General features: G+C 33.0%; 1 protein-coding gene across 1 annotated transcript; it reads left to right on the top strand.

Moving 5' to 3' along the window:
- Positions 1-23,212: 23,212 nt before the first annotated feature.
- On the top strand, positions 23,213-41,985 carry LOC120175700 (probable zinc metalloprotease EGY2, chloroplastic). Its single transcript, XM_039182279.1, has 11 exons — positions 23,213-23,337; positions 23,516-23,579; positions 23,765-23,908; positions 29,304-29,477; positions 29,782-29,856; positions 29,942-30,047; positions 30,145-30,238; positions 30,705-30,858; positions 31,496-31,703; positions 40,932-41,092; positions 41,776-41,985. The coding sequence occupies exons 1-11, from the start codon at positions 23,267-23,269 to the stop codon at positions 41,983-41,985; spliced, it is 1,461 nt and encodes a 486-aa protein (XP_039038210.1). The 5' UTR covers positions 23,213-23,266.
- Positions 41,986-72,089: the final 30,104 nt, after the last annotated feature.

Below are 72,089 nucleotides of genomic sequence, written 5' to 3'. Positions count from 1 at the left end.
GATACAGAGCCTAAACGAGTTCTGGAATAATTGGCAGGTAAGATTGATTGAGGGAAAGGCAAGGAAATATAAGTGAGTGCATATGCATAGCATGGTTATAATAGCCTATTAAACTCTAGACTTGTGATAAGTCTAGTTCCAATATCATTGGTACATGATTACATTTCATATTATGATACATGACATGAATTCATATTATATGCATTATGTGAAAATGATCTAAGTGAATATGTTTGAAAAGTTATTTGGGCCATGTGATAAGGTAAGAAGTTATATGTCTACGCGATATAAACTATGAATTGAAAAAACCCATGTTATGTAGATGAGAACAATAGGTATAGTTGGCATGCCAAGAGTAGAGGGTCTACGCGGTCCTTCGGGACAATTCTACGTGGTCCTTCGGGACATATATGTATTCTTTGGAACATGTATGAGCTCTTTTGAGACACCTACTTGATCCTTGGTATATGTATATGATTCTTAAGGAATTTCTATGTGGTCCTTATGGACGAATCTTATATGGCACTACTGTGCATTTCTACGGGGTCCTTCGGGACAAATTCTACGTGGCACTTTGGTGCAAATTTATACGAGCTGTGGTGACAGCATAGTGCATAACCTCACAGTACTCACATACCTCAGGTTCTCAGTATTATATCATGGGCCAATGAACTTATTATATAAATTCATGATGGTTAATTTTATGATATTACAGTAAGATATATGGTTATTTAACTTGCATGGATTAAATATGTAATTTTGTCACACTTCATCTCATGATGGCATTATCATTCTATTTTTTTGCCATTATTATTTTTCCTCACTAAGTCGATGATTAGCATGTGAGTGTTTCACGCGTAGGATCTAAGAAGATAGATAAGCAAGGTTAGACAGCTGGGACAAAATTACTTCTACAAGTACCAGATCAGAAGAAACTTAAATAGTATGTATTATTATGTGATAAATAGTTTGGCATGTAAACAAAGTCTATAAATAGTATGTATTATTATGTGATAAATATTTTGGAATGTTTTAAACGTATTTATGTAAATGGTAAATGTATAGTAATGGAAGTTTAAATTTTATGAGTTTTCTATAAGTGGATGAAATTATTGTAGCAAGGGTATCGGTACACTGTAGCAGGGTATCGATACCCCTGTAACATTCTGGAAAATTTTAGTATTCGATATTGTTAACGGTATTGTTCATTATTGTTCATAAAAAAGTATTTTCCTTAAATTTGTTATAACGAACATAATTCAATGATATATTATCATATTTTCTTAATAAAAGTTCAAATGTTTTGTTATTTTGTAAGAATGTTGTTTTAAAAAGTCAATGTGACATCTTGGACTCGTATCTGGGTCGGGTATGGGGTGGGGTGTTACACAGTGAACTCTGATGCGATCAAGAGATATTTGGCCTGAAGAGAGAAAAAAGAAGAAAAAAAAAGAGAAAAAAGGAAAATAAAAGGGTGTTTAAGATGAAAATCCATAAAAGGCATCTTGAAACCAAAGGAGGTCTCAAGTTGAAAACCTGTAAATAGCGGCTTGAGTTGTCATTCAAATTCAGGATTCATGCATGGTGGAGGTTCGAAATTGATTTTGAAGTCGTAAGAGCTCCTAATTTGAGTAGTAACATCAAATGATGGTTAGGGTTGGGACTAGAGATTGAAAAAGTCTCGACTAAAACAACCAAAAATGAAATTTAACAAAGATGCGCTCTAATACTTGTTTATGCCATCTAATATCTGGAGATTTGGTAATTTTACGCATTGTCACAACTCTTGAGATCCTTCTAACATAAGCTACACTTGAGTCACTCTATGGCATGCCAGTTCAAAAGCATTCGTACTATTGATACCTGGGAATGCCAACTTCATTTTCTTTTACTTTTTCCAGTTAAAAGTTTGCCATATATTTACCTAAAAACTCTTTACATTTATATAAATAAAAATAGGTCTTTTCTTGTTAACACCATGTGGAAAGCATCCTATTTTGAAATTAAAAACATGTAGTTTAATTTCTAAAACATGAGATCATTATGTATTGTTGTGAAAAAAGTTTTGGGAAAGTGAAGGTGTTCTGAAATTAACAATGGTTTTAACATGAAGCTTTCATGATGATAGGTTATAAAAAATTAAAACTTTGGGATACATTGAAGGTTTCAACAAGTTAGGGTTAACCTAAAATATTTATCATTGATCAAGTAGCTAATCAGGAATACTGTCATGTTTCAAGAAGGAAGAAAACCAATGTCATGTCCAACCAAAGAGTATATGATCAATATTGTCAGCTAGAGTGAACTGGTCGTGATTTCTATGCCTACTATTAGATCAAGTCACAAGACAGCCAACAAAAAAGGATTCTCATTCAAAAAATAAGATACACTGAAATTGCATTATTGCATACATTTTAGGCATAAACATGATCATGACATTCATAAATGCATCATAATAAATGTAATTAAGTATCTACATGTCTTCTAGAAGAAAGCTGAAGGTTGAAGATACTAAAACCTTAAGATAAAAGTAACCAATTCAAAGTCCCAAAAGGGGAGAGGTTCAAATCTCTGACGATTTTAATGTCATCGTAGGGTGGCTGTCTTAACGTATAAGAAAGTTATCTCTGACAATTTTAAAATGAAATAGTATATTGTCAAGTGAAACCCTAAAATTGGACCGCACCAAAAATTAGGGAACGAGAGAAGAAAATGTTAGTTTATTTAAATTATTCGAGAAAAAAATCATTAGAACTTATAAAAGGTCTTATCTCGTCGTCTTTAAATAACCAAACATCATTCTTCTTTCTAAAAGGATTGGTAATTTTTAATTAACTGTGTGTATTCTATTATTTCACACATTTGAATATTATAATGGAACTATAATATTTCTTTATTTCGATTGGAGTAGGAATTGATTGCCTCAAGGTATGAGAGGTCGCTTCTTCTCGATAAGAAATAATTAAATATTATTATGTTTCATTCTAAAATTCAAAGAATATTATTTGAAGAGATCTTAAAATTAAATTGAACTTGTAAATTTCATTGCAAAGACAATTAATTAATCTATTAGGTACCAAATTAGGGCGTTATGGGGTGCTAATCCTTCCCCATGCGTAATTGACTCTCGAACTCAATATTTTGGTACATAGACCTAAGACGTTGTTTTAATAAAATTAAAATTTTTTTATTAAAATGACAACCGTTTTGGGTGCCCAATCACACCCTAACCAAAGATTGGTGGCGACTTCTCGAACTAATATTTTATTTTATTTTTTAAAAGGGAATTCCAAATTATTCGAGACGAGATTTTTAAATCACAACTTTAATTAAAAATTAAAAAAAAATTAAATCAAAAAGGTTTAGATCCTGACATTTATGAATAGAGTAAATTGGATTGAGAGGATCTTCCTCGCTTACACGGTATTCGATTCGAATTAATTTACTAATATATCAGATACCAGTAGTTATATAAAAAATGAGAAGAAATACATTTAAATAATGTGAACAATAAGCATAAAACAATATAGAAATAAAGAGATTGAAGATAGTTATTTAAGCATTAACATCATCCAAATACGAAAGCATATAATGTAAAGAAACATCTAAAATCATTCAATAATAATAAGTGAAATATCATCCATCCAGCTATTACAAAAACATAATAACAAAACCCAAGTTAAAAGTTTATTAGTCTAAAATGCATGAAAGTCTAGAAGTCCAAAGTTCAGACTCCAAAATGCAAGAAGTCTCATGTTAGGACAACCCTTATTAAGGGTCTGTGTAGACATGATTTTCATAAAAAAAGGAAACGGTTCACAACTATTAATTTTGATAATAAAAAATTCCACATTTCTATCCCATGAATAAGCCCAACACTCCCACACTTCAGCCCAAATCATGAGGCCGACCCCTGTTTTAACTTAATTTGGATCAATATTTGAATGCTAACTTGAATTTTGGATGGTAACAATTGTACTTTTTTTTTTTTTGAAAAATGAGTACTTTGTATTGATTAGGATACAATGTATATCACCCCATTGACCTCATTAAAAAACCTCCCTAAACCTAGTGGAGGAAAAAGAGTGAACCATGAGGTTGAAAGAACATAATCGTAATCGAGCCCCTGAGAAAATGCAGGAGAGTAGAGGGTCATGTTATGTCTACGCGATAAGGTAGATAAGGTAAGAAGTTATATGTCTACGCGATATAAACTATGAATTGAAAAAGCCCATGTTATGTAGATGAGAACAATAGGTATAGTTGGCATGCCAAGAGTAGAGGGTCTACGCGGTCCTTCGGGATAATTCTACGTGGTTCTTCGGGACATATATGTATTCTTTGGAACGTGTATGAGGTCTTTTGAGACACCTACTTGATCCTTGGTATATGTATATGATTCTTAAGGAATTTCTATGTGGTCCTTATGGACAAATCTTATATGGCACTACGGTGCATTTCTACGGGGTCCTTCGGGACAAATTCTACGTGGCACTTCGGTGCAAATTTATACGAGTTGTGGTGACAGCATAGTGCATAACCTCACAGTACTCACATACCTCAGGTTCTCAGTACTATATCATGGGCCAGTGAACTTATTATATGAATTCATGATGGTTAATTTTATGATATTACAGTAAGATATATGGTTATGTAACTTGCATGGATTAAATATGTAATTTTGTCACACTTCATCTCATGATGGCATTATCATTCTATTTTTTTGCCATTATTATTTTGCCTCACTAAGTCGATGATTAGCATGTGAGTGTTTCACGCGTAGGATCTAAGAAGATAGATAAGCAAGGTTAGACAGCTGGGACAAAATTACTTCTACAACTACCAGATTAGAAGAAACTTAAATAGTATGTATTATTATGTGATAAATAGGCTGGCATGTAAACAAAGTCTTTAAATTAAGTATGCGTACTCTGATCGAGTTTTGGAATGTTTTAAACGCATTTATGTAAATGGTAAATGTATAGTAATAGAACTTTAAATTTTATGAGTTTTCTATAAGTGGACGAAATTATTGTAGCAAGGGTATCAGTACACTGTAGCAGGGTATCGATACCCCTGTAACATTCTGGAAAATTTTAGTATTCGATATTATTAACGGTATTGTTCATTATTGTTCATAAAAAAGTATTTTCCTTAAATTTGTTATAACGAACATAATTCAATGATATATTATCGTATTTTCTTAATAAAAGTTCAAATGTTTTATTATTTTGTAAGAATGTTGTTTTAAAAAGTCAATGTGACATCTCAGACTTGTATCTGGGTCGGGTATGGGTTGGGGTGTTACACAGTGAACTTTGATGCGATCAAGAGATATTTGGCCTGAAGAGAAAAAAAAAGAAGACGAAAAAAAAGATAAAAAAAGGAAAATAAATGGGGGTTTATGATGAAAATCCATAAAGGGCATCTTGAAACCAAAGGAGGTCTCAAGTTGAAAACCTGTAAATAGCGGCTTGAGTTGTCATTCAAATTCAGGATTCATGCATGGTGGAGGTTCGGAATTGATTTTGAAGTCGTAAGAGCTCCTAATTTGAGTAGTAACATCAAATGATGGTTAGGGTTGTGACTAGAGATTGAAAAAGTCTCGACTAAAACAACCAAAAATGAAATTTAACAAAGATGCGCTCTAATACTTGTTATGCCATCTAATATCTGGAGATTTGGTAATTTTACGCATTGTCACAACTCTTGAGATCCTTCTAACATAAGCTACACTTGAGTCACTCTATGGCATGCCAGTTCAAAAGCATTCGTACTATTGATACCTGGGAATGCCAACTTCATTTTCTTTTACTTTTTCCAGTTAAAAGTTTGCCATATATTTACCTAAAAAACTCTATACATTTATATAAATAAAAATAGGTCTTTTCTTGTTAACACCATGTGGAAAGCATCCTATTTTGAAATTAAAAACATGTAGTTTAATTTCTAAAACATGAGATCATTATGTATTGTTGTGCAAAAAGTTTTGGGAAAGTGCAGGTGTTCTGAAATTAATAATGGTTTTAACATGAAGCTTGCATGATGATAGGTTATAAAAAATTAAAACTTTGGGATACATAGAAGGTTTCAACAAGTTAGGGTTAACCTAAAATATTTAGCATTGATCAAGTAGCTAATCAGGAATACTGTCAGGTTTCAAGAAAGAAGAAAACCAATGTCATGTCCAACCAAAGAGTATATGATCAATATTGTCAGCTAGAGTGAACCGGTCGTGATTTCTATGCCTATTATTAGACCGAGTCACAAGATAACCAACAAAAAAGGATTCTCATTCAAAAAATAAGATACACTGAAATTGCATTATTGCATACATTTTAGGCATAAACAGGATCATGACATTCATAAATGCATCATAATAAATGTAATTAAGTATCTACATGTCTTCTAGAAGAAAGTTGAAGGTTGAAGATACTAAAACCTTAAGATAAAAGTAAACAATTCAAAGTCCCAAAAAGGGAGAGGTCCAAATCTCTGACGATTTTAATGTCATCGTGGGGTGGCTGTCTTAACGTATAAGAAAGTTATCTCTGACAATTTTAAAATGAAATAGTATCTTGTCAAGTGAAACCCTAAAATTGGACCGCACCAAAATTTTGGGAACGAGAGAAGAAAATGTTAGTTTATTTAAATTATTTGAGAAAAAAATCGTTAGAACTTATAAAAGGTCTTATCTCGTCGTCTTTAAATAACCAAACATCATTCTTCTTTCTAAAAGGATTGGTAATTTTTAATTAACTAGTTGTATTCTATTATTTCACACATTTGAATATTATAATGGAACTATAATATTTCTTTATTTCGATTGGAGTAGGAATTGATTGCCTCAAGATATGAGAGGTCGCTTCTTCTCGATAAAAAATAATTAAATATTATTATGTTTCATTCTAAAATTCAAAGAATATTATTTAAAGAGATCTTAAAATTAAATTGAACTTGTAAATTTCATTGCAAAGACAATTAATTAATCTATTAGGTACCAATTTAGGGCGTTGTGGGGTGCTAATCCTTCCCCATGCGTAATTGACTCTCGAATTCAATATTTTGGTACATAGACCTAAGACGTTTTAATAAAATTAAATTTTTTTTTATTAAAATGACAACCGTTTTGGGTGCCCAATCACACCCTAACCAAAGATTGGTGGCGACTTCTCAAACTAATATTTTATTTTATTTTTAAAAGGGAATTCCAAATTATTCGAGACGAGATTTTTAAATCACAACTTTAATTAAAAATTATTTTTTTTTAAATCAAAAAATTATTTTGACATAATGTCAGAGGTTTAGATCCTGACATTTATGAATAGAGTAAATTGGATTGAGAGGATCTTCCTCGCTTACACGGTATTCGATTCGAATTAATTTACTAATAGATCGGATACCAGTAGTTATATAAAAAATGAGAAGAAATACATTTAAATAATGTGAACAATAAGCATAAAACAATATAGAAATAAAGAGATTGAAGATAGTTATTTAAGCATTAACATCATCCAAATACGAAAGCATATAATGTAAAGAAACATCTAAAATCATTCAATAATAATAAGTGAAATATCATCCATCCAGCTATTACAAAAACATAATAACAAAACCCAAGTTAAAAGTTTATTAGTCAAAAATGCATGAAAGTCTAGAAGTCCAAAGTTCAGACTCCAAAATGCAAGAAGTCTCATGTTAGGACAACCCTTATTAAGGGTCTGTGTAGAAATGATTTTCATAAAAAAAAAAGGAAACGGTTCACAACTATTAATTTTGATAATAAAAAATTCCACATTTCTATCCCATGAATAAGCCCAACACTCCCACACTTCAGCCCAAATCATGAGGCCGACCCCTGTTTTAACTTAATTTGGATCAATATTTGAATGCTAACTTGAATTTTGGATGGTAACAATTGTACTTTTTTTTTTTTTTGAAAAATGGGTACTTTGTATTGATTAGGATACAATGTATACCACCCCATTGACCTCATTAAAAAACCTCCCTAAACCTAGTGGAGGAAAAAGAGTGAACCATGAGGTTGAAAGAACATAATCGTAATCAAGCCCCTGAGAAAATGCAGGAGAGTACAAGAGACGTCTAAACTGCTGTCATGAAAACAGCTACAAACAGAGACAAAAAACCAGCCGTGAAGAACACAAAATTAAGAGTTGCAATACAACAAACCACATAACCTCCTGCATCAAGTCACCAAAGTAGAACGCAACAAAACCACTACCGGTAGAACCACCCTAAAACCTTATAAACCAAGAATACAACACCAATGGCCATCCAAATAGAACTCCCTTCACCCTCGCATTAAAAAGACTCCTAATTAGTCCTAGACTCACTTCATTACAAATTATAATCAAGTCAAATTACACACGTAAGAAAACAGACCAGACCCTCGCAACACCTCTTACCAAAAAACACACTCAGAGTTCATAAAAAACCAAACAACAGTCCCCTAAACAACCCCAACAAAACTGTAACTAACGTCAACGCATACTAACGAAGAAAGCTTCTAAAAAATCATATTTTCAGGACTACCAACCACAAGTCTTAGTTGCCTACCTAAATACACTGCCTCCTGTGCTTCAACAAATGCTTCAGGTCACCTTTGTTTTAAAACAGAATCTGAAATAGATGTACCTAATAATTCGGATAATAAAATATCTGATTTATACAAATTGAATTTCTTCAGTGCACAATCTCTTCTTCTCCTCTCAACTTTAGATAGGACTTTGCCCTGAATATCCAGCATAGATCCAAATTTCTTCAACTTCAAATTTTTGGTAAAGGACCGGGACGGCGGAGACAACGTCTCCTCAAAATCACGCCCGACAGGAGGCTGAGATAAAGACCCTTCATCCTCAATTCGAAAAGAGCCTAACTCAACATTCGGACTAACGACATAACCATTGATCATCAACCTATCCAAAGGCGAAGAAGGGCCATCTAAGGCATCCACGTGACCAGCAGCTAATTCCATTACAGAACCCACTAACAAATTATTAAAATCCTCCTCCACTTTCGAATTACCACTCCTCTGACAAGATTCCTCATACGCCACCTTGTTCAAACGCATTTCATAAAGCGACAATGCCATCTCTAAATTATTCCCGACAATACCAAGACTTAGCTCCACTAAAGGATCCTCATGCAATGATAAAGTTCCCTCCACCGCATTAGAGATGCTGCTCCTCTGGCACAAAGCAGCGTGCGCAGCTGCCCCATATCCGGCTGCCTGGGAACCAGATTCCTTTGCCCATTCCTCTTCGAAACGGGGACCAACAATTGCTTTCGGAGCTACTAAATACCACGATCCATCCTCAGCACTCGCACCATATTTGATCTCACGATTTTCTGATTGAACACCTTCCATGTGAATGGAATCAATATTAGCACGGGACGGCAATCCGGCACCTATCTCCAGCTCGATGTACTTATCAGGCGAGCCACCATCAAGCTCACCCACCACAGAATCCGGGTAAGCAACTGCCACATCCAACATCAACGAATCTTCCCAAACAGATTCAGGGTTGAAATAAGGATCAAACTCTGAAACAAATTTTGAAAAAGTCCTATTCCCGACTATCAAATCTACATATTCTTCCACTCGAACTTGTCGATTCGTAATTACCTGAATCAAAGCCCTATCAAAAGAACCAGGATTCAAAGTTCCTCTATGGAAATGAGCTCACCCCAATTCCTGCAATGGTTCTAAAAGTTGAAGGATTCCACACAAACGGTGGGATCCATTTACACGATAACCAGGCCCGTCGACTTAGGGTTACAATTGTACTTTGTGTGAGAGAAAGTGACGGGTATGCAATTTAGGACAGTAAATGAGCTGAGTCGAGTTCGAGTATCGTTGAGTTTGACTCGATTTGAAAACTCTAAAATGGAGTTCGATTTGACTTGAAAACTCGTGAGCCTAAAATTTACAACTTCAACTCGAACTTGAAACCATGAATTGAAACTCGTAAAAGCTCGAAATATTAATATTATTAATAATTTAATTTTTAAAAAAAATAAAACTTAATTCGAATAGAATATTTATCGAGCTTTAATCAAATCAATTTTAAGTAACTCACAATTTGTCTCATCTCATTTACAACCTACTCTTCGCTAAGTGCTACTAATGTCCACCCTTACGCTTATCAATACATTACTGAATTATGCCTTTGATCAAATCCACAGTGTTCGTTTTACCTAACATATTTATTTTTTTAACTTGCATCTTTGAGGTAGTTTTTCTTTTTAAATTTTCAAAATAATACTCGACTGTAAATCAATGCAAGAAAATGTGACATTTAGGATGCCATTTTCCCATTTTCCCATTTTCACATGAATTAATCGTTATAATGCCATGTTGTTTACTCCATTCATCTATTTTGGAAGCTTTTAATGGTCAAATTTAAAACAAAGTGGCTCATTGATGTTTATTTGTGGATGTTAAAATGGTTGTTTCAAATGATTTGACCGTCTTTACTTTGTTCATATAGATTGACTTTTTAAGTATCATATTACTAAGATTTAGAATTTTATTTGTAGTTCTTAGAGAATAATAATTAATATTTAAATAAAAACAAAATAAACTTTTTAAACTATTCGAATAAGCTCGACCCATACTCGAGGGTGAGAATTGAAAAATAATAATAAATAAAACGATTAAATATATTTTTCGCCATTAAAGGTGTACCTTAGTATCACTCTGATAACTAAAGAATAATCTATAATAATGTTATAGTAATATTTTTTTCTTTTTTTCTAAAAATAATTATTGTTGGAAGCAAAAGGATTTCGTCGACAGTGAGTGATTTATTTTTTTAATTTGAGTGGAGAATCACATTGAAGCTTTATGTAAGATAATTATGACTGTTCATAAACTATTAGGTTAAATGAATCTAATAGTTAGATATTTGAATTTTGCACTTATAGATTGTTCGAACTTATTAGTGATCTTGCCTTAAGAATCTTGCCGAAATTTTTTTGATGAGAAAACATTTTGGAGAACCTTAGCAATAATAATTACTTCATTCTAACATTAAAATATTAATATATAAATAATAAATATGTATGATTTTTTTTAAAATATTTTTAAGGGTTAATAAAAAAATAAGTGTCTAAATTATATCTAAAATTAACTTTTGGTATTTTTTTTTATTAAAAATAAGTGTCTAATATTTTTTCTATTACATTTTTAAGTGTCTAAATTATCACTAAACGTTAACAGTCATTAGTAGGTATGACGAAAAATATAACCGAACCATCATTTGTTGTCTTGACATTATTTGACCATTATTTTGACTTAACCTTCTCTTCCATTTCCGCAGTCTCATCCCACACTTATTTTTAACTGAAAATCCACTGTTTTCATCTTTTTCAATCATTAGTTCTTTGCCACTTCCAATCTCTTCATCATATTCTCTTCCCCTTCTAATACTTGCATTCTCTGTCGCCTGTACCTTTCAAAATCCCTCTACCATTGATTCTCTTGGTAAATTAAAAAACGAGAAGAAGATATTTTGAGACGAAAAAAAACTGAAGTATTCCCTTTAATCAAAAGCAATCAATATACTAAATTACTTGTTGATATGAACCAGGAAATTCCATAGCAATGACAAAATAATTACAATATAACTCTAGAAAATGATAAAGTAATTGGGAATTAAATCTCTTTCAAGCCTAGATCTGCTTTGATTTCATCTAAAACGACAGCATTACTTAAAGGAAACTAATTTGTAGCAAGTTTTATGCATAAAAATTGAACTTGTTTATATCAAAATAGATAAATTAAATCTAAATGGGAATTTGGGTTACTGAAATTGCAGACCAACGATGCAATGTCAAGTGGGTCCATGATTCTTATCGAATTCCTTCTTTATGAGCTCCGCTACATCTTTCTCTACATTGTTCTTCTCAAATGCCTAATCGAAGACCCATGAAAAAGAAGAATAAAAAAAAATCAGAGTTTGTAAATTTATTATAGTTACTGAAAAAACCAAAATCAAATGAACAAAACCCATAAACGAAATAAAAAAACCATTAAAATTGAGTAAAAAAATGGAAGTTTGAAAAAGAAAGAGAGCTAACGGCAATGGCGGCATCGATAGTTTTTTTTTTTTTGTATGTCGTCTTTCATGTCGACGCTTTTGATGAAGACTTTTCTCGTCGGTGAAGTAATCGACTCTACAGTGAGAATCGAAGAATGCTTCCGTTCATCGGATGTGTCAACACACCTTTTTCGTCCTACTAGGATTCAAACTCTCAAAAATAGGATAGAATTCTGCTAGGATTCAACTCCTAAAAATAGAATAGAATTTTTCTATGTTTTAAACTCCTAAAGATATGATCCACAAGCACTATAAATAGTCATTGTAGCTCACCATTGTAACACACGATTGGCATACGAAATTACCAGAAAAAATACGAGCAAATAGATTGTTTTGAAGCTATTGTAAACAATTCAGGAGCAATAAAAGGTGAAAGCTTTTACCTTTCGCATTCTTTTCTTCACTTGCATGTGTTGTTATTCGTCTTTGTGCTAAAAAAATAGATTTGGCCGAGGAAAAGGGGTTGTCGTTCGAAACTTTTTCTTTTAGATCTACACAACCTCGAGGCCATTTTGGAAAAATACTAGGATATTTAAAATGAAGAAAAGTTTTGCCGCCGATGAACGATCCCTTATGTATTATTTTCATATTTTTATTTATTTCTTTTTGATAAATTGTATTATTAATTATATATATATATATTAATTATTTTTATTCTAATATTATTTAATGTTTTTTAAAGTATATATATATATATATATATATATATTTATATTATATATTTATTATTATTGTACTATTAACGTATATAATATATTTTTCTTTTGCTACTATTATTATCATTATATGTATATTTTTTATTGTATTTTATTTTTATTTTTACTTTTTTAAACATATGCATATATATACATTTAATTTATTTTTATATTTATACTTCTTTTTTTTTTTTTGTTTTCATGTATTTATATATTACATTATTATTATTTTACTTTATTAAATTATTTTTTCGTTATAATATTTATTATATATATATATATATATATATTATCATAATATTTTTTGTTTATTCATTCTTACTATATTATAGGGATACATCACACTCATTTATTAACTACGGTCCCACCCCTTATCGTTTTTTTCCTTCCCGACAGTTATACTTCACCAAACCTTGACTTTCTTTTTTTACTTTTTTGGTGTGATTGCGTTTTTTATTTTACTACTTATTATCATTATTATTATTTTGCACTTAATAATTATATGTTTTTATTCCTCTTTTAGTTTTTCATCATTTTTTTTTATTTTTTCCTTCTATTTTCTTTATTTCATTTACTCTTATTTCATTTTTCTTTTAACGTGTTTCTCGACTTTTTAAGGGTACTCTTTCAAATTGATCGGAGGTAAGTAATTTTGGATCATATGTTACCTTTAAATTTTAACTTTCGATTTTCTTAATTAAAAACAACTGGAAATTACGTAGTACCGAAAGGGCGGTTCAAGGGTGCTAATCCTTCCTTGACCGTAACCGACTCCCGAATCCGACATATCTTTGGTAAGACGCAGATCAGGTAAGATATAAGGTATCCGATTAACCTATTTATTTTTTAAAATAAATAATCGGTGGCGACTCCAATCACATTTTTCAAGTCGAAGCCCAATTCCAGGGCCCAACCGAAAGACGGTTACGACAGCTTGGCGACTCTGCTGGGGACTTTCAAGTGAGTCAGGCTAAGGTAATTTTCAGTTGTCTTTTCAACGAAAAGGGTAAGTTTAAATTTTAAGGTAACATTTCGATCCTTATTGCTTACTTTTGATTATATTTTTTCGCGTAAATAGTTCTACTAACCGTTTTCTCAATGATTTCAGCCCTTAAAGTCTTTTTTCATCTAAGGCTCTAAACCCGAGCTCCAAACCCGTTTTAAGTGGGGGTGAAAGCGACGCATTCATGTGAATTTATTCACCGCATATGCCTAGCAAGTAGCCTTCGGGATTCATATACCTTATGTCTTCGTGTGAATTTATTCTCCGCATAGACATAAGGGAATGTGTCCTCTCGAGTTTAACTTAGTACACATGAGCCTGTGATGGGTTTAGGACTAAGGGTCTGGCAAGCCCAAGGGGGCACCAGCAAGGAGAACTCGGGTACCATTTTTTAGCACCTAAATCGGGAGACTTTGAAGAATTAGAGCCTACACCAAAACCTCATTTCAAACCTTAGGATGCCAGAATTATTTCATGCTTTACTTTCTGTCCAAAGCATGCGAACTAGATAAATATGCGGTTAGGACTTGTTCAAAATCAACTTGCGGGATAGAGATCATGTTCGGGTAGGAATAATAAGCATGTGAGTTAGATATCATGTGGGGTAGGACTTTCATTTTTATGATCGTTTTTTATTATTTTTCACCTCACTAACTTTTTTCATCTTTATTTTATTTTATTTTATTTTCATCACTTGCATCATTCAAAAGAGGTCATTGATCCACTAAAATGTGTTTGTTAAAACTCGAATAATCTGAATCCATGGACAAAGGTGTTGTAATACAAGAGATGAAAATACAGAGGATAGTCTATAAGGCGACTATGTGTCACATTCAATCCTGAAGACATGGTGCCCACAATTGAAGAGTATATCACTCTGTTGCATTATAAAGGACTCAGAATGAACCGAGTCTACATCAAGCACAATGAAAGCTTATCTTTGAAGAACTGACTGGCAGAGGTTGCAGGGGTAGGATGAAGGTTATGTATCTTGGAAGTCCCTTTGAACACGACAATGGCAAAATGATAGCTGAAATTGGAGACCATTGCTGGCGAATTCAAGAAACAGATTAATGAACTTCACATAGTTCCTATCAATTAAGGGCTCCAATGACGAATTCATTGGGAACATACTCAACAAAAGTAAATGCTCGAGATGCGATCATTCGAGACTTCTTGGACCAGTACGAAAAATAACTCAACATTTTCACGTTTCATCCAGAGAGGCCGGAGTGGTTCGACAGGTTATTCAACCGGTGAAAGACGAAAGCAGAAGACTAGTCAACATGTCAGGAGCTGTCAGGATATTTTTGTCTCTTAAAGATAAAACATTTTTGTCCCCAATAAGGATTATTCATAATAACAGGCACATTTCTTGGATTAATGCCTCGAACATTTCATGCATTTTTGCATCTTCATCTATATTTTTAAGCATTTTCATAAACATGAAATTAAGTCACGGAGGATTCGATGAAGTGGTCTTAACCACATTACACCACATGAAAGCAAGATTTTAACAATTAAAGAAAAACTGAAATCAGTACAGGGGGAGCTGGATCAGCTGATTGTAGGACTAAGCCTGCCAGGATGATCTGAGAAAAGAGTACCCATCTCCTAAGGGCTACGATGTTGAATCTGTTGCCACATAAGGATTCCCAAAAATTCTTCTGAAAACTGTAAGGCGCTTGCCGAAGAAGGGGGCATGGCATATACCATTTGTACTTATAGGATTGTTTTGTTTGAACACATCTTATAAACGATTGAATTCATGTTACTTTCTAAGGTGGAACAATTGAACAAATTTTAATCTTTAGTTCTTTGAATATTAAATGAATTAAGGATTCTTTTAATTCTTCAAGAATTATAGATTTTTGACATATGACAAGATTAGACCTTTCTTACCCTGTCTCAAACCCTAGAATAAAATACCTTGATTCTTTACCCAAAATAACTCATGGTCATTACCAAAAAACCAAATTTTGACATTACCTCCATTTGAAATTCTTGAACATTACCTTTATCTTTTTGATACACCCATACCTTTCTTTGAGTCAATAAGATCACACAACTGTCTTTTTAGACTCAAAATTAACCTTTTTTACCATTAAAACCCAAGGCATTGAGTTGTTCATTTGAACATGAGCATTCTTCCAAGATACAATTTAGGGCATCTCGCCGGGAGCCTGAACATTGAGACATGATGGGAGCAAGAAGCAGAAAAAACAATTCATTCGAAATAATTCTATCATGCATTAATTGCACTGTTTTCATGTGAATAGAATTAATCCTGAAAATCTATCCCCCTGGGGATACCTCTTCTGTGAAGACTTACATGTATGAAATGATGAACGGCTTTCTTTCTTTATCCCTTCACAACAGGAGAAAATATATATCCCTTGCGTCCCTTTTTGAGCCTATAGTATTTTTTTCTTCTGATTCAACCCTAACCAAGGATCACCCTCCACACTGGGGGGCAAGGTGGAGAAAATCTGCTCACATGAGTGAAGACATTGATTCAGATGAGATACCGAAAGGTGAACCAAATGCCAAGTGCGATGATTCAATCAGAACAAAAAGGGCAAAAGAAAAAAGAAGAAGAAAAAAAGGAAAAAACAAGAACAAAAAAAAGAAAACAAAAATAAAAAAAGGGGACAAAAGCACATGCAAAATTCCCTAAAGACAAATGGTGCATCAAGCTTCAATGAGATTGATCAAGCACAATCATTCCCGAATCACTGAATCCCTTCACTCAAAGATCATAGAGCATCAAGAGAAAGAGACATTTTGAGCAAGACAAGATTGATGGCATCAGAATGAATTGATCCTTGGTTCAATACCCTGAAACACTTGTTTGGGCCTATTTATCATTTTCTTTCATAACCACGAACCCTGGCCTACATTACGTGCCTTAAAAGTCCCTTCTAATCATACATGGATTTCTAAACAGAAGAGACTATCTTCAGATTTCATCCCGCCCATCAGGATTAATCTTTGTTTGCAAAAAAAAACAATGTAATTAATGTATGGTAGAGAAAAATAACAAAGGGGGGTTCAAGACGTAAATCCTGAATAACGTCTTGAAACCAAAGAAGGATTCGAGTTGAAAACCTGAAAAGGTGGCTCGAATATAAAAATTGTGCAACTGAGGTGATCACACAAATTACTTGATAAGGCATCGCACAATCCGAGTGTGACAACGAAGGTTGGGAGTCAGAGAACACTTCCAGTAGAGAAGCATGCAAGCTACCCCATCAATCCTTTGAGCATCAAATACCAAACCTTTGAGCATCAAATGCCAAACCTTTGACCAAACACAATGACCTGAGACTTTTTATCCTTTCCTTACTTGACCATCTCTCAAAGATAGCTTTGATCATGACACTTATCAAATAGCTATAATTTATTGAAGGATTAACATTGTAATTAATTCTTTGATATCCAATGAACTCTAGTTTTATGATTCGTCTCAATTGTAAAACCGTGAAAGGGGCAATATTTTTAAAACTTGGGATTAAACATTTTTTGAAACTCTTTTAATTGATATTAAAAGAGAAAGAAAAACATTTTTTTTCAAACAAGACAGTCTCTCTAGAGTGGATCTTGGTAAATGACATGTGACTCTTAGACACAAAACTCATGCTCAGAATCAATACTGAAGCAAGAAATGAGGAACATTTGGGGCATCTTTGAAGATTCAACATGAAATATTGGGGCCTTTTTTTTGGGCATCTTTGGGGTTTCAACATCCTAATGCGAATTATCAGGCCTTTTTCAAGAGATAAATATAACCAATTCATGTTATATGAATCTTATGCATACATTTTAGAGCATCATTTTTTTCCCACATACATAATTTTTGCAGCTTTTAGAGTCAAGTTTCGACTTCAAGACGAAGGATACTCGATTCAAAAGCACCTTTAAAGATTGATGTTGGTTGCTTAACTCAGCAGCAAGAAGCTACACTTCAACCAATTTTACATATTGAAAGATCGACAGATCTTAGAATCAACTTCAGACGAGTTCGAGAGATAATTCAGAACCGATCCAGTTCGTATTTTCAAGTTGGATTTCAACTTCACGACGAATGATATCCAATTCCTGGCTCAACTTCACGACGAAGGGGCCACCCACGATTTCAACTTCACGACGAAGGGAATCGTGCTCACCATTGTCTCTCTTGAGACAGTTTCCCTTGAAACAAACTTTGTCTCTCTTGAGACAGTTTCCCTTGAAACAAAATTTTTTCTCCCTTGAGACAGTTTCTCTTGAAACATAAACATTGAAAACATTTCCCTTGAAATGAGTTTTGTCTCTCTTGAGATAGTTTCCCTTGAAACAAAATTCCGTCTCCATTGAGACAGTTTCTCTTGAAACATAAACATTGGAAACATTTCCCTTGAAATGAATTTTGTCTCTCTTGAGTTAGTTTCCCTTGAAACAAAAGTTTGTCTCCCTTGAGACAGTTTCTCTTGAAACATAAACATTGAAAACATTTCCCTTGAAATGAATTTTGTCTCTCTTGAGATAGTTTCCCTCGAAACAAAATTTTGTCTCCCTTGAGACAGTTTCTCTTGAAACATAAACATTGAAAACATTTCCCTTGAAATGAATTTCATCTCTCTTGAGATAGTTTCTCTTGAAACATAAACATTGAAAACATTTCCCTTGAAATGAATTTCGTCTCTCTTGAGACAGTTTCTCTTGAAACAAAATTTTGTCTCCCTTGAGACAGTTTTCTCTTGAAGCATCATCTTTGAATATGTTTTCCTTGGAACTAATTTCATCTCCCCGTGAGACAATTTCTTTTGGAACTAAGTTTTGTCTCTCTTGAGACAGTTTTTCTTAAAACAAAATTTTGTCTCCCTTAAGATCGTTTCCCTTGAAACAACAAATATCTTTGAGATCGTTTCCCTTGAAACGAGTTCTGTCTCTTTTGAGATAATTCCTCTTGAAGCATCATCTGAACCGTTACACTCAGCTCAGGCACATACTTGGGATAGTATTTCTCAAATCAAAAAATAGAATGTGCACATCAGATTTGAACATTTGAAGAATTTGAGACCATGGATCAGAACTTGAAGATTCCAGAACCAAGATTCCAGAAAAACAACCAAAGATCAAGATTTCTCTCATGAGCCCCAAAATAACGTTTTAGCTAGAGTCAATTTCGACTTCACAGCGAAGGATATTGGACTCGAGACAACACAAGTTCAACTTCACAACGAAGGGACGGCTGGTTGTCAACAATAATTTCCCAGTTTCAGGGCCAATTTTAACTTCACAACGAAGGATATTGGACCCAAGATAGCACAAGCTCAACTTCACAGCGAAGGGGTGGCTGACTGTCAACAAACAATTTCGGAGCCAATCTCAACTTCACAACGAAGAGACGGCTGGTTGTCAACAATAATTTCCCAGTTTCAGGGCCAATTTTAACTTCACAGCGAAGGATATTGGACCCAAGACAGCACAAGCTCAACTTCACAGCGAAGGGGCGGCTAACTGTCGATAAGCAATTTCGGAGCCAAACTCAACTTCACAGTGAAGGATATTGGACTCGAGACAACACAAGTTCAACTTCACAACGAAGGGACGGCTGGTTGTCAACAAACATTTTTCAAATTTCAGAGCCAATTTCAACTTCGCAGCGAAGGATATTGGACTCGAGACAACACAAGTTCAACTTCACAATGAAGGGACGGCTGATTGTCAACAAGATTTCGTTCAGAGTCAATTTCATCTTCACAACGAAGGATATTAGACTCGAGACAGCACAAGCTCAACTTCACAGCGAAGGGGCGGCTGACTGTCAACAAATAATTTCCCAGTTCCAGAACCAATTTCAACTTCACAGCGGAGGATATTGGACTCGGAACAATATTTGGATTTCAACTTCATGGCGAAGGATATCCAATTCTCAGGCTCAACTTCACGACGAAGGGGCCCTGTACGATTCCAATTTCACAAACAGATTGACTCAACTTCACAACGAATGAGTCATCTGTAACGCATCAACACCGAAGTCTTCAGGTCAAGTTTCACCTTCACGACGAAGTATCTTGATCTAGAAGACGATTCAAAGGCCACTCGCCAAAAGCTTTGAGTTCGATTCCAACTTCACGACGAAGGATATAGTGCTCAGAAGCTTCCAGATGAACTCGACTTCACGACGGAGGAGTCATCCGTAACTCAATTCGACAGGGAGTAATTGAAACATCAGAGTCAATTTTCAACTCCACCGAACGAAAAGTGTGTTTTTCAATCTTTGCCCTATCCCCGTTACACGACTATGGACAAAGAAGGGCAGCTGTCAACACACCTTTTTCGTCCTACTAGGATTCAAACTCTCAAAAATAGGATAGAATTCTGCTAGGATTCAACTCCTAAAAATAGGATAGAATTTTGCTATGTTTTAAACTCCTAAAGATAGGATCCACAACACTATTGTAACACACGATTGGCATACGAAATTACCAAAAAAAATACGAGCAAATAGATTGTTTTGAAGCTATTGTAAACAATTCATGAGCAATAAAAGGTGAAAGCTTTTACCTTTCGCATTCTTTTCTTCACTTGCATGTGTTGTTATTCGTCTTTGTGCTAAAAAAATAGTTTTGGCCGAGGAAAAGGGGTTGTCGTTCGAAACTTTTTCTTTTAGATCTACACAACCCCGAGGCCATTTTGGAAAAATACTAGGATATTTAAAACGAAGGAAAGTTTTGCCGCCGATGAACGATCCCTTATGTATTATTTTCATATTTTTATTTATTTCTTTTTGATAAATCGTATTATTAATTATATATATATAATTTTTATTCTAATATTATTTTAATGTTTTTTAAAGTTATTATATATATATATATATTTATAATTATAATATTTATTATTATTGCACTATTAACGTATATAAATATATTTTTCTCTTTTGCTACTATTATTATCATTATATGTATATTTTTTATTGTATTTTATTTTTATTTTTACTTTTTTTAAACATATGCATATATATACATTTAATTATATTTTTATATTTTATACTTCTTTATTTTTTTTGTTTTCATGTATTTATATTATATTACATTATTATTATTTTACTTTATTAAATTATTTTTTTTCGTTATAATATTTATTATATATATATATATATATATATATCATAATATTTTTTGTTTATTCATTCTTACTATATTATAGGGATACATCACACTCATTTATTAATTACGGTCCCACTCCTTGTCGTTTTTTTCCTTCCCGACAGTTATATTTCACCAAACCTTGACTTTCTTTTTTTACTTTTTTGGTGTAATTGCGTTTTTTATTTTACTACTTATTATCATTATTATTATTTTGCACTTAATAATTATATGTTTTTATTCCTCTTTTAGTTTTTCATCATTTTTTTTATTTCTTCCTTCTATTTTCTTTATTTCATTTACTCTTATTTCATTTTTCCTTTAACGTGTTTCTCGACTTTTTAAGGGTACTCTTTCAAATTGATCGGAGGTAAGTAATTTTGGATCATATGTTACCTTTAAATTTTAACTTTCGATTTTCTTAATTAAAAACAACTGGAAATTACGTAGTACCGAAAGGGCGGTTCAAGGGTGCTAATCCTTCCTTGACCGTAACCGACTCCCGAATCCGACATATCTTTGGTAAGACGCAGATCAGGTAAGATATAAGGTATCCGATTAACCTATTTATTTTTTAAAATAAATAATCGGTGGCGACTCCAATCACATTTTTCAAGTCGAAGCCCAATTCCGGGGCCCAACCGAAAGACGGTTACGACATGATGTATGTTTCATCGTTAGAGCTAAAGGCAACGGAGAATGTAAATATCAGAAGGGGAAGAGAAGAGGATGAAGAGGTTAATAAACGACTAATTATATTCAAAAATTGATTTTTAGTGTCTAAACAATAATTTTATTAAAAATAGGTATCTAAAATTATTTTCGTTATACTTTTTTAGATGACTACAAAACAACAACAAAACCATATTTTCATATATAATAGAGTAAGGGGAAGTAGGGTAATAGGCTGCCCCAACGCAAGGTTAAAAGCGACTTCTGTGTAAGATCTCTGGCATTCAGAAATTAAAAATAAAGATAGAATGCAATGTATGTATAATTAAATAAATAAATACATAGTTGAACAGTGTTAATAATGCAGTATTCAATATGCACGTCTGTAAATAGGAAGTCTGTAAATGGGAAGTAATCCCTACTAGGGGTCGGAATAGGCCAGGCCAGGCTTTAATAGGCCTGGGCCTGGCCTACAATGATTTTTGTAGGCCTGAGCCTGGCCTGTCAAAGGCTTTTATTTAGGCTTGGCCTGGCCTGTTTAAAAGCTTGGCCTGTTAAAAAGCCTGTTTAACAATAAACATTTAATATTTTCAGTTTAGTCATTAATTTTAGAGTAAAATCTCTATTAAGTCACTCTAACTTAGTGCATTTTACAAAGTAGTCACTCTAAATAGGCCGGCCTATCAGGCTTATATGGCTTTCTAATAGGCCTAAGCCTGGCCTGTTTAATTAAATAAGCTTTTAAAAAGGCCTGACCTGGCCTTTTTATTAAATAGGCCAGGCCAGGCCAGGCTTTATACAGGCCAGGCCGTAGGCCCTTATAGGCCGGCCTGGCCTATTCCGACCCCTAATCCCTGCAAATAAATCCCTACATAAAAATCTCTATAATAGACAGAAACGTAAGACCCGACAAAATTTAAAAAGATGAAACATGAAGAAAATGATGCACTGAAGTCAATGATAGTAAGCTACGATAAGGAATAAATAAAATGGGTTAAAACCTAAACAAAGGCAACACTATTCCGCTACCCTAGTTCTAAACCTCCATAATTTTCATTAATAAAAACGTATAAAAAATAGAAGTCGTGTAAATTACTCCAAAATTTAGATGACTATTGTTAGAAAAATAGTTAAGTAACATGTGTCACGTTTATATTTTTTAAAAGTCAAAATGTGACACATGTTACTTAATAAATTTTTAACGTTAAATATCTAAAAGTATAATAAAGAAAACATTAAAAACTTAAAGATATTTTAAGTATAAATTACGCAATTGTTTTTATATTAAATATATATATTTTAAAAAATTAAGATATTGTTAAACAATCTCCCGCTCAAGATTGCGTCAAGTAGGACGCCACTGAAAACAGTCCACGTAAGTTGAGAATACACGTGTCTGAAGACAATTGGTCCCATAGGTTTGGCTTTTTAATTCGCAAAAATACGGTCCTCTCGCGGTTACTCCTTCCAAGAAACGGAAAAACGGATAAGACTAGGAAGAAATAAAAAACCCAAATTTGGTGTCTTCCCAAAAGCTGCGAAACTAATTTTCCCCTAAAATGCTTTGAATTTATCCAATGGAACTGAATTAAATTCTCATTTTCAGGAATTTGGATTTAATTAACAAAAAATAAGATAAAAATGAATTTAGCAGCAAGTTTCCGCCTCAACTTTGGTGTCTTATCTCAATGTAGCTATTGTTGTGATCTTCGGCTTTAGCCTTTGTTGCCTTTTTCGAGCTTTGCCAAGTCGCAACGGTTTCGTTTAAGGAACTTGAAGTTTACTGGCATCTCCAGGTAGCTCTTTTCCTTATAATTTAATTTAAAAATATTTATGCTTGAGAAGAAAAATTACTGAATTAATTCTGTTTTCCCCTTATAGATTTTGCAGGAGAAGAGAATTTTTTTGTAGAGTAACTGACACAGAAACTGAACCGGATAGTAATAGTGACGAGGTAATTAGTTTGTCACTAAAATTAGTTCCATTAAGAAAATATTTATTGCTTTCTATGTTGATAAATTTTTGGAATTATTGCATTATTCACTTGTAAATCTATCCGTGAAGGTAGGAGCTATCCTCGGCCAATCATACTTCTACTTTTTGAATGAACTCAACGTGATATTTGATGTACGTATGTAGGAGGAAGATAAGCATCAAAGTGGAGAAAAGCCGGCAATTACTGATTCTGTAAAGGAAAACGATTCCCAGATTGATTCGCAACCCATAAATGCCAATCAAATAAGCAACAATGTTGCAGAAACTCCAACTCAAGGTGCTGTCCAGGTATTAAATTTCTATTCAGTGATAGTATTCGTATAGTGATAGAATAGGGCAATAGGCAAGGTCCTACATTACTTAATTCTCAACTAGAGATGGTATTCTAAGCGTGCTCGAGTATTTCATGTGTTATAGTTGTGTTTAAGAAAATATATATTTATTCTGATTTTGATATGTTAATAATTCATATTGTTGCATAAAATTTGAAATATTCTTGCTATTCATCTTGTGTTAGTGTTACATCGTTCGTGTGTGTCTTGCTCATGTCTGTATGATCCATCAATTCCAAACTTGCCGGGCCTGTTCTCAATGGAAGATCATGCTACTGTGCTTTTTTCAGGCCACTTTGTTAGATTTCATGTACATCGCCTTAAATTCTTAACTATGGCTGATTTTTAATCTCATTTCTCTATCATGATGAACTTGCTATCATCCAATTGAAAGCTAGACAGTAATTTAGCTATAGCTATAACTAGCATTATGTTGTTTTTGAATATTGGTATGGGAGTCGGAACCTTCAAATATCTGGAAAAACTTAGAAAATTTGAGCATGTCCTTTCCAGATACATATCCATCCGAAGCTTACCTCTGAATGTAAGCATCATTTCTGGCTCCTGCAATACCTACAATGCGAAGTATTTTAGTAACGACTCCCACATTCACCTTCCAATTTTTGCACTCTGCAAAACGTCAATTCATAGCTTGTTTGACCTTTATTACATCAGAAGTATGTTCGATACAGGATGTTGATGCTAACAAAGTTACTAGTGTAACACCCCAATTTAGAGGTTAAAATTAAGAAATTATAAAGTGGCGGATTTAATTGATATTTTGAAAGAAACATTGGGAATTAAATTGTAAAGTTTTAAAGTTTGCAGACCGTTTTATAAAGTGCAGGAAATTCAGTGGCTAAACCCATGATTTAACCATTTCTTATATATGATGAATTATAAGCTCCTCCCCGTGCGCAGGTTTCATATTTTTCAGATTTCCCTTCTCCAACAACCCAACTTCCAACTCCGATCTACTCGTCGTCCGACCTCCAAACGACGAGCCGAAACCACCATCGTGTTCGTTGTCAATCGAGGAACAAAACCCCTCAAACCTTTCGTCGTGAATCATCGCCGTTCGTCGTGAATTTCAGTCGGAAGTATCGTCGGTAATAACTTGGTTTTAGTTGGTTTTTCATAGATTCACGACTATCGGGTCATCTGTTTACGACACCTCCCGCACCATCGTGTTCGTTGCATCGTTCTGAGTTTGCCGGTGTCATCCTTGGTCTCCGTCGACGGCGGCGCGTGAGGAGGTGAAGCGGTTAAAGTTTCCGATTTGTTGAAATCGAGCTCTCCGCCGTTCAAAATTGTGAACCAAGCTTTGTAAGTATCTCGAAATCGCTCAAAATAATTTTTAGAAAATTTTTCGGGATTTTAGCACTGTTCACGCGCCCCCACGCGCCGCCACTGCGCGTGGGGAAGAAAAAAATGACCGGTTTGACCGGTTTTGGTGCATAGTTGACCGGTCACAACCCAACCCGTTTACCCGACCCGACCCGTTGACCCGACCCGACTCGTTGACTCGACCTGTTGACCGTCGTTGACCACTGTTGACCAAAACTTTGACTGGCTTTGACCGGGCATTAAACGACCTTTGACTTCGACCGAGTATACCTATCCTGACATTTTTCGACGTTCCAAATCTGATTCCGCTGTCCGTTTTTCGAAATTAGAACCCGAAGGCCTCAAAATATCCGGTCAAACCCGTTGACTTTGATTTTGACCGAAAATTCCAAATTTCTGAAAAGTCACATTTTATGCTTTCGACGTACTGAATCCGAATCCGAAGTCCGTTTCGCTAAATTCGAACCCGGTAAGCCGTCTTTCACTGATTTATCACCCGATTTGATCCGTTTATCGCAATTAAGCTCCGTTTCTGATATAATTTATGTTGATATGTATCTGAGGAATTATTTGAAGTTGAATTGAAGATCAAAGGCATTCGAATGGAATTTTTATGGTCGATCAGTATTGCACGGAAATCGAGATAATACTTTACTACCTCTTTATGCTTTATGGAACATGTTGATATTGGTAAATGCATGAATAAGATAATGTTGGTCACTTTTGTGGAGTTGAATAATTTATTCACTCGATATGAATGTGGTAGAAATTCTGTAACTGAATACGGATCGAATGACTAAGATAAGAGATTGATCATTGTTAGAATTAAATTACAAGTTTGTGATTGGTGATAAAGAAATCAGCTCTGGATTTGTAACTTATATTTTATATCATCAAGGGTTAAATGTTAAAGATACTTGGATGAAAAATTATGAGAATACTCCGATATGGTAAAATTACGAAATTACCCTTTAGTTGGAAATGATAAGAATTGCCCCTGGAAGTTGGTTAATAACTCTGAAAAGACATATTGATCCGATATAACTACTGATGTGCATAAGAAATGTTAGTTTTATTTGGAAATTATGGATAACCGATTTTAATCCTATGAGAGTTTGTGAAGGAATCATTTCAAAATCAAAGAATGTTCGGGAAAGCAATTGATCATAGGATCTCTAAATTATAATTATTTTCGTTAAGTGCTAATATTGAAATTATTTGGTTAAGAAATTACGAAAATGCCCTTGAGAGATAAAATAGTCTGAATTGACCCTGAATGAGAGAGTACTTTGAGGATTTGTACTTAACTCGATTAAGTACGAATTTAATTGTTAAGATCTTATCTTTGTACAGAAAAATTTATAATATTCCGTTTGTAAAATCTGAGAAGACACTTGACCCGAAAATATTCGAATAAGGAGTAAATACTTGAAGAGTAATTTATTGGAGGTATTCTGCTGACAGAATTGTTCGAAAGGACTGAAGTAAATGATAAGATTGAATTAAATAATAAGACCGGATGGAAGGAAATGATTGAAATATTCTAGAATTATAAAATGACCAAATTACCCCTGGAATGAAAATGACTCAAGAATGTCACCAAGCTCAGGAATGAATGGATATACTCAAGCTTTGAAATGAATAGAAAAAAATGTTAAGCACCAAAATGACCAAAATGCCCTTATGACCTAGAATAAGTAAATGTCTTGGATTAATTAAGAAATCCAAATAAACATGGATGTTGTGCTACCAGTAAAAGTTGTGGAACGCAACTTAAGTGATTAACCAACGTTAGTACTATATCATTACCTGAATGATATAAGTATCACTTGAATGTTTGTTCATCTGCTCAAATTTGGATCGATGATAATTCTGGAAGTACTTGGCGCAGCTCAACTCTAGAGCGCATACAGTACTAATAAGTGGGTAGTCGTTAGTCAAATCAACCACGAATACCAGAATGACTTTATTATATGAATAAATTGAAATGAAATGTAGTACGTGTATTTGAAATTCAAAAACGTCTGAATTATTCTGGAAAACTTTAAAGTAATCAGGATAGACTTGCTTACCAAACGAACTAAGTAACATCAATGAGTAAGGATTAAATAGGTGATTTGATGAGTTTGGAAACACTGTTGAACTTACATGATGAATTGTCATTATGGGTTATGAGCCATGGATCAAGTACGTCAGTATTTCCTGATATTGTTGAAACGTGGAAATGAAATAAAGACCGTTGGAAGATTTATTCAGTGATGATTATGGGGATGATCTATGGATCTGCACTATGGTATTAAAGAGTGAATACACTGGAAGGATAATGAATTGACTTGTTGACATGCATCAGTTTGAGAGTTGTGTAACTCGAGTTGTTTGATAATATGATCGATAGTCGTAGATTGTAAATGACTTGAATCTTCGATTCTATATTTCATCTAAAATCACTTCGGTCATGTTTGAAAAAACTATATTTCATCTAAAATCACTTCGGTCATGTTTGAAAAAAAAAACAAGTAACGCAGATGGAAAAGATTCTGAATATCTCATTTAGTTCAATTGGGCTGAAATCCTATGAATTTAAAGTATATTCCTGAATACCCCTGATTGTTTGGGTAATGGAATCCCTCGCAGTAAATCTGAATTTAGAATTATTATGTATAAAGGTTCCTGAACGTTTTCCTAAAGCACATGAAAATATAGTGGGATTCTAATGTATCAACATTAAATGTCTGGCTAGATCGGTTAGTAATCGATTCTCCTCAATAGGACCTTGTTCCAGGAATTCGATCAAATTTCATAAGTTTCATGTTATCCAAAATGATAACTACAATGGCCTCTGGAAATACTGGGATTCTCTAGTGTGTTCCCTACTTATTACTGAACTGTTTTATTGGTTTTAATATGTGGTACACCGAATTCATTGGTTATTGTTTTATGGATGCACCAATTTAATGTGACAATTTATGGAATATGGCTGCTATCTAATTTTTGTTTTGAAATGGTATATGATTACCATGTTTTTGGATTTATGGAATTTATGTCACGGTGCAATTGAATTTTGGAATTGAATTACGATGGAATAGCTCTGATCAAGCTAAATGGGCCTAATGTGACTCTTGAGGGCCCCAAGATGTTTCATTAGGTCGGCTTTCCTTTGCTGTGTGCTTAGGGTAAGCTATATGGACTTATTGACTTGGGCTTAAGGATACAAGCTTCATAGCTTATCCTTAAGTCGGCTTTCTTTTTGCTATGTGCATAAAGTAAGCTATATGGAAAATAATTTTGGGAACTACTGATGGTGTACCAGAAAAGGGTTTAAACTATGATTTTCAAAAGTTAAACTCTTTTACGAAATTGTGAGATTTACTGGACTATGATTTGTATCTATTATGATTTTATTATACTGTTGGAACACACTAGACATCCTATTCGATCTCCTAAAAATGTCATACTTTGAAAGGTTTCTTATGAACTGAGATTCATGGCTTCTACTCGATGAACTTCTAAGGGAACCCCAAATTATTCTGCAAGCTGGTATACATATGATTCAATAAGGAAATTATATGGCTTTCCATTTATCTACATGTCATGTAGCATCATCTGGTAGTTCTGTATTACTGAGCTTTCCAAAGCTCACTCTATTACTCACCTTTTCAGGTTTAAACAATTGTACCAGTGCATCTATCGACTTCAGTAAGGGAGTTCTTCCGGCGTGGTTGCAGAGTATGGTACTTGTGATTAGGGGGCATGTAATTGTATTTTGATTTATATACGAGTTTGGAAATCTGTTTTATTTTTAAATAGTGATAAATGATTTTATAAGTTTACATGTTCTGATAAAAAGTTTTAAAATTTCCGCTATTTTTACGGTGGGTCGCTCCGGTGGCCCTAATGTGACTTCCCGAATCGGATCGGGCTACCCGTATCGGTTTGGGGTGTTACATTTAGTGGATCGCCTCTGCCAGGTGTGACGGTGATCGTGATGCCGTATTGCTTACTAAACTGGAATTTACATGAAAAATCTTTTCCTGCTTCTTTTACATCTTCCCTTGTTTCCTGAACAGCCACAGCAACTGGATGAATCAATGAGGATTCCCAAGGAGACCATTGACATTCTTAAGGATCAAGTATTTGCATTTGATACCTTCTTTGTGACGAGCCAGGAACCCTACGAGGTGTGTTAGCTATTTGGATAGTTCTAGGCTTCCTTAATCCTTCATTTTTTATTCCTTTCAAACATGCATCTGATGATTCTGAGGGGGCTGAAAGCAAGTAAAGTTGCCTCATATGCAGTTATCTTCTGCAACTTAAATTGAAGACATTTCCATAGAGATAATAACATTTAAAAACATAGTTATAGGCTGAACTTCTCTTCTGATAGGTGATGTATATTGTCCTTGATAATAAGATAACAGAATACAATAGGCAATTTTATTTTTGTTTCTCATTTATGTTCTTGTTTACTGTCATATTTGATAGGGTGGAGTATTATTCAAAGGTAATTTGCGAGGACAGGCTGCTAGAAGTTATGAAAAGATATCAACTAGGATGCAGGTATGCTAACTCTGCTTCTTCCGTTGTACTATCCAGGAGGTTAATGGCTGATTCTATATTTAATTTCTTCTAAACAAATACACAGAACAAATTTGGTGATGAATATAAGCTTTTCCTTCTTATCAATCCAGAGGATGATAAACCAGTGGCAGTTGTTGTTCCTCAAACGACTTTGCAACCAGAGACAACTGGTAATTGGCTATGGTATTATGTTATTCAAAAGTTTAACACCATTTCATGTCATACGTCAAAATAATTGTATATAAGACTAAAGTATACCTTTTGCAGCTGTCCCTGAGTGGTTAGCAGCTGGAGCTTTTGGTCTGGTTGCAGTGTTTAAGCTACAACTTCGGAATGTGCCTGCACTGCAGTCCAACTTATTGTATGCTTTTCTATCAATTTTTCACTCTGAAATCTTAAACATTAACAGTGATGTGTTATTTGAATCATAACCAAAACATAAGCAAGACAAAACTGCTACTATTTAAGCTGTTTTCCCTTCTGATTATAATATTTTTAACTTGTAGCAAGCTCATAAATACCTATTTGATTGATCATTTTGTTTGAGTATTTTAAGATGGTGAATAGTACATTAGACTTGTCACTGTAAGTTTATTTTTCTTTGGCACATCATTCCTAGATTTCTTGACTAATATTCTTCTCTCTCGTTCTCCCTTGCTGTGAGGACTCCTTTCTATTGTTATTGTTTTCTCAGTTCTAGTTATACTTGAGTTGATTGTTTCCGATTTTTTTCTTTGCTTCCCTTTTCTTAGAATTATGATAATTTTCTATCAGATAATTCAGTTTGTCTTATTTCATTACTGCCTATGGTATTGTTAATGGTCCAGATCAACATTTGACAATCTCAACTTGTTATCGAATGGTCTACCTGGTGCCTTTATTACTGCACTTCTTCTGGGGGCACATGAATTGGGCCACATCTTAGTATCAAAGAGCACAGAAATTAAGCTTGGTGTCCCGTTCTTTGTTCCAAGTTGGCAGGTGATATATATGGTTCTTTTCATTATCCTTTGTTTCAAAACAAACTACTCTTTTTCTTTCTCTTTTGAGTTCCTATTAGTCAGCACCATATATCTCTGTTGCAATCTAGAGAGGAAATCATAGATAAGAACAATACTATATACCTTTACCTTACTTTCTATCTTCATTACTCAAACGGTGTGTGTCCGTCAGATATGGGTATCTGTTTCATACAAGTATGTCCAACTTTTTCCCAATTTTTTCCATATATTTGGAGGATCCGTAGAGGGTCATATTTCCATTTCCATATCCAAATGTATGTTGTACATGAGTGTTGGATATACAGATGCTAAAAGAAAAATAAAGAATCAATGAACACTCCGTGTTACATTTCCAATTTTTTCAATACCATGTAGATCCCAAAGCATTTAACCTCTTTAATTTATTTAGTGAAACACATAAGCAGAAATTTTTTAAGGAGTTTGTACGAAAAATATCCTTTTTACCCGACACCAGTATCACTTTGCTTCCTAAGATTACAGTATCTATTTATGAATTCATAAATTGCAACCGTTTTCCCTACTTTTTCTGAACTACTGGATGTGGATGTTTTATGAATATGAATGTGCTACGTCTATTGGACTGTCTTTGATGGCAGATAGGCTCTTTTGGTGCCATAACAAGGATAAAAAATATTGTACCCAATCGTGAGGCCCTTCTCAAGGTTGCAGCAGCTGGACCTTTGGCTGGCTTTTCTTTGGGTTTTGTTCTATTCCTTCTAGGTTTCATCTTGCCTCCTAGTGATGGTATTGGAGTTGTTGTTGATACTTCTGTGTTTCATGAATCATTTCTTGCTGTTGGTGTAGGTAAGGATTTCTATTGCCCCGACTCTTAATTTTTCTTAAAGTACTCACGTTGGATTCCTGTAACACCCCAATTTAGGGGCTAAATTTAAGAAAATATAAATTGGTGAATTTAATTGGTATTTTTGGAAGATATTAGGGATTAAATTATAAGATTTCAAAGTTGGCAGATCATTTTAAGAAGTGTAGGAAATTCAATGGCTAAACCCATAATTTAGTCATTTTTATTTTGAAGAGAATTATAAATTTCTCCCCTATGTTTTCTGGAAATTTTTCTAGATTTTCCTCTTCATCAACCCCCCTTTGAACTCCGATCTACTCGCCGTCCGACTTCCGATCGACGAGCCGAAACCACCATCGTGTTCGTTGTCAACCGAGGAACAAAACCCCTCAAACCTTTCGTCGTGAATCATCTCCGTTCGTCGTGAATTTCAATCGGAAGTATCGTCGGTAATAACTCGATTTTATTTGGTTTTTCATCGATTCACGACGATCGGGTCATCCGTTTACGACACCTCCCGCACCATCATGTTCCTTGTGCCGTTCCGAGTCCACCGGTGTCCTCCCTTTTCCCCGGCGGTGAAGGCGCGTGTGGAGGTGAAGCGGTCAAAGTTTCCGATTCGTTGAAATCGAGCTCTCCGCCGTTTAAAAATTTGAACCGAGCTTTGTAAGTATCTCGAAATCGATAAAATAATTTTAAAGAATTTTTTCGAGAATTTTCTGATATCAGGGCACTATTCCCGTGCCCCACGCGCCGCCACTGTGCGCGGGGAAGACAAAAGTGACTTGTTTGACCGGTTTTGGTGCACAGTTGACCGGTTTGACCGGTCACAACCCGACCCAACCCGCTGACCCATTGACTCGACCCGACTCGTTGACCTGACTCGACCTGTTGACCCGACCCGTTGATCCGTTGACCCGTTGACTCATTGACCGTTGACCACCGTTGACCGCGTTGACTACTGTTGACCAAAACTTTGACGGGCTTTAACCGGGCATTAAACGACCTTTGTTTTTGACCGAGGATACCTTTCCTGACATTTTTCGATGTTCCAAATCCGATTCCGCAATCCGTTTTTCGAAATTCAGACCCGAAAGCCTCGAAATTGCCGGTCAAACCCGTTGACTTTGATTTTGACCAAAAATTCCAAATTTCCGAAAAGTCATATTTTATGCTTTCGACGTCCTGAATCCGAATCTGAAGTCCGTTTCGCCAAATTCGAACCCGGTAAACTGTCTTTCACTGATTTATCACCCGATTCGATCCGTTTATCGCAATTAAGCTCCGTTTCTGATATAATTTATGTTAATATGTATATGAGGAATTATTGGAAGTTGAATTGAAGATCAAAGGCGTTTGAATGGAATTTTTATGGTCGATCAGTATTGCACAGAAATCGAGGTAATACTTTACTACCTCTTTATGCTTTATTGAACATATTGGTATTGGTAAATGCATAAATGGAAATGTTTGGTCTCGTATGTATAATTAATGAAGATCTACACTAGATACGAATACGGTAGAAAGTAGGTAACTGAATATTGCTCAGATTACTATTATAAGAAATTGGAGGACAGTTGGAATTAAATTACAAGTTCTTGAATTAAGTGATAAAAGAATCAACCATGGATATGTAGATTATAATTTATCTCATTAAAGGTACTTAGATGATAAATTATGAGAATATTTCGATTAGGTAAAATTACGAAATTACCCTTATGTTGGAAAATGACAAGAATTGTCCCTGGAAGTGGATTAATAAATCTGAAAAGAATTATTGATCTGCTAAAACTATTGATGTGCATAAGAAATGTTAGTTTTACTTGGAAATTATGGATAACCGATTTTTAACCCCAAGAAGGTTTATACTAGATACTAGAAGTCTTTTAAGGAATCATTTCAAGATCAAAGAATGTTTGAGGAAGCAATTAATCATAGGATCTCTATATTATATTATTTTCGTTAAGAGCTAATATCGAAATTATCTGGTTAAGAAATTACGAAAATGCCCTTGAGAGGTAAAATAGTCAGAGTTGACTCTGAAGGAGAAAGCACTTTGAGGATTTGTACTTAACTCAATTAAGTACAATGTTAATTATTAATATTCTATCTTTGTAAAGAAAAATTCATAATATTGCGTTTGTAAAATCCGAGAAGGCACTTGACCCGAAAATATCCGAGTTATGAGTAAATACCTAAAAAACAATTTATCGGAGGGTGCTCTTTTATCTGAATTGTTCGAACGGACTGGAATAGATGATAAATTGGAATTAAATAATAAGACCGGATGGAGGAAAAAGATTGAAAGTGGATCTGTAAAATAACCAAATTACCCCTGTAATGGAAATGACCCAAGAATATCACCAAGCTCAAGAATGATGAGATATCCTTGAGCTCTGTTATGATTGGAATAAAACTGAAAACCAAAATGACCAAAATACCCTTATGGCCTATATTAAGTAAATGTCTTGGATTAATTAAGGAATCCAAGTAAGCATAGGTATTGGACTACTTTTAAAGGTAATGGAAAACAATTTAAGTGAGTAGATCAACCCTAAAGCTATGTCAATACCTGAATGGCATATATATTACTGGAACATGTATTCGTCTTCTCAAGTTAGGCTAGATGATAAATTTTGGAAGTATTCAGCTCAGCTCAGCTCTAGATCGTATTCAATACTAAGAATTGGACGTTTGTTCGACAAATCAACCACGAAGACCAAATTGAATGGAATGGAAGTACAACATGTATCTGAAATTCAGGAACGTTTAAATTACTCTGGAAAATCCTGAAGTAACTGGAATGGACATGACTGCTAAATGAACTAGGTAACCTCAATGACTGAGGATTTAATAAGTGATTTGGATAAGTCTGGAAACTCTGATGAGTTTACGTAGTGTACAATTACAATGTGTTATGAACAAATTAATCAAGTACGTCAGCATTCCATGATATTGTGGAAACGTGGAAATGAAATAAAGACATTGGAAGATTTATTCAGCGATGATTCCGAAAATGGTCTACGGACAAGAATTTGTGGTATTAAAGAGTAAATACCTTAGAAGGAAAATGAATTGACCAGTAGACATAGATTGTTAAGGTTCTGAATCTTTGTTCTCAAGTTGTTCGATTATCCGATCAATTGACATGGATGTATATGATTCTGAATACCCTTCTGATTACGTACAGCTTCTGAAAACTGTCCGAATAAGATAATATCCTGATAATTCACATTTTGAATAACTGATGATTCTGTCAGTTAATGAACTCTTCCAATAGTGATTCTAAATTCCAACATTCTATCGACATACTGAAGAACTGTGTTTCTCTGCCTGATACAGTACCTCTAAATAATACCTGTAAACTCTGGTGTGTTCCCTACTCACATGAATATTTTATCTGATTTTCGATTTGAATTCTGATCTAATACTTGACATGGATTCTGATCTGATATCTGACATGGATTCTGATCTGATACTTGACTTGGATTCTGATATGTTACTTGACTTGATTTCTGATATGATACTTGACCTGATTTATGTTTTGATTTTTGATATATCTGTTTACGGACGGAAAATGTTTTAATTGGGGGGTATTGTTGAAGGAAGAAGTTTCGCAGGTTCCTCGACTTTGTGCTCAGGGCCTTATATGATGTGTTGGGTTGGGTGTATGGTTTTAGGGAACCTACACATTATGATGTGTTGGGATGGGGGTATATATATATATGTTTTAAAAGATCTGAAAAGTTACATGGTTTTTGGGAACACACTAGATAACCTATTCTGATCTCCTGAACTCAGTCATCCGAAATATTTGTCTGAACTGAAAGCTCATTGTCCGTTACCATCTGAAATATCAATAGGATCTCTGTTCAGCATAAAAATCTATAAATGTTTGGAAATAATAAGGATATGTATGTTTATCTGTATCTGCACGTTCTTCAGCATCATCTGGTAGTTCTGTATAACTTATCTTTTCGAAGCTCACTCTATTACTCACATTTTCAGGTTAAAAGAATTGTATCAGTGCATCTATCGACTTCAGTAATGGAGTTTTTCCGGCGTTGTTGCAGAGAATGGTACATGTGATTAGGGGGCATGTAATTGTATTTTGATTTATATACGAGTTTGGAAATCTATTTTATTTTTAAATAGTGACAACTGATTTTATAAGTTACATGTTTCAATACAAGTTTTAAATTTTCTGCTATTTTTACAGTGGGTCACTCCGGTGGCCCTAATGTGACTTCCCGGATCGGATCGGATCCTCCGCATCGGTCTGGGGGGTTACATTTAGTGGTATCAGAGCTATGGTTTGAGTCAAAAAATTTTAAGATAGACCGGCCGGTCGAATGTCAAAATATGTCTGATCAATACATGCCCCTAGACTGCAATCGTACCTCTCTGAGCCGAAACTCCAGGGCTGAGTCCCTATCTGTAACGAATAAACCGAAGTGTCTATATGTTAAGGTTATACTTGTACAAAAAGGAATACCAGTAACATCTGTCTAAACGCTATGAAGTACCTCACGAGCCATATAAGAGTTATTCATATGAGAAATTTTGACCCGACTTCGGAAATGAAATTGGGATATGCTACTGCTTTATGAGCCGATTCTCGTGACAAAGACTAAATTGATTATTCAAGGGAATTTTTGTTCGGATTCTTTTATTGAAACAAGGAAAAGTTCTGATAAGAATGTATGCTCAGCTGATTAAGGATTAGTAGAGAACACGTACTTTTGTAAAAGCTACTTGAAGATATGGAAGAGTTGATGGAAGTTTTATTTCTGCAATAATGTGACATGAATAAATTTCGAGGAAGAAATTCTTTTAAGGAGAGGAGAATTGTAACACCCCAATTTAGGGGCTAAATTTAAGAAAATATAAATTGGTGAATTTAATTGGTATTTTTAGAAGAAATCGAGGATTAAATTATAAGATTTCAAAGTTGGCAGACCGTTTTAAAGAGTGTAGGAAATTCAGTGGCTAAACCCATGATTTAGCCATTTTTATTTATGATAGAATTATAAATCTCTCCCCGTATGTTTTCTGGAAATTTTTCCAGATTTTCCTCTTCATCAACCCCTCTTTGAACTCCGATCTACTCGCCGTTCGACCTCCGATCGACGAGCTGAAACCACCATCGTGTTTGTTGTCAACCGAGGAACAAAACCCCTCAAACCTTTCGTCGTGAATCATCGTCGTTCGTCGTGAATTTCAGTCGGAAGTATCGTCGTTAATAACTCAGTTTTAGTTGGTTTTTCATCGATTCACTACGATCGGGTCATCTGCTTACGACACCTCCCGCACCATCGTGTTCCTTGTGCCGTTCCGAGTCCACCAGTGTCCTCCCTTTTCTCCAGCGGCGGTGGCGCGTGTGGAGGTGAAGCGGTCAAAGTTTCTGATTCGTTGAAATCGAGTTCTCCGCCGTTCAAAAATTTGAACCGAGCTTTGTAAGTATATTTAAATCGCTTAAAATAATTTTTAAGAATTTTTTAGGGAATTTTCCGATATCAGGGCACTATTTACGCGCCCCCAAGCGCCGTCACTGCGCGTGGGGAAGACAAAAGTGACCGGTTTGACCGGTTTTGGTGCACAGTTGACCGGTTTGACCGATCACAACCCGACCCGACCCGTTGACCCGACCCGACCCGACCCGTTAACCGTTGACCGACGTTGACCACTGTTGACCAAAACTTTGACGGGCTTTGACCGGGCATTAAACGACCTTTGTTTTTGACCGAGCATATCTATCCTGACATTTTTCGACGTTCCAAATCCGATTCCGCAATCCGTTTTTCGAAATTCAGACCCGAAGGCCTCGAAATTGCCGGTTAAACCTGTTGACTTTGATTTTGACCGAAAATTCCAAATTTCTGAAAAAGTCATATTTTATGCTTTCGACGTCCTGAATCCGAATCTGAAGTCCCTTTCGCCAAATTCGAACCCGGTAAGCTGTCTTTCACTGATTTATCACCCGATTCGATCCGTTTATCGCAATTAAGCTCCGTTTCTGATATAATTTATGTTAATATGTATATGAGGAATTATTGGAAGTTGAATTGAAGATCAAAGGCGTTTGAATGGAATTTTTATGGTCGATCAGTATTGCACGGAAATCGAGGTAATACTTTACTACCTCTTTATGCTTTATAGAACATATTGGTATTGGTAAATGTATGAATGGAAATGTATGGTCTCATATGTATAATTAATGAAGATCTACACTAGATACGAATACGGTAGAAAGTAGGTAACTGAATATTGCTCAGATTACTATTATAAGAAATTGGAGGACAATTGGAATTAAATTACAAGTTCTTGAATTAAGTGATAAAAGAATCAACCATGGATATGTAGATTATAATTTATCTCATTAAAGGTACTTAGATGATAAATTATGAGAATATTTTGATTAGGTAAAATTAAAAAATTACCCTTATGTTGGAAAATGACAAGAATTGTCCCTGGAAGTGGATTAATAAATCTGAAAAGAATTATTGATCTGCTAAAACTATTGATGTGCATAAGAAATGTTAGTTTTACTTGGAAATTATGGATAACCGATTTTTAACCCCAAGAAGGTTTATACTAGATACTAGAAATCTTTTAAGGAATCTTTTCAAGATCAAAGAATATTCGAGGAAGCAATTAATCATAGGATCTCTATATTATATTATTTTCGTTAAGAGCTAATATCGAAATTATCTGGTTAAGAAATTACGAAAATGCCCTTGAGAGGTAAAATAGTCAGAGTTGACTCTGAAGGAGAAAGCACTTTGAGGATTTGTACTTAACTCGATTAAGTACAATGTTAATTATTAATATTCTATCTTTGTAAAGAAAAATTCATAATATTGCGTTTGTAAAATCCGAGAATGCACTTGACCCGAAAATATCCGAGTTAGGAGTAAATACCTGAAGAACAATTTATCGGAGGGTGCTCTTTTATCAAAATTGTTCGAACGGACTGGAATAGATGATAAATTGGAATTAAATAATAAGACCGGATGGAGGAAAAGGATTGAAATACCGTGGATCTGTAAAATAACCAAATTACCCCTATAATGAAAATGACCCAAGAATATCACCAAGCTCAGGAATGATGGGATATCCTTGAGCTCTGTTATGATTGGAATAAAATTGAAAACCAAAATGACAAAAATACCCTTATGGCCTATATTAAGTAAATGTCTTGGATTAATTAAGGAATCCAAGTAAGCATAGGTATTGGACTACCTTTAAAGGTAATGGAAAATAGTTTAAGTGAGTAGATCAACCCTAAAGCTATGTCAATACCTGAATGGCATAGATATTACTGGAACATGTATTCGTCTTCTCAAGTTTGGCTCGATGATAAATTTTGGAAGTATTCAGCTCAGCTCAGCTCTAGATCGTATTCAATACTAAGAATTGGACGTTTGTTCGACAAATCAACCACAGAGACCAAATTGAATGGAATGGAAGTACAACAAGTATATGAAATTCAGGAACGTTTGAATTACTCTGGAAAATCCTGAAGTAACTGGAATGGACATAACTGCTAAATGAACTAGGTAACCTCAATGATTGAGGATTTAATAAGTGATTTGAATAAGTCTGGAAACTCTGATGAGTTTACGTAGTGTACAATTACAATGGGTTATGAACAAATTAATCAAGTTCGTCAGCATTCCATGATATTGTGGAAACGTGGAAATGAAATAAAGACATTAGAAGATTTATTCAGCGTTGATTCCGAAAATGGTCTACGGACAAGAATTTGTGGTATTAAAGAGTAAATACCTTAGAAGGAAAATGAATTGACCAGTAGACATAGATTGTTAAGGTTCTGAATCTTTGTTCTCAAGTTGTTCGATTATCCGATCAATTGACATGGATGTATAGGATTCTGAATACCCTTCTGATTACGTACAGCTTCTGAAAACTGTCCGAATAAGATAATATCCTGATAATTCACATTTTGAATAACTGATGATTCTGTCAGTTAATGAACTCTTCCAATAGTGATTCTAAATTCCAACATTCTATCGACATACTGAAGAACTGTGTTTCTCTGCCTGATACAATACCTCTAAATAATACCTGTAAACTCTGGTGTGTTCCCTACTCACATGAATATTTATCTGATTTTCGATTTGAATTCTGATCTGATACTTGACATGGATTCTGATATGATATCTGACATGGATTCTGATCTTTTACTTGACCTGATTTCTGATATGATACTTGACCTGATTTATGTTTTGATTTTTGATATATCCGTTTACGGACGGAAAATGTTTTAATTGGGGGGTATTGTTGAAGGAAGAAGTTTCGTAGGTTCCTGGGCTTTGTGCTCAGGGCCTTATATGATGTGTTGGGTTGGATGTATGGTTCTGGGGAACCTACACATTATGATGTGTTGGGATGGGGGTATATATATATATGTTTTAAAAGATCTGAAAAGTTACATGGTTTTTGGGAGCACACTAGATAACCTATTCTGATCTCTTGAACTCAGTCATCCGAAATATTTGTCTGAACTGAAAGCTCATTGTCCGTTACCATCTGAAATATCAGTAGGATCTTTGCTCAGCATAAAAATCTATAAATGTTTGGAAATAATAAGGATATGTATGTTTATCTGTATCTGCACGTTCTTCAGCATCATCTGGTAGTTCTGTAGTACTGAGCTTTTCGAAGCTCACTCTGTTACTCACCTTTTCAGGTTAAAAGAATTGTATCAGTGCATCTATCGACTTCAGTAAGGGAGTTTTTCTGGCGTTGTTGCAGAGAATGGTACATGTGATTAGGGGGCATGTAGTTGTATTTTGATTTATATACGAGTCTGGAAATCTGTTTTATTTTTAAATAGTGACAACTGATTTTATAAGTTACATGTTTCAATAAAAGTTTTAAATTTTCCGCTATTTTTACAGTGGGTCACTCCGGTGGCCCTAATGTGACTTCCCGGATCGGATCGGATCCTCCGCATCGGTCTGGAGGGTTACAATACCTATGCCCGATACAGATTCGATTCAATTTTATGAAAAACTTGTAAACAGTTGAGCATACCGATATCTGACACTCATATCAGAATCAAATAACATAGGAATATATATGTTGTTCCCTATCTTGTGGTGCATTTGCAGTCATGTTCTTCCCTATCTCAAGCATTATATTCTTTTCAGCTATCAAGTTATCATTTGATGTATTCTGATGGTGACATTTCTCTCCTTTTAAAGCAAAGCTGCTTCTAGGTGATGTACTGAAGGAAGGCACTCCTATATCAGTTAACCCACTTGTAATTTGGGCATGGGCTGGACTTCTCATTAATGCCATCAATAGCATCCCTGCAGGGGAGCTAGATGGGGGCCGAATCTCCTTTTCTATATGGGGAAGAAAGGTACTTCATTTCTAGTTAAAGCAAATGAATTAGGTTATGTTACGTATGAATGTCGGATATGGGTATATATCTGCTGCAGGTATATTCAAATTTGAAAGTTGTGTTTGGGAAAGCTTCAATATGCCCGAGACATGAGAATCAGACTGTTATTTCAAGTAGGATAAATGAATATACCCATATCAAATATAATATTTAAACCCGATTTCACGTAACATAATTTAAAAAAATTGGCATAATGTCAAAATTAGCCCCCATTGTTTATTAAATTAGTCATTTTGGCCCCCTATTCTTTTTTTAACCATTTTGGCCCCTAATGTTACACTAGGCAAAAAAGCCCCTAAAGTTTGATTGAATAGTTAATTTGACCCATTTTTTTTTCTAGAGCATTATGGTCCCCAACTCAAAGACTCTTATTTTGGAGCATTAACCGTTTGTTAACTGGCGGTGTCCATCCACGAAGCGGCCTTTTTATCTCAAAATGAAATATTAGGGGCCAAAATGTTCAACAACAAAAAAAGAATAGAGGTTACAATAACCATTTTGGTAAACATTGGAGGATAATTTTAGCATTATACCTTAAAATTTTAATGCCAGACAGACTTTAAACACCACCTAAGCCCATATTGGCTATGATATATACCTCCTTTAGGATATAGAGAATAACCAAGTTTCTAATTGAACAGGCTTCAACTCGCTTCACATCGCTCTCCATTGCTCTGCTGGGATTGTCATCTTTGTTCAACGATGTGGCGTTTTACTGGGTAGTTCTCATATTCATCTTGCAAAGAGGGCCCATTGCACCACTGTCGGAGGAAATCACTGATCCTGATAACAAGTATGTTGCACTTGGAGTTTTAGTTTTGATATTGGGATCCATTCCCTTTCAATTATGACTCCATTACTACAGATTTATAGTTCATATAATACTTAGTTTATAGAATCAAACTTTGGATTATACTTTCTTTGGAAGATACGAAATGCCTTTTAATGATCATACAAATTGTTTTGTAAAGCTATTGTTATTACATGCAAGGATTTAGAATGACTAATTTAGAGACTGATGGCTAGTTATTTTCCAAGTGCGACATAAGGTAGCTGGTGGAAACCATTTTCAGCTGAAATAAATAGCTGCTAATCACTATATATTTTATAAATCTTAGTATTTCTTGTTATTCAACACTATCATGGTTTGTGTGCAAAAATTTGTGCTTATTAAAGCATTCAATTGGTTCATGATTCTCAAATTCGTATTTAATAAAATGTTTGGATTTGAGGGTATACACTTCTTATTTTCTCAAAACTAATTACTTATTGTTAGAAAATGACAATAACAGCGGAACAACATTGCAAGTAAAATAAAAATAATATTAAGATTTATGTGAAAAATTCTTATGTGAAAAATCACAGAGAAAAAAGGATTTTATTATTATGAAAGGAAGAAAATTTAAACTTTTACCTTAATCTCAATATCTATTTATAGGGATATATAATTGATTACAAAGGAAACATATTTATAGCAGAGATATACTTAAAGTTGGTTTTCTATATAAAATAAAACATAATTTATTCTTCTAATCAAACTAAATTTCTTATTTTTCTCAATTATCTTTCAATTAATTTATGTCACATTGAATTTGAGTCAAAATCTAGCAATTTCCACATTGACACAAATTCTGATAGTGTAAAGGATTTGAGACAAACTCAAATTTGATGAAACACTAAAATTCAACAAAAATAATTCTTCACTTCAATAAATAAGTTCTCCACCTAGAAAATATATTCTCCACTTCTTCCACGAACTCCCTTATGAGGGACAATTTTTTAATAATAAATGTCGATCAAGTCCAAGCAGTGTTCAAATTTAGTTGTAGGAAGTGACTTGGGTAACATATCTACAAGATTACTATAAGTGTTAATTTTGCTCACAATAATATGATATCAAACAATAATAATACGTACAAAGTGATATAAATATCGATATATTTTATCTTCTTAGGAAACCTTTTATACTTTCTAAGAAAAATACATTCTAACTAGCACAAGATATTATAAAGATTTGAAGATTTTCACTTATTTCAATAAAGAGACACTCTAACCAAATTGTTTCCTTGGAGGGTGAAAGGGCGGTGGAGGTATATTGGATATTTAAGATTAGAGTTTGGACATTTTTGTATTGGGGGTATTTTTGAGCTTTTTTCAATTTTGAAAAACTTAAATTGTATTTAAGAAATATTTTTAAAAAATATAAATATGATATGCCAAATAATAATTTTTTAATGGTTGATATGATGTAGGCACTTAAAAGTCTGAAAATATTAAACATCTACTTTGAATAAAAAAATCTTTAAACATGCAAAAATTAACTTTAACTATAATTTGGAGATTTATTTTTTCCATTAAGCTTTTCATTTTGGCAATTTTATCAACAACAAAAAAATCCTAAAATTGATTAATTATCGAAATGTCATCTATTCACTGATATTTATCAAAATGTCGTCATTTCGTACAATGTGGCAACAAGGCCATTCTTACACACATGACATTCGACTCAACAAAGGCACGTTTTGTTGGAAGCGCCTTATTTTGATCTAGCAGTCCACTTGAAAGGCGTGTTCTACATAATGCGCCTTTGCTTTGTATAATTAAAAATAAATAAATTATCTACAAAAAATTAATATTAAAATAATATAAAATAATTTACAAAATATAAAAAATAAACATTCAATTAGAACATAATATTAAATATAAAAAATTAATTTAAATATAACTTTAAATATCCTAAATTATATAAACTAACAATGTCTTATTCATGAATGTGTTCCACATGGCGGTGATTGTCTATTTCGAGCAGAATTTCTTCGTCTAGGTTTCTCTCCCTCTTCAGTCCCATCATCCTCATTGATATCAACTTGCTGAGTCGGAGCCAAAGTCGAAGAAGGACCTCCATGAAATAATGAATGTGGAGGTGTATGATCAATGATCCCATCATTTATTGAGAACTGCAAAAATTATGAAAAGAATGACATCAATGACTAAGTTGTATACGGTGGTGGTGTTAGTGGAGGAGCACCACCTACCAAATACGATGCATATAAAGTAAAAATCGTCTCTATAGGCACATTATATACCCCGAGGGGCTCGTATATAATTATATGGGCTCAACATGTAAATTGACGGGCTTAGGATGTCACCGTTGGACTCAACATCGGTCCGAATGATGGATGTTGTCATGTTTCCAGTGGTGCTGTTGAAGATGAGTCAAAAGTGTCTAGTCTTTGTCCACGATTAGTTGGGGAACAGTGATACTTTTTCGATGGACGTTTTCACGATGATGATGAATATACCATCTCATGCATCCCTAGAAAGTATGAATGACCCTGTTTTTGTTGAACCATGAAATATATTTAGGTAGAACCGTGAAACATGTTTTTGAAATATAATGGCAAATGAGAACGTGTTTATACAGGTGCTCCCACATCAATATCCATCCTATAACACCTTGTACCCAATCATGTAGCATGTCCCAAGTATTCTGAGTACACACGAATTGGAAAAATAAAACCCTAATCATGCATACTAATTAGAAGAAGTTAAGATAAACTTTCAACATGCAACACACAATAACGAAATAACAAAAAATTAGGCTTTCAATAAAAAAAATGATGCATTGCAAGGAAAACATGATTTATTGACACAGGGGTAAAATAATCATTGCAAATGATATTATTATGAATTCAATGTTAGAAACAAAAATTAAACTCACCAATGGTCAATATTAGTACTCAATTAATCACATGCAAATTTTCAAGTTATTCGGACACCAATGAGGGACCTAATTGAACAATCATATCTAAGGACCAAATGTAAACAATGCAAAAGTTACATGCGAACAAAAAATTATTTAGTCGGAACTTCCACTATGTAATTCAGTATATCAAAGGGTGACAGAACAAGTTTCATTAAATTCTATCTTAGGACCAATTATTAATTAACAACTCATTTTTTGGACCATTCTTAACCCACATAAACATCCTAGGGTTAAACTAAAACTTAGGAACACTTAGGGTCTTTAACGAATCAAATTTTACCATTTTTAATCGAGTAAACGGAAAAGGGGTCAATCTCTTTTCACGTGTGATCAATCATTTTCATTACAATATACAAAGTTTGATCAAGGGATTGATCCTTTATGGAGGGGATCGATCCATTGTTTGAAGAGATCGATCCTTTTAGCCAAGTGATTAATCTTTTTTCAGGAAAATTTAGCAAATTCATATGAAAATGAAAGAACAAGCCACTAAATCATCATACAATCGATCCTAAGATCTATGGACATGAATCTAGTGAAGAATTAGGAGAAGAGAAGAAATGTCACAATTGAATATGAAGAAAAAATGAGTGATTTTCCAACTTGGCATAATAGCTTCAAAGATTCTGATATTTTGATCCTTTACAATTTAGTCACCACATGTGAAACTTTTGAGTTATTCAATTTAGTCACTTTATAAAATCATTTATAAAATCTCAAAAGTCATAATTAGTATTATAAAAATCATTTAAATCATTTTATAAAATATTTATTGAACAAAATTCCAAAAAAAATATTTTTATTAGAAATTTTGAAAAACGGACTCGATTACTGATTTGAACTATGAACCTAGAATTTGAAACGTTACAACTTTATCCCCTAAAAAGAAATCCATCCTTGAAATTACTTTAGTCGAAAAGATGTAGATATTGCACCTTCATTGACTCCTTACACTTCCACGTAGCTTTCTCAGTATTGTGGTTACGACACAACACTATCATTATTGGAACAGACTTGTTCCAGAAAAAACCCTCACATCACGAGCTAATATCTCTACTAGTTCTTCCTCATAAGAAAGATCAACATGATCCTCTATATCATCAAATAGGACAACATGAGAGGGATCCGAACGATACCTCCACAATATAGACACATGAAACACATAATAATTACACTCAAGCTAAGAAGGCAAACAAAGTTGATATGTTATAGGACCTACACGCTTTAATAGCTCATAAGACCCAATAAAACTTGGACTAAACTTTTCCTTGTGACCAAATCTCAACACATTCTTCCAATATGAAACCTTTAGGAAAAAAATCACCAACTACATACTCAATATCTCGATGTTCCAAAATAACATAAGACTTCTGTTGATAAATATTGATCTGAAATCAACTTAACCTTATCATCGACCACACGAATCAAGTCAAGACCAACAACACGTCTCTTGATCAAATCGGTTCAACACAACAAAATACGACGTTTGCACCTGTACAAAGCCTCAAACGACACCATTTGAATACTCAATTGAAAACTTTTATTGCATGCAAACTAAACTAATAAAAAATATCACTCTCAAGAACCACTAAATTCAATGACACACACCTATAACAGATCCTTCAAAACTTGTATCACTCGCTCGAAATGATCATTCATATGTGGATAGTCGTTCTGAAATTCAACTTTGAACCCAACTCCTCTTGCAAACTCTTCCAAAACTTGAAATAAATTGTAGATCATGATCATAAATAATCGACAACGAAAAACCATGCAAATGCACTATCTTTGCGACATACAACTTGACCAACTTATGTAATGAATAAGTTATATGCATAAGAAGCAAATGTGCACTATTAAAAAAAGATCAACTATAACCCAAATAGAATCTTTCTTTAATGGTGACAATGAAAAACCCGAAACAAAATTCATCGTGGTATGATCCCACTTCCATTCAAGAAAGCTAATCAACTGTAGCAAACTCAAAGGACGTTGATGCTAAACTTTCACACGCTGACAAACCAAGAATCAACCAACAAACTCAAAAACATCACGTTTTAGCCCTAGACACCAATACAACTTACGACATAATCTCACGCCTCAACTCTGTATCAGTGGGAACACACAGTTGACCCCACAAACGTAAAACACACTCCCAATCCAAAGAAAAACCATCATTTACCAATTGAATCTCCACCCAACAGACAATCAGATGGTTGTAACCCTCGAACAAACTATGATAACACCAATCAAACCTGCAACTCTTCGACCAAAGCACCATCCTCTGCAACACTTAACTCGCAAACATGGCTCGCAGCTTACCCATCGATAACCATGTTTAATTTCCTAGGATGGTACTTGATCGAACAATTGCAGTCCTTCAACACATCGATCCAATCTCATTACCTCAAATTCAACTCCTTTAGGTAAAAAGATATGATGAATTGAACGCTTGGAATGTTTTCATTAAGGAATGTTTCCGATTGTTGTCTCGACCTAGAATGCAAGTAAGTTGGAATTTGTGATAATTTTTTTGTAAGAAATAAATAAATGACTATAAAGGAATGATCGTCCAAGTAATCCAAGAAAATAGCCTAATTTATGAAGCCCAACCACGACAATCATGTTTTACAGGATCATATGATCACCCCCAGTCCTTAAAAGAAAAATTTCTTTAATATCAAAGATTTTTTTAGACTTCAATCAATCATTAGGATCGATTGCTCCTAATGTGTATCTAAATATATAAATTTTGTTTCTTATTTAGCCATATTTTTAGTATTTCCTTCATTATTAACTTTACCTTTTTACTCAACTTTAATTATTTTCTTAGTTTTAAAAAATAGAGGACATTTTCGTTTCCATTTTTCTAGAAAAAAAAAAGTTAATATATATTGCAATTATCCCAAAAAATTTAGTGTTTAGATACTGATAAAATATTTTAGGGTCATCAATTTTTAAAAATGTAAAATCATTTTTATATATTAATTCATATGTAATATTTTTTATAACTTAATTAATATTGATTAAATTATTTCATATATAATATTCTCTCAAATTAATGAATTCTAATTAAGTTATTTAAATAGTAAATAATTACACTTCGATAAAGAAAAAATAACAGTTTAAATTTGTCTTTGTAGGTGCTATATCTACCACCATATGACTCTCTTCGTATGACTCTGGATTTGTATACAGCATCATCTGAACAAAAAAATAATTATGACAAGTCGATAATTTTGTTTAGTACCAACACAAAATGTGAGGACGGAAAAGATCTTGCTGGAGTCTTAGCAATTCACACGATGGTTGTGTTTGGGTACCTACAAGACAAAATGGTAAAGAGAATTTAAGGATGGACCAAAAACCTCATCCCTTATGGTGGCGTGAAGTTTTCCTCGAATCTATTTCTCAAGCCCTTCCGAACTATGTCATGTCTTTCTATTTGCTTTCAGATGGTATGCTTGACTTGATTTCCTCTCATATGAGATCTAATCGGTAGCCGAGAAAGCAAGGTGATAGTGGTTGGGCATTCATCGTGTGAAACAATGTGTATCGAGACAGAAGAGATGGAAACGTAGGCTTTCGTGATCTCAAACTCTTTAATTTGGCGTTGCATGGGAAATAAGTGTGGAGGTTCTTGCACAATTTGGGTCGCTCCTCTATCGAGTGTTTGAGGCAAAGTATTTTGCACTCCCCTCCTTTAATGCTAAGCTAGGGATAAGGTTTCATATGCATGGACAAGTATCTTAAGAGCTAAAGAGGAACTTAAAAAAAAGGGTTCTTTTTGCTTATTGGTTTTAATGGATCAACTCAAATGCGTTTTGAGCAATGGGGAGGCACCAAGCCAATTACATTTGCTACCACGTATGCGGACAAAACTTTGCATCTTATTTAATGCAAATACTTCATGATAAATAACATGTCAAATTAGGATTTTGATAAGGTTCGGGAGATCTTTGTTAAATAGGATGTGAATGTTATTTTACGTTCTATCATTTCCCCTGAGAGGGAGACTATAACACCCCTTCTTATTTTGAGAGATGTCACATGAAATTTTAAAAACTTTCCTTATTGAAAATCAATAAAAATTGTTTCATTTAAGATATTATTACCAAACAATAAATCATAATTCATTTAATCACATAAAACATCTTTTTAATTATTCTACATTCAAACTAAGTTCATTTTCAGCCAGCAACCTAGTAGTTCATAACAACAAAGAGTAACTAGTATATCTGCATAAAAATTGCTTATAAATTATTTCAAACTATCCATGAGCAATGTGTATACCAAATACTTATAACATATACATGCTAACTAAAAAAATCAAATAAATCAGATGGATGTCATTACTGGTACTGTAGACTTGCTTCTTGATAGGTAAGATGTCAAACACTCCTTGCTCTGATCTTTTCTATTTACATATGTGTGAAAATCATCGCACGCTAAATATACACTTAGTGAGGCATAATCAATAATACAAAGAAAAACATATTGATGATATAAAATAAATCATATAATGAAAATGCAAAATATATCATATGATATTATAGGAGCATATAAAATGAACTTATATCAAAGTTATTTCCAATTCAAAATACCTAAAATCATTAAGTCATATAAAAAGCATTTTATGTTAAATCATTTATAATGAATGGAAAATTTAACTTTCCTACTTATCTGTCATAACCTACACTTTTCAGAATTTCTTTATATCATAGTCTAAGGTATATAAATGAGAATCCAAGGTATGTGAGTCACTAATATTACACTTTTAGTGCCAAACACTTGTATAGATACCATCAAAATTGTATCAATGTACCAATAGTCATGAATACCATAGTACCATCATCATTCTACTATGTATTGTATTCTTTAGAGTACAATAGTACCATCAACACTCTACTATGAACTCAATGCAACTGCTAATGCTCAATGGCATGTCAATTATACCAAGGACTCCCAATGTACATTCAATGGATATTTCCATTAATTATCACTTGTTAATCAATTAAAAAAAGATAACAATATATCAAGTATTTCATACAATAGCACAATGGAATGTTCATACCCTAAATATTTCATTTTCACATAATATGAATGTATAATGAAAATATCATTGATCACTTACCTTTTTGACATTTAAATAACATGTTTATCATATGATAAATATCATAATTATCAAGCCAATATAATAAATTTGGTCACCTGAATCCTTTAAAATAACATATAACATAAAGGTAACATAAAATGCATGATTTACCCCTCATTTCCCTATTCTATCACCTTGCACTACCCTTAAAGAATTACTTTTTTTGTATTAATCTATAAACTTAAATTATATTACATTTATTCAACTATAAACTACATTCCAATACGAATTTAAGCATATAAAGCACTCTTTCTATTTTGACTTGTAAAATTTATGGTGAATTTTTAATTCAATTTACAAAATATATTTTGAGCAGAATTTGTTGCCTTATTTTCAAACCTATCATCAGTCAAACATTCATATCTTCAAGTATACACTTAGAAATTAGTCTTGATTTATTTTAAACAAAACTATATTGACATACGAATACAAAGGTATAAGAATCACCTTCCAATCATTTTTATAAATATTTTTTGTGAATTTTCCAAATCTACTATCAAGATTGTAAAATCTAGGTGGATTATATAATTTTTCATCTTTAGCTTATTCATTAATTTTATTCCTAGTTCTCACTGTTGTCGATTAGGGAAGGGGTTCTTATCTTAGGTTTTATAGAAATTGTAATTACACCATTCTTCTAAACTGACCACGGTAACAGATTTCCTATGTCTTAAAACAATATTATAGAAAAAAGGTGCAATTTCGATCATTGGAGGTCATCCATGCGCCACATGCATCGTAGTTGCATCGTAGTTGACCAAACTGAACCGACCAATTGACAAAACTGTTGGTTAAATCATTGACCATTGTCTTTTTTATTGACGCATAACTCTATATTTTTCGATGGTATGAGTATATTTTTGCAGTCTGTTTTGTCAAATTCTGACCTAAAAGCCTCATTTTGCATTACTTATTGCTTTAAGTTATATTTATATTAAGTAAATTTTAGAAATTTGGACTCACTCTTGGATATTGTATTATGATGGTGATCACGTATCTTCGCACCGCTCCCTAGTAGATCCTAACCATCCACGCTCAGCATAATTCGATTATGCACGTTCGACTCGATGTACATGTGGGTGAAGTTTTGTGAATAGTAGTTTGTTTCTGTGTATATATATTGTTTTAGTACTTGCATAATATTATGTTATTATTAGATCCCCACTCTGCATGACCTAGTATTACCGACCGTGGGAAACGTATGACTTAGTTGATATTGATTAGCAGATTTAGGTGTGTTCCTTGTTCCGTACACTATGTAAACTTTTTCATGTTTTGTTGTATTTATATATTTTATATTTCACCAACATGTATGAATTCTGATTAATGTTATATTCTTTTTATTTTACAAAATAATGTGTTATTGTATTCTGGTTGGGTTCCTCTTTAGAGGGTAACATTCCCATCATGTTTCCTGATTATTGTATTCTATTTGAGTTTCTCTTTTAAGGTTAACATCCTCATCCTGATATCTACTTTTTGTTTGAGTTATTTGGAGAGTAACATCTTCATCCTATTGTACGTCACAAAAGGTAAGATTGTAAATATTTGTTGTAATATTTTGATGAAAAAAAAATATTTGGCTTACTGTTGGTGTGGTTTTTATGCTGTATATTATGTCATACTTTACTTAACTATGGTTAAGTATTAATGCATGTTGTATTTAGAGGAAACACAAAGTTTTATAGCTCACTCTTTTAATCTTTGTCCTTACATATTTCTCTAACCTTTAGTGTTCCAATTGGTACTTGGAGGATAAGCAGTTATCTCATTTCGATAGATATCGTATAAATATATTTAGACTTTGAACTCTTATTCTGTTTTTCCACTATACTTTACTATTTTTGCTTATTTTGGAATTTGAGACATTGTCTTTCTTTTATTGGTTTTCATAATTCATTTTTAGAATGCATTGTTTTATGAGAACTCATATTTTACTTTTTAGTGATACAAATTATTTATCATCACACGTTATAATATAAATCTATTTTGGGGTTTGATATTTGTCACTAAAAAAAAGATGACTTTTGATAATTTAAACTATTGTGATCTATCAGATTCAGTCGTAACATTTAGGTCGGGTTTATGTGGTTACATTTCACTAAAGTCCTTATCGGGTGAGTCGATCAGAAGTTGAGTAGTACTTTACTCAACTCGAGAGTTGTTTGACTCGTGCTCCACTCAACTCGAATATTGTTTGGTGTCGTAACAAGTACTTCGGGGGAAAAGACGATTAGTTACGACGATGTGGATTTTTTGAAAAGAATTTTAATAAACAAATATGGGAGTGTCGCCACCAATCGTTTTAAGGTGCGACTGGAACACCTAAAATTAGGTAATTTTTTATTTTCTCAAAAATACCAAATTTTGATTTATGAAAATAAGAAATCTAGTTCAGGAGTCAATCACGTGTAGGGAATGATTAGAACCCTCACATCGCCCAAAAATTAGTACCTAGCAAATTACCCTATATTTTAAAATTATTTTTTAGTTTTAATTTTTATTTCATTTAAAAATCATTATGTATACAAATTTAAAAAGTATGTTAATTTACCAAGAGTAGTAGAAACCACCCTTGGCCACAAGAAGAAGCTTCGTTATCGATCCCAATAAGTCAACATTGCCATAATGATGTAGAAATTGTGGTACAAGGTTTTAAAAAGGATAATGAATTACTTCGGGAATTACAAGTGGTCACCACCAGGGCATAACGCGGGAGACACACTATTAACCCCCTAATAAATGAACATTGTCTTGTTTTCAAATTGAGTTTTGCAATCAAACAATCAATTTGTTCAACCTAATTATACTAGGTAAATTAATTAAGGCTTCCCACTAACTTAAAGTTTCAAATTATGAAATTTAAAGGACCTAGAGGACTAAACCTAAAAATGTAGGCTCTAATATTAATCCTAATCATTTTTTAGTAAATTATTGAATCAAATAATCAAAATGGAACCTCGAGCATTAAGGCAAGGACCAAATCATATATTCCCTAAATTAAAGAACTAAAAGTGAAATTAATTAAAAGTGGAGGCTCTAATCATTAACCCTAATTGATTTTAATCAATTACTACATTGAATAATCAAAATGGAATATCGGGAATTAAGGCGAGAACCAAATTGAATATTCTCCTAAATTGAAAAGTTCAAGGACTAATCTTAAAGAATCCTAAATTTATGGACTAAATCTAAAGTTTAAATAATCTATTAAGGATTAAATTAAAAGAAATAAAAACCTAAAGGGTTTAATCTAAAATCAATATCTAGGACTAAATTGAAAAGAATCAAAACTAAGGATCTAAATTTGAAATACATCCAGTACAGGACTAAAATGCAAACGAAGTAAATTACGTGTACTAGAAATTAATTAAAGCTCATAAACAATATGAAGGGATAAAATGAATTAAAATGAAATATAAGATCAAATAAAAAATAAGTACAAAAGCAAATGCTGAAATTTATAAAGAACTGAAATATAAATACTAGAAATTTAAAGAGAAGAAACTAAAGGAAAAAAATGTAAATAACAAAAAAAATAAAATGTATAAATGTAAACAATGGAAATGTAAATCGATCAAAATTAAGGGTTAAAAATTAGTATTAACGGTTCTTTTAAAATTTTATCTGGACTATAAATAATGTGGTTATTAGCCTAGAGTAACTTACCATAAAGTCATACAATAATTCGAATGCAAATTTTAAAAAGTTATTAAATCAATAATTTTTTGGGAACTTTGGAAATCACTTTCATATTTTTCAAAAAATTGGAAATCGTTTTCATACTTTTCAAAAATTTCATTTTTTGGAAATAGATTATTGGGTAAGAAACTTTGGAAATCATTTTCATACTTTTCAAACAAATTATGCAATAACTCATTTTTTGAAATAGATTATTGGGTATGAAACTTTGGAAATCACTTTCATACTTTCCAAATATTTCATTTTTTGAAAAATATTAAATGAGAAACTTTGTGTCACACCCAAATTTAGGGGTAAAATTATAAGTTTCCGAAACTTATAGTCAGTTTTAGAATATACAAGAAATTCAAGGACCCAGTCTTGAATTTACCCATTTTTCTTATATGTTGAAAAATAAATTCCCCTTCCCGTGCAATCAGTTTTTTTTATTGCTTTTCTCCAAATTTCCTCCTATGTCGACCCCCTTTTGAAGCTCCGATTCTTCATCGTTCGGCCATCGTTCGTCGATCTGAAACCACCACTAGACTCATCATTGAACGGAGAACAAAACCCTACCTTTATCCCGTCGTTAATCGGCGCCGTTCGTCGTAAATCTCAACCGAAAGCTTTGTCGATTTTAACTTAATCGCCGTTGGTTTTCCATCGATTCTGATCGATTCGACCACCCGTTTATCACACCTCCTACACCATCGGACTAACCATCATCGTGCACTCAAAACCCGACTGAAATTGTCTCGTCGTTGTTGCCCCGTCGTCGTCACTCGTAGGCCACCGTCTGATAAGTTGGTACGTTTTAAATTCTACAATTCGTTATGTTTTGATGAGAAATAACACTTGCACAAGACTCCCGAGGTCTCGATCTACAAATCTGGAAAATTTCATGCCAAACCGAAGACTGGAGCCGTCGCACGCGCTGTCCCCTGAGAGTGGGCATCGTTTGTCATCCAATGGAGCCGTTTGAGCCGAGCCGTTGACTGTTGACCGTCGTTGACCATTGACTTTGAGCAAAAAAGTCAAAATTTTCGAAATTTCATATTTTATGTTTTTCGACGTACTGAGTTCGATTCCGAAGTCCATTTTGCCAAATTTGAACCCGATAAGCTATTTTTCACTGATTAATCACCTGGTTCGATCTATTTTTTTGCAATTAAGCTCTGTTTTTTATGAAATTTATGTTGTTATGTATTTGAGGAATTATTGGAAGTTGAATTAAAGAATGAGAGCGTTCGAATGGAATTTAAATGGTCGATCAGTATGGCATAAAAATCGAGGTAATATATTACTACATTTTCATGCTTTATGGAACATGTTGGTATTGGTAAATGCATGAATAAGAAAATGTGTGATCTCATCTGTATAGTTAGGTAATTCCTACACTCGATACGAATGCGGTAAAAAGTCTGTAACTGAATAAAATTCTGATGGCTTGTACAAGAAATTAGAAGTTTGATAAGGAATAATTTTAAGTTCAGATATTATTTGGAAAAAAATTTAACTCTAGGATCTCTAAATTCTATTTATCATCGTTAAGAGTTTTAATACCGAAGTTACCTAGGAATTACGAAAATGCCCTTAAGAGGTAAAAATAGTCCTAGTTGACTCTGAATGAGAAAGTACCCTGAGAATTCGTACCCAATCCGATAAATTACAAATTTAATTATTAAGATCATGTCTTTGTACAGAAAATTCCTGATAACCTGTTTGTAACATCTAAGAAGGCACTTGACCCGAAAATCTCTAAGTTATGAGTAAATACCAGAAGAATAAATTTATTGAGGGTGTTATTTTGTAAGAATTATTCGAAAGGACTGAAATAGATGATAAGTTTGAATTAAATAATACGATCAGACAGAAGAAAATGATTGAAATACTATGGATCTATAAAATTACCAAAATACCCCTGGAATGTAAATGCTCCAAGAATATTACCAAGTCCAGGAATGATTGGATATTCTCAAGCCTTGAAATGACTAGAATAACGTTGATCATCAAAATGACCAAAATCCCCTTATGGCCTAGAATAAGTAAATGTCTTGGATTAATTAAGGAATCCAAATAAACATGGAGGTTGTACTACATTAAAAGTTATTGAACAAAGCTTAAGTAGGTTGACAAACCCTAATGCTATATCAGTACCTGAATGGCATCGATACCACTTGAATGCTCGTTCGTCTCCTCAAGTTTCGAACAATGATAATTCTAGAAGTACGCAGCTCAACTCAACTCTAGAGAGCATTTGGCACTAAGAAATGGATATTCGTTAGACAAATCAAACACGAATACCAAATTGAAGTGAACGGAAGTATAATATGTATCCAAAATTCAGAAACGTCTGAATTACTCTGGAACCCTCTGGAGTAACCGAGATAGACTTGACTACTAAATGAACTAAGTAACCTCAATCACTGAGGATTAAGTAAGTGATTGGGATAAGTCTAGAAACTTGGATTAACTTACATGATGTATCATCCCTATGGGTTATGAACCACAAATCAAGTACGTCGACACTTCCTGATATAGTTGAAACATGGAAATGAAATAAAGACCATTAGAATATTTGTTCGTCTCCTTAAGATATATTCAGCAATGATTCTAAAGATGGTCTATTAACAAGAATTGTTAGAATTAAAGAGTGAATACACTGGAAGGGCAATGAATTGACCATTCGACAGCATCAGTTTTGGGAGTTGTTCAGCTCGAGTTGATTGATAATCCGATAGTTCGACACAAATTATAAGTGCCCTAAATCTTTGTTTCTCCCTTATCAGCTCAAATCACTACAGTCATATATGAAAACACAAGTAACTCAGATACAAAGGATTCTGAATACCCCATTTGGTTCAATTGGACTAAAATCTTGTTAATTCAATACATACTCCTTAATACCTTAATACCCCTGATTATTGGGTAACGAAATCACTCTCAGTAAATCTGAATATATAATTATTTTCTATAAAGGTTCCTGAAAACCTTTCTGATGCACATGAATCATAGTGTGATTCTAATGTATCAATCTTAAATGTTAGATTAGATCGGTTAGCAATTGATTACCTTCAATAGGACCTCGTTCCTAGAATCCGATCAAATTACACCAGTTTCATGTTATCCATTCTGATAACTACCAAGTGTCTCGAAGAAATACTTGGATATCCTAGTATGTTCCACATGTACTATATGACGGTTTTATATGTTTTTAAATGAGTTTCACCGAAATTATTGATTTACTGGTTTATGAACCATGACAACATGTTATATGTTTTTCGATTACGGTTTTTATAAAAAAAATATGAGTTATTCCTGATTTATGACACCATGGAAACTATTGTTTTATGAACTATGGTTACCTGAAATATGTTATCGGGTTTCCAGTTTTCATTGGAAAATATGATCCTGATAAATCACATACTGAATATTTTTATGAGACAATACCCGATGTTCTAAATACAGTTTATTTTGATAACTGATTTACCGCATATTTCTGATATGATTTCTGGTTACTGTATTTTTATACCTAATTTATGAATATGAGCATTTTCATATTTTAATGGATTAATTATCGTTTTCACTCCAATACATACATGTTTATTATTGTCATTGGGAGTATGAATGGAGGAAATATTTCAGGCCTAGTCTATGACTTTTAAGTCTTTACCGTTATCGTAGGCTCCTCTGCTATGTTCGAGGGTAAGTCCTTACCATTACCACAAGTTCCTTTGCTGTGCGCAAGGGTAAGCCTTACAGTTTCCCCAGGTTATTTTGCTCCGTGCAAGGGTAAGCCTTACAGTTTCCCCATGTTCCATTGCTATGTGCAAGGGTAAGCCTTACAGTTTCCCTAGGTTCTTTTACTATGTGCAAGGGTAAGCCTTACAGTTTCCCCATGTTCCTTTGTTGTGTGCAAGGGTAAGCCTTATAGTTTCCCTAGGTTTCTTTGCTGTGTGCAAGGGTAAGCCTTACAGTTTCCCCAGGTTCCTCTGCTAAGTGCAAGGGTAAGTCCTTACAGTTTCCAAGGCTCATTTTCTATGTGCAAGGATAAGACCTTACAGTTTCCCAATCTCTTTTGCTATAAGCAAGGGTAAGACCTTACCGTTTTTGCAGGCCCATCTACTTTGTGCATAGGGTAACTATTTTAAAACATCTGTATCTTTTCACTGGTTTTAGTTAGAACACACTAGACATCTTATTCGATCTCCTGAAAATGTGATACTATGAATGCTTCCTATGAACTGAGATCTTCATAGCCTATACTCGATGAACTACCAGTAGAACCCCATATTATCTCAAAAATCGGTATACGTCAGATTCAATAAGGAAATTATATGGCTTTCAATTTATCTACATGTCCTGTAGCATTAACTGGTAGTATTGTATTACTGAGCTTCCCAAAGCTCACTCTGTTACTCACCTTTTTAGGTTAAAATAAACGTACTAGTGCATCTATCGACATCAGTAAGGGAGTTCTTCCGGTGTTGCTTGCAGAGTATGGTGCATGTGATTAGGGGGCATGTAGATTGTATTTTCTTTTATATACGAGTCTGAAAATATGTTTTATTTTTTAATACCGATAAATCATTTTATGAGTTTACATGTTTTGATAAAAGTTTTAAATTTTTCGCTACTTCTACGGTGGGTCGCTCCGGCGGCCCTAATGTGATGCCCCGGATCGGATCAGGATATCGCATCAATATAAGGTGGTTACACTTTGAAAATTGTTTTCTCATTTTTCAAAAAATATAATATGAAAACGTCCCGCATGAAAGACTAGTCATCTTGCTCGAAAGAGAAATAGATGATATGAAGGATTTAATCATCGTGCTCGAAAAAATTACTAATGGCCCAAAGGACATACTCATTTTTAGAAATATATTACTATGTATGAAACTTTGGAAATCGCTTTCTTACTTTTCAAAAAATTCAGTTTTCGTAAAAGATTAAATAAGAAACTTTGAAAATCGCTTTCTCATTTTTAAAAAAGCATCATATAAAAACATCTTTCCCGAAGGCCTTATATATGGCCCAAAGGATTTATCATCTTTTTCGAAATACTTACTAATGGCTTGGAGGACTTACTCGTTTTTGGAAATAAATTACTTGATAAAAAACTTTTAAAATTTCTTTCTTACTTTTCAAAAAATTTATTTTTTGAAAAATATTAAATGAGAAAAATTTGAAAATCACTTCTCAATTTTTCAAAAATATCATATGAAAACATTTTGTCCGAATGTCTTTTAGATGGGCCCAGATCATCTTGCTCGGAAGACTTACAAATAACTCAAAGGATTTAATCATCATGCTCGAAAGACTTACTAATGGCTTGGAGGACTTACTAGTTTTGGAAATATTCTACTAGGTAAGAAACTTTGGAAATCACTTTCTTACTTTTCAAAAATTTCTTTTTATAAAAATATTAAATGAGAAACTTTGAAAGTTATTTTCTCAAATATCATATGAAAACATCATGCCCGAAGGTCTTATAAATATTCGAAGAATTTATCATCTTACTCGAAAGACTGACAGATGACTCAAAGGACTTAATCATCATGTTCGAAAGACTTACTAATGGCCTGAAGGACTTACTCAAGCAAGAAATCTTTGAAAATCAATTTTGGTTTCTTTAAAAAATCATTTTTAAAACATCATATCGGTTGGGTAACATGCCCCACTTCAAAGTAATGATTCTTCTATGGATTGGGCTCCTCGATTTTTAAGGTTTGACCAATATGAATATTATTCCTTTCATTTGAGGTTTGAATCCTAATTTTCTATTCTTTCCTTTGAAGATCTGTGAGAATTATGCATCTATGTATGAAACTATTAATGCATCTAAATGTAATGTATGACTTTATCATATGAAAAAATATTGATCATTAATCTTCTTCTGACTCTAAAGTGGAGAACTCAATTTTCCTTCACTTGATCACTCTTGAATAGACCCTGCCTCGATATCAAAATGGCAACCTATCAATTCAAGCTTGCACCTTCTGAGGAACAATCTGATTATTTTGTCATCGTGTGTTTCATGCCTTCTATCTTTTGGTTTCTTCATTAAAGTCCTAGAAGAAATATTATCTCCCTTAATTTCTTATTGCGTTCAAGCATGTGGTCTTGATAGGTTTTCTTCCCCTAACTAAATTTCTCTATCAGTTTGGTTTACTTTTCCAATGTAAGCTCTTATTGTCTTCATTCTCTTCCGTTGTTATTCCAAATGGAAAAATTCTTTCTTCAATGTCTTATTGATATGATTCTTGTTATCTCAACATGATTTATTCTTTTTTAATAGCGTCTTAATGTGGGTATTTCATGGCTTTCTTAATGCCAAAATATTTTTACTTCGAATGGACTCACTCATGTACCATTTATCAACAATCATATGCTATCAACTTGGGAAAACATAAGTTCCATTGAGTAATTTTCTTCCTTATAATAGTTTAAGGGCTTCCCTTTTATCAGGTCTCATAACCAGATGAACGCTCAAGAAGTGATCAATACTTTTGAAATAAATGCCTTGAATCTTTGTATGAATTAAGGAATCAGAAAATTTCAAAATAAGTCATGCCCCTTCTTATTAAGGTGATCTTTTTGATCGATTATTAATGTTGACAACATCACAAAGAAGTGTAAGAAGTTTTATCTTCGAGTATTCTAATCGTTCAAACTTTATTGTTCAAAAATCAGACAATGTACTTGTTTCTCCTACATCATTTATTCTTCTTGTTCTGAATTTTATTTGTCGTCTCACTTCTTTATTTAAGGCATAATAAGCCTCAACAGCTTTGAGGACCTCCTTCATTCTCAAGAGATTGTCCTATTTAAAAATGTTTTCTCCTTCCTACTATTTTTAGAATTCTAAAAAATGAAAGAATTTTATAAAACAAAAATGATGCCCCTTACTTCATGCTCACAATCAAAACAAATCATCAATTCAATGAATATAGATTAAATCTATATTTTTTATTTTTTTATTTTTTCAAAAATTATAGCCTTTTGAAAAGTGTTAAGATTAATATGTTGATTTTGGTTGGCTTCTTATTTTTCTAAGTTTCAATCATCGAAATGTCCTTCATTTCTTGGTCCTTTCAAACATTATGACATTCCCCTATATCTCGGATTAGTATTTCAAATGGATGCAGACAAAATGAAACAATTAACATATTCAAATTTTAGACCTTTTAGAGCACTTCTATTTTGGTTCTCTGAAATTTCCCATTTGTTCAAGCTTCATAAAATCCTTTTAACAAAGTGTAGAACTAATATTGATATGACAAATAAGGTAAAAAAATGTTTTCAAACCGAATTGAATTTGTTCTAACAGTGCAAAAATAATTATAAGTTTTTAAAAGGCAAAACATGCAATTTTGGGCCTGGTTTCGAAACCCCTTCAAGAGGTTTCGAAACCCCTATCACATAATGAAAAACTTGCCAAATGTTTCGAAACCCCCTTAAAGGTTTCAAAACCCCCTTGCCCAACTATCAAAATTTTAAATGAAGGTTTTGAAACCTTGCACATAATTACAGATTTCTCAACTCCCAATGGGTCCAAATCATCCCCAACAACTAGAAACGGCTATTAACTCATTCCAACATATAAAAATACTCCAAGGACACTTGAATAAGAAGACTAACACCTATTCAATCAATCAAACACAAGAGAAAAGTTTATCATTCTTTATTTGTGTTTTCGTGAGCTTTAATTTGTAAACATCATCCTTTTAGATGTTTTCTTGTTTACAATTCTTTTCCTTTGTAAAGGGGTTTCGCTTCTAGCTAAGCCTCTGAAAAGCTAGGGAGTTTGTAAAGGTTATCTCTTTATCCTTGAAAAAGAAAGAACAAATTAGTGGTTTTGTTGAAAAATCCTAAGTGAGGAGTTTAGGTATTGGATGTAGACTTCATTGAGCGAGTTGAACTACTAAAAATCAGTGTGCAAATTTTCCTATCTTTATACTCCTTTCTCTCTAAACTTGAAAAAGCCAATTCACCCCCTCTTGGAATATTTTAGTTGATCGAACAAGCTTCATAAATCCTAAAAATTGTTATCAAAGATTGACTCATTAGAAGGTTTAATAACCTTGAGACGATCTTTAAAGAAGCTCTATCTATTTTTGAAGCAATTGAGAAGATGGTTTCCACCTCCGGCTCGTTCTACACGGAAGACTCCCAACTGATCGACAAGTCCATACTTCAATGGAGCCAACTATCTTTATTGGAAGAAATTAATGAAGCTATTCATTCAATCCAATGATCTTGATGCATGGGAGATGATCGATAACAGCTACTCTTCTCTAAAGAAGAAGACAAATGAGTGGAGTGCCCAAGAATGGAAGAAAGCTCTCTCAACAAAATGCTAAGGCCATGCACATGTTGTTTTTGTGCATTTGGTCCTAATGTCTATGAAGGAGTTTTTTCATGTTCAAATGCCAACAAGCTTTGGAATAAGCTTGAAGGGATCCATGAAAATAAGAAAGAAGAACCAACAAAGGTGGTGTGCTTAATGGCTCTTGAAGAGCCCAAGGTATCTTCTAACTCTAATGAAATCGATTCATATTCTTTTGATGAGTTACAAGATGCATATGATGAATTATGTTTGGTGTTTGAGACCATGAACTCTAAATACAAGAAAATGATTTCAAAATTTAAAGTTGAAAACGATTTTCTTTTAAAAACAAAAATGGACTTTGAAAATCAAAATGAAATTTTGAAGAAAAAAAGGATTTAGAGCTTTAAAAATGAAATTCAAAAAATTTGAAAAATAAAGTTTTTATTTAAAAGTTAGGCTTGAATGCTTAACAAAAGAAAAAAGAAATCATTTTAAATAATTCATCTAGTTCAATAATGGCAAAATGCTCACATTGCCATTATCATGGTCATATAGAACATGTTTGTCCTTTAAAGAAAGGAAAGCGTTTTAAAATTAGACAAGTATGGGTTCCTAAGGGAATAAGGGGCATTGAAACTAACGTTCAAGTATCCAAAGTAATTTGGATACCAAAATCCAATTGAATGTCTCTTGTAGATGTGTGGGAGCAATGGTGATGAAAGTGAATATATTCAAATGCTCTATCAACACTTGATATGGAATGGGTAACCTCTAAGCTTATTTTGATTATCTTACATAATTGGTTGCTCATTTGGTTTAATAATGCATGAGTTCTAATTTTAAATAATTTTATGTTTTCTATCTCATGTATGATTAAAAAAAAGTGTTGTAAAGAACATTTTCTAAAGTTTTAATGATTTTTATAAATATTTGTTCATCAGAATGAATTTTGGTCAAAATTGGTTTTAATGCTTTGTTTTTACAATTTTGATTGTTGACCTTAATTTAAATGTTATGCATGTGATTTATTGCAAATGATATCTCTCTAATAATTTATATCAATTTTTCAAATCCATAACATTTTTTTGGATAGCTTTTTGCATAAAGTATATTAGAATTGGATATATTGAATTTCATATGCTAACATGTTTGTTCACCTTTGTTTGAGATTCAATGGCTTTTAAGTGTCAAGATTTTAAAGTCAATTTATGTTTGGAATGCATTTGTTGAGGGGGAGCTTTGATTTTTCAAACGATTTTAATGTTAAAATTACTACTTACTCTCCCTTGTTATTTTTGAACCTTAAATGTTTTAATTATTTTTTATATAACAAAAATGGGGAGAAATATGGGTTGAAAATTTCAACTTCAAGAATGTAAAAGGGGGAGCTTCAAAAACTATTTTTCAAAGGTTTTGTTATATCAAAAAGGGGGAGATTGTAGAACTCATATTTTGATATAACAAATAAGGGCAAAAAATTTTTTGGATCAAATTAAATTTGTTCAAACATTGCAAAAATAATTCAAAGCTTATAAGTTTTAAAAGGCAAAACTTGTAATTTTGGTCCTGGTTTCGAAACCCCTTCAAGAGGTATTTAAACCCCTATGGAAGAATGCAAAAGTTGCCAAAGGTTTTGAAACCCCCTTGCCCAACGGTCAAAATTTTAAATGAAGGTAACGAAACCCCTTAAAGGTTTCAAAACCCCTACGCATAATTGTAGATTTTTCAACTCCCAAAGGATCCAAATCATCTCCAATGGCTAGTAACTCATTATAACATATTAAAACACTCCAAGGACATTTGAATAAGAAGACCAACACCTATTCAAGCAATCAAACACAAGAGAAAAGTTGTTCATTCTTTATTTTCTTTCTCTTGTAAATATTTGTGTTTTTTGTGAGCTTTAATTTGTAAACACCTTCATTTTTATAGGTTTTCTTGTTTATAATTATCTTCATTTGTAAAGGTTGGAAATAGGTCTTCTAGCTAATCCTTTGAAAAGCTAGGGAATTTGTAAAGGTTGTCTCTTTATCCTTGAAAAAAGAAGAACAAATTAGTAGATTTGTTAGAAAATCATAAGTGAGAAGCTTAGGTAGTGGATGTAGACTTCATTAAGGGAGTTGAACCACTATAAATCATTGTACAAATTTTTCTATCTTTATACTGCTTAAACTTCAAAAAAGCCAACTCACCCCCTCTTGGCTTATTTTGGTTGATCAAACGAGCTTCATAAATACTAACACAAAGGTAGTGTAGAAATATCGGTCTAAAAACAAAATTCATGAGTGCCTGTGTAAAGTCGACTATAGCAGGTCTTTCTCAACTCCCTTAATCCATACTCCATCTAAAAGAAATCCTAATCTAAACCTTAGCCATTAATGCCTTTATTGAATTACATAAACTCATCATCGTCATTCTTTTTCTTTCTTTTTTCTTTTATTTTTTGTTCATTTTTTGCCACTACTTTCTTTGCCTTACCTTAGGGAATTCATCACGTCACAATTAATGTCATGGTTTAAATATAACTACTTTATGAAGCTCAAACTTACCTCAACAGTTGCTGGAAACTATTTTCAAGCTATCAGCTTAATGCTTTCAGCAAAGCAGACCCGTTTTATTACACGCAATAAGATCTCACTAACATTTTGAGTATTCAGCTTCAAGATTTCTTAAGTTCATCAAGAAGAACCTATTATAGTCTGGGTATCATTAAAGGTTAGGAAATTTCATCTTCAGATTTCAATCCCCAAGCAACTGGCCTAAACTAAATTCATCTTTTCCACCATACCATCTGCAAAGATTATAATCATCATTGAACGTCTTCAATGAAAGTTTGGTCTAATTAGTTTTGCAATGTCATGCACAAAAGATGCCCTTCTCATATACATATTAGAATGTTAAACCTTTTGTTCACGTTGTCTTATGAGGAGGATTTTTTCTTCAAACCTGTAGAAAAATGGTATGATATTCGAGTGTAACCTCTGAATCATGATCAAGGATATTTTTTCACAGGTTCAATCTTGTCACTTGTCAACGACTATAAGAATAGTTTATTAAATTTATTTTCTTAAAAATAGTAGCCTTTATTCAATTAAAACTTTAAATACATCCTAAAAAATAACAAATTCAAGCAAAACATGTTGTTTTCATGAAAGTGTAATTGAGCTTCATAGAGGGTGAGTAACAAACTCATATGTTGATTCTAAAATGCCCCTTATTATACATCTGATGTTAGGGTATTAGATTCAACCGAATGCTACATCTTGTGTTTTAATGTCCCATTTGAATTACCCATCCACTGCTCGATCGATTCTCAATTTAATTCCTAGTAGAATGCCCAGGTGCCCTTAAGCGAAAATCACAAACTTTACCCATAGTTATGGGTAGAAGAGTTTTGCGTTACTTTCATCGATCTCGGAGTCAAGTATTTACCCTTGATCAAATGAGGGAACAAATCTGAAATAGGTATATAGAAAACCTCCAAAGCTTTTCTTACTTTGGGAATCTTCCTTGATCGATTCAAGCAGCTAGTTGACTCTCTTCTTTTACGAATGTGAGGATTCTGCAAATGAAAATCATTCACCTTATCATCTTTTGATATTTGATTGGTTGGATTTTTGTAGATGACCTTCAAATTTCCTTTGTTGATCATATATTCTATTAATTCCCCATTTGTTACACGATCCTCGAAGTCATTTGTTGAATTTGCAAGCAATAAACCAAAGAAAGAGGTGAAGAGTTCTATGAAACATATATGATTTGTCTTCTTCAAACATAGGAGGTTAAACCTGAGCTGCTATTCCTCTCCATCTCATTTCATATTATTTGAAACATTTAGTAGTTTCCATCTTCATTTTCTGGGGATCTTAATGATTTGGATCCAAGTAGTTGACATATTTATATTGCTGTAAAATGGTATTGTCCAAATCGACCCATGACCTAATTTGCTCTTTACCTAATCTGTTATACCATACTACAAGAGGTATAACAAGACTATCATGGAAGTAATGGATCAACAAATTATCATCATATAAATATCCTTCCATATTTCTATAGAACATCTTCAAATGGATCAGAGGACAACTGGTACCATCATATTTTTTAAAATCAGGCACCCTAAACTCATGTGGGATGACCAAGTCAGGGACTAAGCTAATCTCGCTCATGTCTAGATTCTTGTGATAGGTATAAACACTTTTCTTTGTTCTAACCATTCCCTCTAGCTTCTTAACTTTACCTCTAAATTGCTTGGGATTATTGAGACCCATTCCTTCATTCAAATAAGATACTAAAGGGTATGTTGCTAATCCTAATGTGTAAACATGATAGCATTGATATCCCTTAACAATTGTTTTCTCTTTGTCAAAAACCCTTGTAGCCAACACTTGGGTCCTTTGATTTAATACTTATTATTGCATATTCAATGCTTGGTTTCTCACGTCCTTTTGCACTATGGTTAATCAGTATCACAATTGATCTTTTAAATCACCTTGAGATTACCTTATTGCTTTCAACCAGTTATCCATAATAACAATTGGATGGTACGCTAATGAACAAACTTGGTGTTTCTTCCATGTAACCCTCCATAAATTATTTTCACGTTATAATAATTAATGCATGTAAAATATTTAAATAAATAAATGCAATGCATGTATGCAAAAAGGTATCGCTCCAAAGTGACCATCTTAAACAATTTTCACTAAACACAAAGGTTCTGAAACATCAAATAGCCAAAATAAATAGCTTGAAATCCTAGCTTGTATATCTCTTTCAGGAGCCAAATTAATTTCCAAGCATGATTTAGTACGAAGTTTTCAATCTGCTTCAAATCTCTTTCAAGACCATCTAAGTTGACCAACTTGTGAGCCACATCGTTTTCTTGAGAAATAGCCTCTTTCACTGCATTGTCTTTTTCCTCACCTTATGTTTCAATACTCGAAGGTATTCATTTTCCCTTGTAAGAGACTCGTTATAGTTATGAAGTTCTCGTACTAAATTCCTATAATCATGTGCAAGCTTAGTCAATGTCTTGTTTTTGGATCTACTGGTTTCTAGTTCAGTATCTTTCTCACACATATGGATTTGAAATGAAGATTAAGTGTCGGCAATGAATGTGCTCAACATCTCATTTTTTGCTTTACGCACTACATTTAATTTCTAAAATATGTAGATCAAAAAAGGAACTTTTAGCCCAAGTTTCATTGACCTTACACTTGTTTCTCCATGGTTCAATTTCATTCTTCAATTTAGAGGCCCTCTTTGCTCATTCCTCTAAAGTACCACCTAAATCAGCATTTTAAAAGGTTTGACTGATTCTTTGAAAACCATTTTGCATGGCTTTCATTTCTCTATTTAGATTATCCTTTTTGTTCTACAAATGATGTACTTTAGCTTCAAACTTCAACATTCATTCTTTCTCTTGGATGCCCCTACTGGTACCATTATCCTTGAACATTATTGGCTTCATCTTAGCTGGACAATTAGTTATTAAACTAGGTTGACCTTCTATCTTGAACTCCAATACTCTATTAAAACAAGTGACCAAAATTAGATTTAAATTGAAAATAAATTCTATTAATAATTAAGATTTTTTAGTAGTTATATTGTATTACATTACAAGCATTAACTCTTACATTACATTACTTTATAAGCATTAATTCATAACCCCCACTGCTTAATCTTCATAGTCAGTTGACTCGTCAAATGTTAAGTTTAATTCTTCAATCCTCCATTCTTTCTCTTGTTTCCTTCTATATATAAATAGTTCTAGTTCTTGAAGTTCAACTTCTATATTATCAAATGTGTCTACTGATCAAGTATTTGAAGTGAAAGGAGTTGCAACTTGCTTATGATACTCGACAAATAGGTCAATGCTACTCATCGAATTGGTAATGTATGTGTCAATCATTGTTCGAATTGCAGAATCATTGGTCAAATAGGCGCCAGCTCCAATCTTGTTTGAAATTTTCGTCATCAATTCAAAGAGTTGAATGTCTCCGTCAAAAGATATGGTAAAAAATTTCTCCACACAATAAATTGTTGTTGAAATTTTTGTCATGACAAACTTAAAAATAGGAACTTGAACAATAATATATTGGGTGAAGATGTGATTCGAGATGTTTTGTGTCACTCACATAGACATAATAACTATAAACTCGTAATGATCAAATAACGAGTTACACAACAATAATTGCTTATAATTATTTAGTTTTTGAACACTTATATTACATTACAATATATATTACAAACATTTAACTCGTACGATTTACAATATCAATTATAATATTGCTTTCATTTTCACTATATGTGGATATTCATCTCTTATCCTTAATAGTGGCTTTAACTAAAGGAATTTTAGATATCATTGTCATAGTGATTTTTCGATAATGTTCAATTTGTCCTTGGTTTTGCATATCATACATTGAAGAGAGATTATCTAACATTTTATATTATTCACGAAACCTCCCTCTAAATACAACAATTGTATTCCTAATGCATATATTGACTTCATTTTATCTATCACAGGTGCTTCTTTCAAAATGTCACACTCAAATCAACATTGACATAATATTTCAAAAACACTATAATATATCTTCTTTATATAGTGCGTTAGGATTTTTTTCAAAATAAATGCTTTTTTGTAAAAAAAAATCAAAACGATTCAAAGGTTTTATCGAGTATAAATAAAAGTTAGATTTTGAAAATAATGACCTTGACTTTGTAAGCAAACGAAAATCCCAACAAGTTAAGCGAAGATTTAAGAAATCCTCAATATCATTGACAATGCATCATAAAATCTCAAACAAGATTTCATTTGATAGATTAGATAAGCAAATATTATATTAAATATTGTTAGTAGGGTTGGTTAAAAAAATGAAAAAGATATTGATACCAAGTTTGGATGTAAACACCACAAACATAATATATATATAAAAACTCTTATGGCCTTTAAATTAACTAATGATATAAGGTGATACGTCGCTGAATGTTTTAATTTGAGGTGATATTTGACTGAAAAGAAAATGATGTGAATAGTTAAGATTATCTGTCATTTCAAATCATTATTCTAATGGGTGACCTGAAAATAAAAGGACGCTAATAGTTAAGTCTTAGGATGGAATTTATGAATTCATATTTTAATTTATTTAATGATCCCGTTTTAGTTAAACAAATACAATGCTATTTAACCAATTAAAATCTTAGAGAGAAAATTAGCAATTCGTGCATTTAATTGGAGAAAGTTAACCACCTAATATAAGGTAGAGTGACACCCCTCTCATTTCCAACTAATGCAGTGAATAACTAATTTTTTTCTTAAAATTTTAAAGTCAAATTGTTAATATTTCAACATCTCAAACCATAGGGAAACACCACCTAATATAATGTAGACTGATGATTTTCTCTTATTTGGAAAGAAATAAGAAATACTGTAAGATAAATAGAGAAAATTACTAGACCTTTAAGATAGATAGAGACTGTTCAAATATTTATAAATACTAAAGTTAAACCTCTGAATATAATCGAGAGACTCACTTTTGATAATTCTAAATATGAGAACATTTCTCTTTCTACTCTCCTAATTAGTTTTAAAATGTTATTATTTTTATGGATTCAGTAGAGGGTGATCATTCACTTTAAATTGTCGAATTAAACTACCCAAGTGGATTAGGATAACTTTCTTCGATAATTTAAATTAAATTTGCTTTTCCTTTTAATTCATTATTGAAAAGGTTGAATGATGCGGATGAGGCTATCATGATTACCAGAATAAATAAAGATGCCATGCAATCGAACAACATGCTTTATAGAATATTATTTAAAAAATTTAAAGAAACAAATCAAAGAATCAATTCAATTCATATGGTAGGACAATAATGCAAATAATTAAAAAAATACATACATAAAATAAAATAGTCACGAACAATTTAAAGTAAAGAGTGAATATATTAAAAATAAATTTGAGACCAAATTAAAAAGAAGATTAAAATTACTTATCTTTGAGAATTTCTTACTATAAGACAAAAGAAATTAGGATTTTTAAAATAATATGACTAACATGCAAAAGTGAAGTAAATCAGTAACAAGTACCAACATAAAAAAATATAAAGAATACATAACATAATAAATTAATATTGAAATTAAATAAATAGAGAGTGTGAAATTTAAAAAGTCACATGAAATAAGTAAATACAAATGAGACAAACAAACGAGCGATTTTATGAAAATAGGAAAAGGAATCAAGTTAGAATAAATATTTAATTTCAATATAAAATAAATTAACATGGAAAGAAAATAAAAAAAAAGATTGAAACTAAGAAAAAAATAAATGAAATAAAAAACCAGATGCACGGTAAGAGTAAGATAATTTTAAAATTAACTGAAATTAATAAAATAAAAATGTAAAATGAATAAAACGAAATCCAATGAAATTAAAGAAATAACAATTATAAGACGGTAATTCAAAAACCAACGTGAAAATTAATGAAATTAAAAACGAATTTAAAAAGAAAATAAAATGTAAATTAAAAAAAGGAAAATGTAAAATGAATAATAATAAAAGAAAAACTAATTTGAAATAAATTAAAATGAGATTACAAGAATGAGACCCCCCAAAAATCCCAAAAAAAAATTCATGGAAACAATTATACCCTACCCTAGTAAAAACACATGGATCCCATAAAGTTATGAATTGGGTCATTGGCTCATTTAATTGAGTACATATCCAAAAATTTTAAAAATTAAAAATAAAAATAAAAATGAATATTTTCCCACTTAAGATCCACAACCAGTTTTCATTGAGAAACCTCAAGGAAGGCTAAACTATGTAGATTCAATGGAAAGTCTTTTTTTTCCCCTTTTTTCATGGAGTTTCTCTCTTTCGATATAATTTTCAAATAAAAAGATTTAGATTGATCAAAATAATAAGAAAAAAGAAAAAAAGAAAATTAATAAAAAAGAATTTTTTATTATCCATCGAGAAACCTCAAGGAAGACTACTTGAGAAAATCTATTTGAAGTCCTTTCTCTCGTTCATCGATTTATTCTAATTTGATGGAATTTTCAAAAAACTAAAATAATAATAAAAAGAATAAAAAGAGGAATAAACAAAGAAAAATAAAAAATCTCTTTTATTGCTGATATTTTTTCAACATGCAAATATTTTCTCTCTATTTTCTCTCTTTTCTCTAAAAAATGTGTCTCCCGAAGATTCTCTCAAAAATAATGTTTGTCTCATTTACATAAGATGAGTGCCTATAGACTCTCAAAAACCCTAAAGGAGAAAACCCTAGCATCTTTTCATTAATGCTAGATGCACTAATTAAAAGAAATAAATCATAAAATAATAAAAATATCCTAAATTACCCTAAATACTTTATGGAAAGTATAAAGATGGATTTAATTAAAAATGTTCAATAAAAATATTGAATATTCGTAATAAATTAAAATTCCCGTATTAGGCCCAAATCCAATTTCTACATGCATTGTCTTCACTAAAATAAGCATATATTGAGTTCCCAATGTCCGATTAAAGCATTTCAATATGTGTTGGAAAGCTAATTCATGCCCTGGAAATGTTTGGATATTGCTTGAAAATTTGTTGAAAGTCAGCTGATGTCGTGAACTTCAAAATTAGCTTCAATATAATTTTTGGGCTTGAAAAAGACTAGGTTTGATGAAAATTGGGTATTACAACTACCCCTCTTCGCTCATTAGCCTATAATGCGAATAGATCAAAGATAAAAAAAATAGTCAATTTTTGCTCAACTGGTATAGATTTGTTTCATGATGTCACTATTTTCCTTTAATCTTCTGTTGATATGCTCTTTCACATCTTCAATAATGATTGGGCATTTTTTAGTCCATTTCAGGTGTTTGTCTACATATTCTACATCTTCAAGTATATGAGTTTGGAAATCATCCTCTGGTTCATCTTGGTCCCGACGTAATTGAATCTGCAAAGTCAACAAAATTATTAGTTAGTGTTCTTGTGAATATGAAATTTAGTTTGGATGATTGGTTT

Source organism: Hibiscus syriacus, unplaced genomic scaffold (genome assembly GCF_006381635.1).
Source record: "Hibiscus syriacus cultivar Baekdansim isolate YM2019G1 unplaced genomic scaffold, ASM638163v2 tig00112215_pilon, whole genome shotgun sequence".
Lineage (NCBI taxonomy): Eukaryota > Viridiplantae > Streptophyta > Magnoliopsida > Malvales > Malvaceae > Hibiscus > Hibiscus syriacus.
Note: the sequence above shows the minus strand (reverse complement) of the source record. Positions and strands in the feature narration are given on the sequence as shown.

Bases quoted from the DNA above. Each gene is read 5' to 3' on its own strand.
- LOC120175700 (XM_039182279.1), top strand. From the start codon at position 23,267: ATGAATTTAGCAGCAAGTTTCCGCCTCAACTTTGGTGTCTTATCTCAA. The intron at 23,338-23,515 runs GCTTTAGCCTTT...TAGATTTTGCAG, and splicing joins AGCTATTGTTGTGATCTTCG to GAGAAGAGAATTTTTTTGTA. The intron at 30,239-30,704 runs GTATGCTTTTCT...TTAATGGTCCAG, and splicing joins GCACTGCAGTCCAACTTATT to ATCAACATTTGACAATCTCA.